The 66,809-nt window shown below is 32.0% G+C and overlaps 3 protein-coding genes across 6 annotated transcripts; 2 read left to right on the top strand and 1 right to left on the bottom strand.

Annotated features, from left to right (window-relative positions):
- The first annotated feature begins 10,194 nt into the window (after positions 1-10,194).
- Positions 10,195-27,607, top strand: LOC127711337 (cytochrome P450 4F5-like). The gene is made up of 12 exons (XM_052217363.1): positions 10,195-10,301; positions 10,984-11,111; positions 11,679-11,803; positions 13,153-13,215; positions 14,866-14,989; positions 15,307-15,439; positions 16,535-16,658; positions 18,465-18,660; positions 21,101-21,183; positions 24,722-24,787; positions 25,177-26,941; positions 27,096-27,607. The coding sequence occupies exons 1-11, from the start codon at positions 10,238-10,240 to the stop codon at positions 25,277-25,279; spliced, it is 1,209 nt and encodes a 402-aa protein (XP_052073323.1). The 5' UTR covers positions 10,195-10,237; the 3' UTR covers positions 25,280-26,941; positions 27,096-27,607.
- A 4,194-nt stretch (positions 27,608-31,801) lies between these two features.
- Positions 31,802-36,543, bottom strand: LOC127711341 (60S ribosomal protein L6-like). Of its 4 annotated transcripts, none has more exons than XM_052217367.1 (5): positions 36,410-36,542; positions 35,221-35,361; positions 34,159-34,207; positions 33,387-33,571; positions 31,802-31,992 (listed from the first exon to the last, which is right to left on the bottom strand). In XM_052217367.1, the coding sequence occupies exons 1-5, from the start codon at positions 36,503-36,505 to the stop codon at positions 31,831-31,833; spliced, it is 633 nt and encodes a 210-aa protein (XP_052073327.1). In that variant the 5' UTR covers positions 36,506-36,542; the 3' UTR covers positions 31,802-31,830. The 4 variants fall into 4 exon arrangements, with proteins under 4 accessions (XP_052073327.1, XP_052073328.1, XP_052073330.1 ...); XM_052217368.1 differs by having other exon boundaries at positions 31,939-32,056; positions 36,410-36,543; XM_052217370.1 differs by lacking the exon at positions 31,802-31,992 and adding an exon at positions 32,063-32,120 and having other exon boundaries at positions 36,410-36,543.
- Positions 36,544-37,561: 1,018 nt separating this feature from the next.
- Positions 37,562-48,406, top strand: LOC127711342 (INO80 complex subunit E-like). Its single transcript, XM_052217372.1, has 8 exons — positions 37,562-37,655; positions 40,114-40,199; positions 41,569-41,639; positions 43,520-43,630; positions 44,458-44,548; positions 45,201-45,258; positions 45,932-46,076; positions 48,040-48,406. The coding sequence occupies exons 1-8, from the start codon at positions 37,640-37,642 to the stop codon at positions 48,092-48,094; spliced, it is 633 nt and encodes a 210-aa protein (XP_052073332.1). The 5' UTR covers positions 37,562-37,639; the 3' UTR covers positions 48,095-48,406.
- The last annotated feature ends 18,403 nt before the right edge of the window (positions 48,407-66,809 follow it).

The following is a 66,809-nucleotide window of genomic DNA, read 5'->3' as shown; positions in this document are numbered from 1 at the left end:
CACTTCCTATGTAAAGATATATATTATTCCTGTATAAAAATATATAAATGATGGAAAGTAAAAGACATAATATTGAACTAGTTTTTACAATCCATAAAAATGATCTTGTAGGAGAATCACCCATAGTGGAACAGATATGTTTTCACTTACTTGTTAAATACCTTTTTTTTCGATAACAAATGTTTATCCATATACCCTATTCTCACGTTTAAATAATTATATGATTTAAATAGGATTTTCGTGGTCATAAATGAGGACGACAAAACACCTTTCATTACTATTTCTTTATTGAAAATATTTATCTTTAAAATTTACTCTCAAAATAAAAGCATGATTTAAATGCGCTATTGTTCTGGTTTTGTATATATAGGTAGATATTGATCTGTTCCACACAGATGATGACGGATACGGTCCAACTGACGAAATCACAATCCAGTCCTCTTTTCTTCGAATGTCACGGACATCTCTGAATTAGACTTGTCACCGAATTTCAACGGTACTTTCATGTGCAACACAATGGGTGCCATGCGAACATGAGATCAGCCCCGGTTTTGGGCGGGAATCGTGTTGTTTAGTCTTTCGTTTTTTATGTTGTATTTTGTGAACTTTTGTTTTCTTGTTGGTCTTTTTCCGGTTGTTGTTTTTTTCCCATGGCGTTGTCAATTTGTCTTCGACTTATGAGTTTGAGTATCTCTTTGGTATCTTCCGTCTATTTTAATATTAAATTAAGTTTAATATTATGAAACGGTTTTATTTGTTTAAAATAGTGTCTTGTCCCCCCCCCCCCCCCCCCACCCCCACCACCCCCAAAAAAAAAAACCAAACCAAACCAACCCTAAAAAAAAGTTTAAAAAAACCATAACATTTCATCAGAACGTAAAATAACTAGGGTCAGTTTCTTATAAATTTTTATTATGTATCAGCAAACATGACTAGGTATCTGACAAATCTTATAAGTGCTCACACGTTACAACTCATCACTGTCCAGCTTCTGACTTAATAGGTTGTCTTTCTGTTTAGTAGTAAATGAGAAAAGTTTGACGGAAATATTTGTTGGACGCAAGGGCAGACAGAAGGACTGACAGACAAGGTGAATGCAATATAGCCCCATTCCATAGGGATAGAATAAGGCTACAAGCCATCATGGGTAATTTCAGTCAATTTAAACTTTTATCAATAAATACTATTTCAATAATCACACACCGTGAAAAAAATCTTCATTTCTTCTACATCACGGCATAGCAGCTAAACTGCATTTCTCTAAAGTAAGTTTGGTCACTGACAATTACAAATGGTCTCTAGCAGTGAATGGGTTTGATTGCATGTTTGCATACAATGACAGAAAATATAAAACAAAGTGGTCTACGTTCCTTTTGTGAACAAACAATTATTAAGAACAAAACATTGGATGTTCTGGTAATAAAATATATAGCATGCTCTGATCCAAAAAGCTATTTATACATGTAAACCCCTTTAAATTAAAGAAATATTTTGACGTTTCATTTTGTTTAAAAACGAAAACGCGAAATCGCAAAACGAATTTGTTTTCGCTTTCGCAATTTCGCGGTTTTGCCTTTGAAAACACAAACGCTAAAACGCGAAATTTGCCTCATTCGGCTTCCATAAAATAATGAAAAATGACAGCGAGTATACTTTGCTACAGCATCATGAGCATCATTCACATGAATCAGTTGTGAAAAATGGGTAAATTACGAACTTATTTCAAATTTAAGAATATTTTCAAAAGAGAGACTTATCATCTAAATTCTGTAAAAAATGTCGAAACTACAAAAACACACAAATGAGAATAAGTGCTCATAAATTAGCTATTGAGTAGGGTCATGAAAGAAAGATTGACAAAGATAAAAGAATTTGTACATTTTGTGCTTTGAATTCAATTGAAGATAAAATCTATTTTCTATAATGGAATGTCCAGCATTAGAACTACAACGTCTGCTATAAAAATATGTAATGATTTAAAAAATCTAAATACAGAAGCAGATTTATTCGGCTTCTTTCTGAACATGAAAGAAATATGCAATACTGTGGCTTTAATTTGTTATAAATGTTTTCCACCAGAGACATATATATATACACATATATGTGTCTGTTTACACTGAGAAAACAACTGCTATGCTCAGGGGCGGACCCAGCCATTTTCAAAAGAGGGGGGGGGTCCCAACCCAGGATAAAAAGGGGGGGGGGGTCCAACTATATGTCCCCATTCAAATGCATTAGTGTAAACAATATTTTATTTTGAAAATAATAATAACGTACACATTACAAAATGACAATTTTATTGGGATTGGAAACAAAATGCATTGATCGTCCGGGTCCAAAAAAGGGGGGTTCCAACCCCCGGATTCCCCCGGATCCGCCACTGTATGCTATAGTGAAATCCATGGTATCAAAAGCATTACCATTATTGTTTTTTTTACTTATGTCTATTTGTAATCATTATATGTAGCATGCTTATGGGCCGATAATTGGTTTTATTAAATATTCGTATTTGTATTCACTCGAACTTCAACTCGAACTCTAACTTGATAGTTAGCCACACTCGTGATGTTACGCCAATTTTTATTGGTCGGAAATCGTTATAACAGTTTCACTTTCTCTTTGACACATGACACAGACAACATTGCAACATTGCAATACACTTCATCTACATCTCTACATTGTACGTAGTACTGTTATTCTTGACCAATACCCAACGCTTCCGGTGGGCACAAGAAAAAGAGTAATTTTAAAGATAAAACCAAAAATATGAAAAGCATATGATAGGTATGATAGGAAATTATTAAAAATAAAGAAAAATAAATTAAGAAAGGGGGTACCCCATATAGGCACTTATCTCTCATTTTTTTTTACCTATATGCTTTGATATAACCCATATTAAAGTATATAAGTAAAAAAAAAATTCAGAGACAAGTGCCTGTGGGGTACCCATTTGCTTTTCGTTCATCTGGTCACTAATTTATTTTTTCCCGAACTTGCTATTGATTGTCAGAATAGTGACGTCAGTAAATAAGTGTCCTATAATAAAAAGCTTTTATAAAGAAAGAAATGTATATATTTCCAAGGAATTGTATATTTAAAAGGAATGGAAACGCGGCTAGTGATCAATCGGGATACCCGCAAAGCACCCGCAGAGGTGGGGCGTGTTTTATTGGTCTCTTCTGTACATCTCCAGAATGTCTTCTGGTGAAGAGTCCAAAAAAATGAATCTGGACCTCTTCTGGAGATATTCTGTAGAAGAAGCAATTAAACAAAAATTAAATTTGCCGTCGAATATAGTAGAATTTGGATAACATAAACGAAGTTTACGATGATTTATTAGAAAACTTAGTTACGTCAGTCCATTCGGTAGACATGACTTTAATAGTGTTCTCTGTTTTGGCATTGATGTAATTATATAATAAGTGAAAAGACAAAGAAAATTGTTGGAAAAAATCGCTGTGCATACGTGAAATTTTTTCTTTATGCTTTTCTAACTTAATTTTAATAAACAAATCCGGCTTAAAGCTCAGACCATTACATTTTTTGGAATAATCTTAAATTATACAAGAATTTGTCAATGTTTGTCTGGTATATGATCGAAAAGGACATTTTGTCTATAAGCATTGTATATAAAAGATATCGCAGAGTTCTCAAAATCTTTATACCCTGTTGGTCCTTGAAGAAAAATCTACTGGTCCTAACTATTACTTCTATATCAAAATACCAAAAATGTGCCGGTCCTTGCAATATTTCGATGGTTAAAACCTTCGGACCACCACTTTTTGAGAACCTTAATTGTATATGTTTTTAAGGTACTAGTATACAAGGTTATGGCGTTTCTCAGACTGCTTAAGACTAAATCCGTTGGATGTGTACTGATTGATACTCTTATTTCGGTGCTTTACGTTTATCCTCTTACTGTTAGTTGTTTTTGTGTCTCGTACCGATTTTTTTTAGTTAATCCCATTGCAACTGACTTTTACAGTTTGTTCTTATGTTGTACTGTTACACCACTGTCCCAGTTTAGAGGAGGGTTGAGCGCTCATAAACATGTTGAACCCTGCCACATTCTCCCAAGTCAGGAGCGTGAAGTTCAGTGGTGGTTGTTGGTTCATATCTGTCAACTCATATTTGATTTTTTTTAAAAGGGTTTTGATATATATAGTAAGGCCGTTTTTTTTTTTTTCATTTTAATATTTGAAATGAATTTTTTCACATTTTTCATGTCGGGGCTTTATATAGCTGACTAAACGGTATGGGTTTTTGTCATTGTTGAAGGCCGTGCGGTTGGTTATAATTGCTGACACTACTTCATTTGAACTCCGGTTGATAGTTGCCTAATTGCAATCATGCCACATCTCCTTACTAGTTTTGATATTCTATACCTGACTTTTTTCTGAACATGTATGAAATATAAGTCACTGAAAGTTAAAAATAAGTAACCAACAATCAATCAATTTAAACCCGTGTTAAATAAGGGGAAAACCATTTGATTTTTTGGGGAGGGGGCAGGAGGATTTTGAATATGAATACGGTGGCCTGGTAAGAGCTGGAAAAAAGGCATGCTTAGCGACAGATTAAAAATTTAAAATGATTAAAAAAAAAACCGCAAAAAATCCTCCTGTCCAATTCCCCTTCCTAGAATATTAAAGAGTCGTCCCCTTACTATTATTGTCCACGTAGTTTTTATATTTATCCAGCTTATTGTCCCTATAGGAATGTCCTACTAAGGTTGCCATACCATAAAAACGTTTATCACACAACTCACATTCTATTATATCTGCATTTATAAATTTATTAATGTCATTTAGATTAAGCGACGCCATCTTTGTTATGTGCCTCTACCGTCTAAACTACCTATATAAAAAGAAGAGGTAGAAGAGAGCCAGAAGATCTTCCCAATGCAAAAAAATAGAAATGAACCTCTTCTGGCTCACTACCGAAGAACAAAAAAACACGCCCCTATAATCCATGTCTGACTCGGTCGGAAGTATGATGAATAATATAAAGAATCATGACGGTGGTCAATTTCCTGTCATATAGATCGGTCTTTTAAATTCACGGAGTCATCTTGCTTGAGAAGATATAAAGGAGAGAGAAACCCAAAATCAAGAATAAAATTCCATTCCGTGAATAGTTAAGGCCTTAAGTATCATTTTAATGCCTCATCGAACATACGTTTGTAATATTTTATTATGAAAATTCTTATTAAAATAGACCTCGGTCTTGAAACTTGAGTGAGTTTCATCCTGATTACAAAACAAGTGTTTTGATTTTTTTCTAAAAGCTCGGCAACTACAAAGTGCAAAACAAAATAGTTGATATCATTATGAAGCTGAAACCTTATTCTAGCATTTTGCCATTTTTTTAAGTTTCTGGTAACATTGAGTTTTCTACGATTTTTCGAAATTTCAGTTTTGAATTTCATTATTCTGTCAAAACAAATGCAAAACATGTCTTTCAATCTGGGAGTGTAATACGATTTCTTCTAAATATTGGAAAGTAGAAAGAATAGAGTGAGAAAATGAGATATCATTTTAAAGAAGGAATATTTTCCTACAGTTTGGTATAAATTACAAATGCTAAATGATATTGGTACAATGTAAATGATTTTATTTCGAAACATGTTCAAAATTTTAAGAAGTGCATCAATAAATACACCAACACGCGGTATTCTGGGAAGGGTTAAATATCTACTTGAAATAGATGTGACATTGACATACAATTTAAAAGCTTAGTCTTTTTTCTATCACATAGTGTTGGTTTTATGAAAATGGTGATAAAAATTAACGAATTAGCTATGATTTTTCAAAATCCCATGTTTATAGTTCACATTGACGCCATTTTGATCTTTGTCGCCACACCGACGAGGTTGGAAATTACAGGCAAGAAATGTATATAAGACTTCCGATTGGGATTGATTGTGCCATTTTATACACGATTTTAATCATTTATTTTTTTGTCAAATACTATTTGTATACTTAATCATTGTTTGGTATTGCAGTTTGCCATTATTAAGCTTTGCAGCAAATTACCACAAGCTTAAAAGCAAAACAGTTCCTTCCTTTTTTCTAGAAGAGCAGTAGTCTAGAGGTCGCAAAATATTCCTTCGGTGTTAAATAAATAATATGCGAATGTCAGAAAGTTTAAACTGTTTCTAATTAAAAAAAATTATTGCACCGCAGCATAATTTAGCATTTATTAACAGGTGAGCTCGGCGTGATTTCTTTTTGACACCTTAATCAGGGACAGCCTATAGTTAGTAAACACTGTTCCTGCTTAAATATATATACGACAAAAATTAGCTTATCAATAATACATGATAGATTATACCTTCAAATTGGATATCCCATACCAGTGTTTATTATAACACCTATTATCTAAGTTCTTTTATCTAGACAAAATACTACATCTGTTCACATACTTCTTCCTTTATACTTTTCTATACCAGTCATATTCCAAAATTGAAAAGTTATTTTTTAACTTTTTGCATTACCTTAAATCTTTTTAAAAACTCGTATAATGTCAGATTTCATCTATTAATTGATCTTAATTGTTGCATACCTTCGTGAAATATCAAGAGGAGGTACAAGAAAAATTTTTTTTTTCAGAAGTAACTTTGTTTAAGGTATTATTTTTTGTTTATTTCATTTAAGGAATTGTATATCTAAATAGACAATTCCTTGTTTCATTTCATGATTAAATGACCAAGTTCGATAACTACTGCCAGATAAGTAATGAGCCAGTTAGAGCAACGGGATGTAATTAACACACCACCCAAGTCAGAGATGCATCATACAATTTTCTTTGAAGTCGGCCACGTTTCCATTCCTTTTAAATATACAATTCCTTGATATTTCGAAGAAATGTATGGTTATTTAAATTTATTTTCCTTAAACTTCAACTCTTACAAGTTACAACTGTCCAAAATGAAATATATAAAGACTAAGGATTAATGTGCTAAAAAAAAAAAAAGAAAGAAAGAAATAGAGGAAAATGGAAATAAAAAAAGATGCGTTATGAGTGCCAATGAGATAACTCTCCATCCAAGTCACAATGTCAGGGGCGGATCCAGGATTTTATGTTTAGGGGGGTGCGCAAACTTTAATTTTCGCTAGGAGCGAGGCAAACATTTTTTTGAAGTAAAATTATCGAAATATTCTTTATTAAGCTGAGGACAACACATGCTTAGCAAATTAATGGGGGGAGCACGCCTGCCACGCCCCCGCCTGAATCCGCCCCTGAATGTGTAAAAAGTAAACAATTATAGGTCAAAGTACGGCCTCCAACATGGAGCCTTGGCTCACACCAAACAGCAAGCTATAAAGGGCCCCAAAATGACTAGTGTAAAACAATTCAAACAGGAAAACCAACGGTCTAATCTATATAAATAACGAAAAACGAGAAATACTTAAGAACCACATCAACAAACGACAACCACTGAAACAGGTTCCTGACTTAGAATATTAAATAATGCAGAAATCATTATAGACCGCCCTCCTCACCCAGACCCTCATATATAGAATAACACAACTTCACAATACATCTATTATTTACCCTATGGAACAAAAACCGTGAGACAAATTATATGTATCTATATGAAAACATAGTAAATGTAAATATCTAAGTGACTTTTTCAATTTCTACAGATAATTTTGTGATAGAGACAGAATGGGTGTGATGCTGAAGTCAATACTTGTTGGTCTGGTTGTACTGATTTTGTCCTATGTTGTCATAAGGTTGTTCACATTTATAAGATGGTACAAGAAAATAAAGAAAGTATTGTCAAATTTTCCAGGACCCAAACCTCACTGGCTGTTTGGTAATGCATTGCAAGTAGGTACTTTTCATTTATGTTCTCTGTAGATAAAGGTTAAATTATATGTTACAATTTGGAAGAAGAATACTTATTGCTATTTTGTGTATTTTTCCTTTGATCTTTTTGTTGATAATTTTTCTTATTGCTATTTAGTGGTATATATATTTCCTTTGATCTTTTTTGTGATAATTTTTAATTTCATGCTACTCGTTTGAGATGGACAATTATCGCAAGAAACTAAGGGCACATGTGCCGTTGTCAATGTTAACATCAACGATGTCATAGGCAAAATAGTGATAAACATATTATCAATGGTCTTTCAAACTGGAGAATGTTTCTCGGCCACATCACATCTCGGGGCTGTTGCCCTTTGATTAGATTGTAGCTGAGCAAAACAATCTTGTTTGAAAAAAACATCTATAGTCAATGATTATACGCAACATATCTTTTCATTTGTTTTTCTGTTAGTTGGCCATCAGACTCTAAAAAGGACTATCAATTATCCCTAGATCATAGACACCTACAATTATTCATGTTATTTGAAATTTAATTTTATTTATTCAAAACAAATTATGCTTGCTTATTATGACATTGGTTTATAGTAGTCATCCATGCCATTGTTAACATTATTTTTTTTGTAGTTGACTGATCATGACTATGCATGATAATTTTTTTCAGCAGGATTATCATAATATTCACCCCTTTGTCCATTCTTGTGCGAGTCAGAAACAAATGCTTTTGGATGAAATCTTGATTTTTCTTTGTTAACGGAAGAGGAAGAAGCCTATAGACTTTTGGGTCAATAGGTTAAAAATCAAGGTCACTGTATTATAGTTTTTTTTTGTTGAAAAATTTATATCCTGATGAAAATTAGTTTCTTGTGTTGGTTTGAAGTAACATTTATGAAGATGGAAGAAATAGGAAGAGGAAGAATCCTTCCTATAGATATTAAGGTCAAAGGTCAAGGTCACACCTCCAAAAAAATGACTGAAAATATAGAATTATGAGGCAATTAGTTGTGTCTGGGTGATTTCTTGAGGTACACATATTGGGACAATAACAAAACTTTTAAAAGTGGTACATGTAGATAGTAGGAAAGACACAGAAGCTATTCATTTTGAGGTTAATCGACCAAAGGGTGAGCAAAAGAGGCTAATGTAGCTCAAGGCTCTCAAGCAAGCATTTTTACATGATGACAGCTATATATAAATTTAAATTTCACCAGAATCTTGTGTATTAGATGCAATCTCTTGCAATTAGGAGTATTTTTTATTTTTTAGCAAATTTATTGGTCATGTGCCCCTGCTCCCTCTCTCCTCCCTTGGCTTGGCATTTTAGCAAGGGTCTCAGGAACCCATTCCTAATTTTTGTAAGGGTCACAAAGTTTTTTCTGTGTATTATGAATGTGGAGAAAGTATTTATATCAATTTTAAAAGATTTCTAGACTACTATGATTTTATTCTACCCCTGGAAACAAAGTTTGGGGTATCTAAGAATTAGGCTGTCTGTCTGCCCATCTGTCTGTTGGTCTTGATGAGCTTTTTTATCATTTGTTTGAATCACTTCAAGCTTTGTAGAAAAAAGGATCGTGATATGCAAATATTACCACGTGAAAGATTTTCCCACTGGTTTGAATATATATATACCCATATCTCTTTTCACTCGTATTACGTTTTTTTTTTGTAGATTGGATGTTTTCACGATTTTGTGTGTAGAAATCACGAAGAGTATGTAGAGAAACAGAATGCTAAAGCTTATACTTTCTGGTTGTTTATAAACCGTCCAATTCTTCAACTAACACATCCTGATACTATCAAAGTTTTAATGAAGTCTAATGCACCAAAAGCCAAGTCTGGAGCAGGATATTTGTTTGTGTTACCATGGCTTGGTGAGTATAGCTAGATCTTGTGAAGGACTCTTGTTTATGTAACCATGGATTGGTGAGTATAGCTAAATCTTGTGAAGGACTCTTGTTTATGTAATCATGGCTTGTTGAGTATAACTAAATCTTGTGAAGAATTCTTGTTTATGTTACCATGGCTTGGTGAGTATAGCTAGATCTTGTGAAGGACTCTTGTTTATGTTACCATGGCTTGGTGAGTATAACTAAATCTTGTGAAGGACTCTTGTTTATGTAATCATGGCTTGTTGAGTAGAACTAAATCTTGTGAAGGACTCTTGTTTATGTTACCACGGCTTGGTGAGTATAGCTAACTCTTGTGAAGGACTCTTGTTTATGTTACCATGGCTTGGTGAGTATGACTAAATCTTGTGAAGGACTCTTGTTTATGTAATCATGGCTTGTTGAGTAGAACTAAATCTTGTGAAGGACTCTTGTTTATGTTACCACGGCTTGGTGAGTTGTTTATAAACCGTCCAATTCTTCAACTAACACATCCTGATACTATCAAAGTTTTAATGAAGTCTAATGCACCAAAAGCCAAGTCTGCAGCAGGATATTTGTTTGTGTTACCATGGCTTGGTGAGTATAGCTAGATCTTGTGAAGGACTCTTGTTTATGTAACCATGGATTGTGAGTATAGCTAAATCTTGTGAAGGACTCTTGTTTATGTAATCATGGCTTGTTGAGTATAACTAAATCTTGTGAAGAATTCTTGTTTATGTTACCATGGCTTGGTGAGTATAGCTAAATCTTGTGAAGGACTCTTGTTTATGTAACCATGGCTGGATGAGTATAACTAAATCTTGTGAAGGACTCTTGTTTATGTAACCATGACTTGGTGAGTATAACTAAATCTTGTGAAGGACTCTTGTTTATGTTACCATGGCTTAGTGAGTAGTAGAAAGATTATGATGAATTTTGTTTATTTTATCATGCCTTAAATTTGTGTGAAGTTACATTTGGTGACATACTCTTGTTTGTGTTATCAATGATTGATGAGTAGTTTAAGAATCTAACACTAAAGGTTCAAAACAAAACATTATCATGTGCTCGTAATGGAATGGTGGTAATAGATACCATATTTTCAGTAGTGTAAGGTCAATATTTTTTTTCAGAAAGTTGACAGGGCTTTCTTATACTCCAGTTATACAGACTTATGTAAGACTTTTGTCTGAAATCCAGGTACAAATTATGAAAAAATCCAGGACTTTTGACTGTATTAATAATAAATTTTAAAAATCAGTCTATACTAATTTTACAGGAGACAGTTTACTAGTATCAGATGGACCAAAATGGGAAAGAAATAGACGTCTGCTGACACCAGGTTTTCACTTTAGTGTACTGAATGGTTACTTCAAGGTTTATAATGATGTAGCAGATACATTATTGGTAAGTATATGTACATTTATATATCTTATTCTCCTCAAGGATTCATATAGTCTTATTATACAAATCCTTGTTCTCCTGATACATTTTTTATATTGACCAAGTTTGATTGTCATTTCTTCAGGTGTCTTCCAAGACATTTGTTGTTGTTATATTGTTGCGTCTTTGGTTTCATGATATGTTAAAATTCTGCTATGATTTTAAGTTTCATTCTAGTTAGGATTATAATGCAAAATGGATAAATTTTGTGATTTCAAAGTCCTAACCAGTCTGCCAGGTTTTATTTTCACGTTTTTCAAACAGGAAATAAATGATTTTAAATTCCCAAGAATTTTGTTTATTTTCACAAGTGAAAAATGAAAGCTTACACATTATGGCAATCAGCTAGCTAGTTAGCTAGCTAGCCAGAGTACTATCCTTGATTTATTTTGTTTCTCAAAAATTAATTTGAAAAGAAAATGAAACTGAATGATATAATGAATAGATATTAAAGATAATTCCGTGTTTTTCTATGAGTTATATCTTTTACTATTGAAAATATCTCATTTTAATTTATTATATTCAATATAGGAAAAATTTGCAAATTCCTGTAAAGATGGTAAATATATAGAAATTTTCCAACTAGCCAGCCTGGCTACATTGGATACCTTACTGCAATGTTCTTTGTCATACAAAGGGAATGTACAACTTGTGGGGTAAGGTTATCTACAGGATTGTCACTTCCCATCACTTGGTTTATTATATACAACAAATACATATACTATAAAATGTATACACAGAAACATACCTGCCAACTTTTGAAAATTCCCATGGGTGTTTTAGTGCACAACATTTTCAAAGGATACAATTTTTGCGGTGTTTTTGTGTGCACTGTATTGAACTTGTACTCCATAAATAGTGTCATATCTTTTTATTTTCTTATGGTATACTGATGAGCTAATAAGCCCTTTTCTTCTGTTCATTTGCATGTTTTTGTACTTATATTATTGGGTATAAAAGATAGTACATGTAGCTATAGCTCAGGTAGAATACCAGTTTAAAAATATGGACAAAGAAGGAAATTTATCTGATTCCTAAGACAGTAATTTCAATAATTTGATAATAAGTATGACAGTCATTCAGGCCACCATAATCAATGTTCTGGTCTCTATCAGTCTATATTATTGCAGACTTCACAAAAGGCATGTTGAATTTGTCAGTCAGACACACTTTTCTTCTTAAACTGCATAAGAACCTTCTTGCAGATGAAAATTTGTCATCCATGATCACGATATTTACAATTCTGCCATACAGACAGAGTAGTACAACTCAAAATTTCCAAACAAATTTGAATTTTTCCATGTTTGCAATGCCTCATAATCATGAGAAACATTGATTTTGATTAGCCTATTAACATAATCACAAGGAACACCGATTTTAATTTGCTGATCACAATTGTTTTCCTTCTGAAAAGTTAAAAATCAGGAGCCAACAAACATTTTGCATAGAATTTCACAAAATCATGTTTAAGAGCTTTTTTCATGATCACGATTGTGCAATCGGGACAAGGGGTCAAAATCCTGTAGATCATGTCTAAATCATGAGAGTTGGCAGGTATGCAGAAAATAGTGTACCAATTGACCTTAAATCAGGATAGAGTGGTTAATCAACATTTTTATTTTGATTGAAGGGCAGGATCATTTTGGTGATAAATAGTGATTGGACATGAACTTATACCTATTAGCCCAAAAGTCCAAAACTTTATTGTCTGAATGTTGAATTGATGAATCAACTTGAAAGAGATTTAGGATGAAACCTGATATCAAAGTCCCTGCAATTTGTGTAAATTCTTTTCCTAAATCTAGCCTAAAATCGTTCACAAACTGTAAAGAAATCATAATAAAATTCATGAGTAGTTTCAATGTTGTATTCATTTTTTTCCAAAGTTAAAAGTTTGCATTTCAGTTTGGCTATGAATTAAAGATCTTTTTGAAAACTTGTACAAAAAACAAATAGAAATCAACTGAAACAAAATGAATCAATAAATTTACCTTTGTATTTTCAGTGAAAATCATCCATATGTTAAAGCTGTGAAAAGATTGGTGACACTGGTTTTAGCTAGAGCACTGTAAGTTACAGATTACACCATTTTTATACGCCCGTTTACGGGACGTATTATGGTATACCGTTGTACGTCCGTCTGTCCGTCTGTCCGTCCGTCTGTCCGTCCGTCCATCGTCAACATGTCGGACATTAACTCAAAAACGCTTTAACCAATTTGCTGAAAACTTTGGTGAATTGTTTATATCTATTGACGTGAGCTCCCTTTCGTTTTTTATAAATTTTAGATTTTACGTTTCCGAGTTATGGGGTTTTATTCATTAAAAAAAGGGGGATTTTCCAGTTTTCAGACAATAACTCAAGAATGCTTTCACCAACTTGCAAGAAATTTTGGTTAATTGTTTATATCTATTGACATGAGCTCCCTTTGGATTTTTATAAATTTTAGATTTTACGTTTCCGAGTTATGGGGTTTTATTCATAAAAAAAAGGGGATTTTCCAGTTTTCGGACAATAACTCAAAAATGCTTTCAGCAGTTCTCATGAAACTTTGATGAATTGTTGATATCTATTCATGTAAGCTCCCTTTAGAATTTTATAAATTTTAGATTTTACATTTCTGAATTATGGGGTTTATTCATTAAAAAGGGGGGGGGATTTTCCAGTTTTCAGACAAAAACTCAAAAATGCTTTCAGCAATTCGTATGAAACTTTGGTGAACTGTTTATATCTATTGATGTAAGCTCCCTTTAGAATTTTATAAATTCTATTTGTTTAGTCTGACAACAGATTTACTAAGTATTTCGCAACAGCACAGTGTATTGCACAACAGCAAGAAATCTTTAATTGAATATAAATTCAATTCATATAACCAACTTCAAGTTCTTTGACTACATTTATTCAGAAACCTATAATAGATGTATGTCAAATATTTAATTACAATCCAAATTCAGACCTGTATCAAGCTTGAATATTGTGTCCATTTTTGCCCCAACTGTTCAGGGTTAGACATCTGCGGGCGTATCCAGCTGCGCTCAGCGAAGCAGTTTATTTGTGTTTCATTTGATTTTGATAGAAAGAAGCAGGAAAAATGGTAAAGAGGTGGTTAAGTGTGTCTGTTTAGTACAAAGTAGGGTATATTTAATATTTTATCATCCTGAATATTCATGTAATATTTTGCCACTGATTATTAACCAGGGGTAGATCCAGAATTTTCCAAAGGAGGGTGTTATTCAAGAAAAGTGATGATATACAGCCGAGTGGAGTGAGACGAAAAGTGTTTGGACAATTTGTTGCTAAATATTCAAACAAATTGTAAGAAAAATGATGTATTTGAAAAACAAATTTGATGATGGAAGTGTGGGGGTGGGTACATTCTCTTTGTCCTATCCTGGATCCCCCACTGTTAGCCAACCACCAATCAATCAATCAATGATCTTGTATTATTTGATTCAGTACTTATCCTTCTTGTTTTCCACATCTCCTTTTGCAATGTTTAAAAAAATGGCAGTTAAGTATTTACTTTGAAATGAAGTTTATTTAAAATCTTTATGTACATTTACCTTGGTTTACAAAGTGAAAACAACATGTCATATAAGAAAAAAAACATTTATTTCCTAATAAAACAACACATTCCAAAATAAGAAACTGGTTTCAAGAATTTGAGCTTGTATAAAATCAAGTTGGGTTTTATTTTAAACCATTATTTTGTTTTCAGGAACATTTTTCTGTACAATCCAGTCTTGTATAAGTTGTCTTCTAGTGGAAAAGAATTCTACAAACTTTGCGACTTTGTTCATCAGTTTTCTGAAGATATAATTGCAAAGAGGAGAAAAGAATTGGTAGGTAAAAAATCATTTATAATTAGAAATTTATTCTTCATCATACCTGCCAACTTTTCATATAAGTACAGGAGAACCTAATGTATCTCTTATACATGTCATAAGTGTTTTCAATCAAATATTCTGTGGTTTTGAATTATTTAACATACACTTAAAAGCCGTGATGTATTCACTTCAAATAATTGAGGATTTGAAATGTCATGTCTGATAAACACCTCTCATGGGGAATATCCGAAATTAATCAGGAAAGTTCACAGATTTGTTTTCCGTTGTAAAATGCTGCTAATCATATAAATAGAAATCCTTTTCATTTGCAGTCTGAAAATCAAGATTCTCAGAAGAAAACGCAGTTAGATTTTTTGGACATTTTATTAACAGCAAAAGATGATAATGGCAATGGACTGACAAACAAAGAGATCAGAAATGAAGTAGACACATTTATGTTTGCAGGTATGATTTCATTTGTATTGTATTTTAATGTAGAATTTATATATATGTGTCTGGGAAAGTCCAGGATATCACTCTATTTAATGGAAACCTAAGTGTGTCTATTTTGTCTAGTTATACCCAACGCTATAAAGTATAATGCTTTATATCAGATTGCATACTCACTTGGATAAAATTGAGAATGGAAATGGGAAATGTGTCAAAGAGACAACAACCCGACCATAGAGCAGACAACAGCCAAAGGCCACCAATGGGTCTTCAATGCAGCAAGAAACTCCCGCACCCGGAGGCATCCTTCAGCTGGCCCCTAAACAAATATGTACCGGTATACTAGTTCAGTGATAATGGACGTCATACTAAACTCCAAATTATACACAAGAAACTAAAATTAAAAATGATATATGGTCACATATGATAACATAAAAACGCCTATTGATTTTGAGATCACTATGTCTAAGATTAATATAGCTGCTAAAATAGACGGGGGAAAAAGTGCAGAAAATGGGTTTCAGATAGCTCCAGAACATGTGTTTGCACGGAAACATCCATATGTTACATGTGTAATGAGAGAAGAATCCCTATGGAATTTGGGATCACTGCCTCTAAGGTGGAGGTCATTGTTACAAATAATACATTGAAGTTAGTGCAGAAAAAGTGTTTCCAGACAATTACCCCAGAATCTTACATGGGATTGAAGCCCGCCTTTTCATGAATATTTATTAGATCGTATTGACCAATCCAATTGTAAGATATGAAAATGGAATACATATGTTACTTAAAGTAATTTGATTAGAACTGGTCAGTTCAATTTTGATTTTAGATAGATCTATTTGAGCTAATCTGGTAAATCATCTTCTTCCTGTTGAAAGAAAATTAGTGAACATTTTTTAAATTTTTGGTGTAACACTTGATAACCAATTAATATTTTTAGTAGCTTGATATTGTAACAAACCCATATCTGAAACTTTTGGCGAGTCAAACCATTGTAAGAATCTTAAATTTCATCTCTTGAATAAGAAAAGGTCATTGATCTAAGTACACATGACAGTTATTCCATATCTTTTTATTGAAACTGTAAATGTAGATTGATTTTTGAAGGTCATGACACAACAGCAAGTGCCTTAAGTTGGAGTATGTACAGTTTAGGAAAACATAAGGATATACAGGATAAAGTTTATAGAGAGGTCAGAGAGGTCATTGGAGATAAAAAATATATTGACAGGTACTTATTGGAATATATTGCTTTGATATTACTATATACTTTTGTTTTTTTAAAATGGACCAAATCAATTTGAAATTTTTCCGTACACCTCACTCACAGGCACTTGTCTCTGAAAAAAATTGTATAGGTAAAAAAATTTCAGAGACAAGTGCCTGTGACTTCACAAAAGGTTATTCAGCCTTTATAAAATTATTTTATTCAGTATGGAAAACGCATGTAATACAGTAATTATTCTTTTTTGTTTGTTTTTTTGTCATGATCCACGATGACGATTTTATTATGTGTATAAAAGATATTGACAAGTCATTTGATACTGATATTCAAATATAAAGTCAAGCTTTAAATTAAAAAAAAAATTGAAATTGTTTGAATAAAAAGAGATTGAAAGAAAAAGCACTGCAATGACAAAAAATAATCGAAAGACATCTAGAGGGCTACATACGATCTTCAACAATAGACGGGTGTCTATACATGCTATAAAATATTTATTTATAAATTTTCCTGTATAAAAGTTGTTAATAGATGAAACAAAAACTGTCAAAGTCAAAGATCTTGCCATCAACATCAAATTCTTGAAATGACAAACAAAACCCATAAGATACATCATTAGATATTCACTGACAAGGTTCCTGACTTGGGACACGGACATTAATTCAATCTGGGTTATTTTTTGCATCTCAACCCTCCCCCTTTGAAAAATATCAATCATTGGACCAATAAAAGGTACATACAAAGAATTAGTACAGGGAAAGCTAACTTTAAAGTAACGATATTATATATACCCGGTAATATTAAATCTCTTTTTATCAAAACTGCAAGTACAAACAAAAAATTAATAAACGATATTATACAGCATCCAAGAATGCTGTCTTTGGTCATTAACATCACAGTAACAACCTTTTTCATAAACTTTTTTTTTTTATTTTTTTTTATTTTTTTTTTTTTTACATTGTACATACTTTATTGAAAAACTTTCACATTTTTTAGTTTGATACATAAAGTACCGGCACCTTATTTATTAAAGTATTACTTAGGAAAAAGTTTTATGTTATAGCAAAATATAAGAAATAAGGAGAAAAAGTCAGAAAAAGCTCCCCCAAAACACTGAGTATGGCTTGCTCTTTCTACTAATACTCGTGGTAGTGTCCTATTTCAAGGAAATTTTCTCTTAAAATGTGTTTTTGAGACTCAATCCACTCAGAATATTTCATTTTTGCAATATTTCACTGAAATAGCATGAAATTTTAACAAATGAGAGTACATACAAGGTCAAAGGTGCATGTGCAGCTTCCCATATTAGGTGTAATACCACCATTGTTTTTCCCCTATTAGTCTTTGTTAAAGTTGCACTTTTCAAAAAATTGTGCAGAATTTATCTTTATTTCAAATAAAGAAATACTTGGCATGAGTAAAGTTTTTTCTATCCAGCACTACAGACAAAATTTCACATAACATTTCATTGCATATAAGATAATAACCATCACTGGAAGTTAACCAATCAAATTTCCACTCCTTTCTTTCCTGTTTACAAGCTTTGGTAACCTCAAGTTTCCAAAATATTTTAAAGAAACACTAAATAAAAAAAGAATGGTGCTTTGAAACACCCAAGATATATGTTTATGACTCAGAAATATTTTACCGCAATGAAATGTAGGATTAATTTCCTACAACTGTCAAATTCAAGGGAATATTTTTTTTCAACCCTTTTTCATATGCAACTAGATGTGATTACTATGATTTGGTGGTATTAAACCTTTTATAAATTGAGTAGAATTTGGCTTAAAACTTTCAATTCTTGTTTTTCAGTGATGATATTTCAAAAATGAAGTACTTAAGCATGTTCGTAAAGGAAGTATTACGATGCCATACCCCAGTCCCTACAGTTAGTAGGATGTTACAGGAACCTTGTGTGGTGGAGGGGGTAGAATTCCCAGAAGGCAGCATTTTTGGTCTGAGCATGTTTGATGTTCACCACAATTCACACATTTGGCCTGAACCATGGGTAAGTGTTTGTATATATTAATACATAAAGGGATCTAAATGGCCATAAGTTGTGTCAAGCTGTGACATATTGCCACAGAAAAATCGGAAATTCCTTGAAAAATAAACCACTTTATAGTGAGTAAAGAATATTATTTGAAAAGCAAGTCTACAAAATTCTGCTTTAAGGATCATACACACTAATATAATAAGAAATACCTATAAATGATTTCATATGATGAATTCATAATTAATCATTCAAAACAAGATGTTGTGTAGTGCCCATTAGAAAATCCCATAACAAAGGGTTATTATTAGTGAAGGTCTGGATCAGGGGTCCTGCATTTCTTTGTTCTTTAATTTTTTACGTCGTTTTTCTCTATTCTTTATATTTTTTGCCCATTATTCTCTATGCTTTATATTTAACACCCCATTATTCTCTGTTCTGTATTTTTTGCCCTATTTTTTGTCTATTCTCTATTTTTTTGGGTCCTTTATTCTGCAACGATTGCCCATTATTATGTATACCCGTCCAGACCCTCATTAGAAGGCTGTAATAGTTAATGATATTAAAAGGGGTGTTTTATTTGTTGTTCATATGAGGTATTTTAAGCCACAAAAATGTTCTCTGACGTAAGTATTTTGACAATTTGTTACTACAGTAAGACATGTACAAGAGCTTCTTTAACATGTATTTTCAATGATTCGAAGAGCCCCTTGGTATTATTAATAAACAAATGTGGCCCATTCAAAATGGTGCATATTCAAGATACAATGTATTCTACCCTACAAATTTCTCTCACTTCGGACTGTGCCCTCAGAGAAATAATCTTTTACGGTTGACAATTCTGGATATTCATCCTTTTCAAGGTCCATAATTATATATTCTCAAAGAAAAAAATAGTATAACATATAAAAAATAACAACAACTCTAACATCAAACTTGTTGAAATCTACATCCATTTTCTGACACCTTTTTGAACTAAAAACCAGAAGTTAAATTCCTGTATTAAGCAGTTTTTGTCTGGCCTTGACGGAGTCAAAAAGCGAGACATTGGTATGCTGTTTCCGGCGTCGGCGGCGGCGTCAACAATGTATTAGTTCGTGATTAGGTCTAGTTTATGGTGAACCACTAGTGGTAGGTCAGTGATATTTGGTATGCAGTTGTATTAGCATTAGCACATCTCATTACCATAGAGATTATTTGGCCCGCCCCCTCAGTCATGGTCTATTGACTTTGAAACTTTGCTTAGTTTACATGTAATAGTTTGTGATTAGGTCAGTTTATGGGGAACCATCAATGATATTTGGTATGCAGTTGTATAAGCATTGGTATATCTAATTTCCATGGAGATTATTTGGCCCCGCCCCCTCAGTCATGGTCTATTGACTATGAAACTTTTGCTTAGTTTTCATGTATTAGTTTGTGTTTAGGTCAATTTAAGGGGAACCGTTAGTGGTAGGTCAATGTTAATTGGTATGCAGTTGTATAAGCATTAGCACATCTCATTTCCATGGAGAATATTTAGTCCTTACCCCTCAGTCATGGTCTATTGACTTTGAAAATTTTGCTTCGTTTGCATGTATTAGTTTGTGATTAGGTCAGTTTAAGATGAACCGCTAATATTAAGTCAATGATATTTGGTAAGCAAATGTATTGGCATTTGCAAGTTTCATTTCCATGGAGATTATATAACCCTGACCCTCTCATTATGGTTCATTGAACTTGAAACTTTTACATAGTCTACAAGTTAATGTTTGTGTTTAGGTTTGTTTAAAGGGAACGACACATGAAAAGTCAATGGTATTTGGTATGCAGTTGTATTAGCATTGGCACATCGCATTTCCATGAAGATTGTTTAGCCCTGTACCTTCAGTCATGGTTCATGGACTTTGAATATTTGCATAACTTACATGTTAAAGTATTGCTATTTTAATTTCAACATTTGCATTATCAAAATAACAAAAAGGCGAGACATATCTCTGTGTTAACAGTTTATTCTGTATAAGACCTGTATTAACGACCTGTTCTCAGTCAAATGGAATTGTATTAACTGGACAATTATAATGTATTTAAAGACATTAGTTAATTAATGGTGTAATTAGTCCCATTAATAAGACAATATTTCACCCTATTATAAAGGACTGGATTAGTTGTAGTTTGATTGAAGATAATTTGTGTGGAAGACTCAACTACCATCACACATGTATGGACTAATACATCTGAGACAACATCAACTAAAACACTAGAAAATATACCAAATTTATTTTATCAACTTCTTTGATGCCCTGTTTTTCAGTCACTAGCATACTTATACATCAATCCAGGATGCAGGGAGTATTAGTTCAGCTTAGGGGACAGTTCTAGTTTATATAGACTGCAAAATTTTAGAATCTTTTAGAGTTTAGTTTAAATAAAGTATTGTACAAATTTTACATGTCATATTATTAAAACATTTCAGGAATTTAAACCTGAAAGATTTGAAGAAGACAAGCACCATGAAATGGACCCTTACAGTTTTATACCCTTTTCAGCTGGGCCAAGGTAAACATGAGTTATCTCCCCATGATTATGATTTCAAACATATTTAATGGTTTCTAGTCATGTAAAAAGTAAAATCACAAAAATACTGAACTCCGAGGAAAATTCAACAGTAACTTTCTTAGCTGTACCATGATAAATATAATGAATTAATCAGATTTTAGACAGAAAAAACTAAGGATGGTACACCTATTCTAGCTTGACCAAGGAAAATATAAGTTATCTCCCCATGATTCTAATAATGGTGTCTTTAAGTAGCTTTCTTAGCTGGACCAAGAAAATATAATTCTTAAATCAGATTTTAGACAGACAGATCTTAGGATGGTATCCTAGTATTGTACCATTTGTTAATATGAATCAGGTTTCAGGCAGACATATAGTTACATCTAAAGTTGTACACTTTTCTGAACTATGTCAAAATATCTCCATCACATTCTATTTAAATTTCATCAAATCAACATGTCTTGCTTGGGCCGCCATTTGATATTTAGAGACAAGAAAAGTCATACTTTACACATGTTCAACAACATACATCCAACTTACAAAACTTTAGAGAAGTTTATAATTATAACATACCTTAACCATGACAAGACAGCAATAAGTATTGAAATGCTATTATATTGAAAACTTGGAGATTTTTTACTAGAAAGTAACAAAACTGATTTTTTAACTGGGTTTTCCGCAGGAAGAAAGTGGTGTAAAACAACAAATATCAATCAATCAGTCAAAGAAAAGTAGGATAACTAAATTTGGTCAATGAGAACCTTGCAAAGTCTACATGTCTGTCAGATAGATTTCACCTGACAATGATCTGATTTCATGGATTAGTTATCAACTTTATTAATGTTCGTGTCTCAGATACTATGTGCAGTTGGTCAACTTTATTGGATGCATTGAATGATTGTAATTTGTAAGGTGTACATGTTTATCTGCCAGGATCATCTGACCTTGACTTCTTTTGTTATAAATGACTGGTCAATGTTAAATTTTTGTACTTGGATGTTTCTGAGTAAGCAATAGGTCAACTATGTTTTCTATTTATTGTGTGCGATTTTGTTCCATGTACATTTACTCCATATCCTTTTATTTTCTATTGATTTTAGAGTTTTTCTCTAGTGCTATGTGGAGGCAGTAGAACGTATCCCCGTGCTTGAGGTGTATGCTCTTATAATATTTACAGTTATGGTGTGCTTGTTCATGTGAGAATTTCTCATATTAATACACCGTAAAAATTTCATGTTTGGCTTTTTAATATTTTCTTAATTTCTTCAAAATACTGGTCTGGTCATCTGTTTTATATATTGCCCTTTCATACTATTTAAAACTGCTAGGTTTTCTTACATATAATTCTATGTGCCCCGTGCTGTCTATCATTTGTTGTTTAGTTTTATACATATTGTCTTTCATTTGTTGCTTCAAATGTATTGGTCTTTTGTTGGGCAATGTATGACAAATATATGTTGAAAAACCTCGCACGTAATTATAAATTATGTAATTCATTGACCGCTCCCGACATGTGTAACTTCAAAGCATATTTTAGCGGCGATCAATGTCTTTCAAAACTACTGCACTTTTCTTGTGTCCCTGGTGCTTTCGACTCAAGAACTGTTGTACACAAGCATCGCACAAGTTGGCACTCCAAGGCGGGTGGGGAGCAAGCAGGTGAGCTGTGGTTTATTTTTGTCGATCCTGCGACTTTTGTCGCAGAAAGCTCGTCATAGGGATAGTGATCTGGCGGCCTTAACTAACTTTTTAAAAGCTTTATATTTTAGAAGGTAGAAGACCTGGATGCTTCATACTTTGTATATAGATGCCTTATGTTACGAAATTTTCGTCTGTCACATGTCCATTATTCTTGACCTCATTTTCATGGTTCAGTGACTACTTGAAAAAAAAGTTAAGATTTTTTGTAATGTTAATTTCTCTCTTATTATGAGTAATAGGATAACTATATTTGGTATGTGCGTAATTTGCAAGGTCCTCAAGCCCGTCAGACAGTTTTCACTTGACCTCGACCTCATTTCATGGATCAGTGAACAAGGTTAAGTTTTGGTAGTCAAGTCCATATCTCGGATACTATAAGCAATAGGTCTAGTATATTTGATGTATGGAAGGATTGTAAGGTGTCCAACTGGCAGGTGTCATCTGACCTTGACCTCATTTTCATGGTTCAGTGGTTATAGTTAAGTTTTTGTGTTTTGGTCTGTTTTTCTTATACTGTATGCAATAAGTCTACTATATATATTTGGTGTATGGAATGATTGTAAGGTGTACATGTCCAACTGGCAGCTGTCATCTGACCGTGACCTAATTTTCATGGTTCAGTGGTCAAAGTTAAGTTTTTAAGTTTTGGTCTTTTTTTCTAATACTATATGCAATAGGTCAACTATATTGGTGTATGGAAATATTTTATGATGTACATGTCAGTCTCACAGGTTTTATTTGACCTTGACCTCATTTTCACGGTTCATTGCTCAGTGTTAAGTTTATGTGTTTTGGTCTGTTTTTCTTAAACTATAAGTAATAGGTCAACTATATTTGTTGTATGGAAGGATTGTAAGCTGTACATGTCTGCCTGGCATGGTTCACCTGAACTCATTATTTATGGTTCATTGGTCAATGTTTAGTTTTCTTGGTTAATTCTGTTTCTTAGAAACTATAAGCAATAGGTCAACTATATTGTATTGAATGATTGTAAGGTGTACATGTATTTCTCATTTGGTTTATAGACCTTGACCTCATTTTCTTGGATCATGTTAAGTTTATGTGATAGTTGTAGTAAAGCTTTATATTTAGGACTATCAACATCATATCAATGGTTAAAGAAGGCGAGACATTTCAGCTTGTGCACTCTTGTTATCAATAGTACCGCTTAAGTCGACGCTAGGGGCCGTCTTGACCTTGTTGTAGGGTATGAATGATTCGTTCATTGTTGAAGACCCTACAGCAACTCTCAAGATGAAGAACAGGAATAAAAGCCCTGTTCATTGATAATTTTCAATGTTTTCTATGTATTGTGTGCGATTTTGTCCCATGTACATTTACTCCATATCCTTTTATTTTCTATTAGTGTATGGAATGATTGCAGTTAGAACATGTCTGTCTGGCAGTGATAATCTGACCTTGACCTTATTTGCATGGTTCATTGGTCATTGTAAACTAGACATCGTTAGGTCCATTTTTCAGATACTATAAGCAATAGGTCAACTATAGTCAATATTTGGTGTAAAAAATGATTATAAAGTGTACATATCCATCTTGCAGGGTTCATCTAACCTTGATTTCATGTTCTTTTGTCAATGTTAAGTTTGATTGATAATGTTGAGTTTATGTGATATTTTAAAGACTTTTAACATAATATGATCAGTAAAGTAGACAAGACATTCCAGCATGTGCTCAGTGTAAACAGTATTACTGATCTGTTTTATATTGTAAAGCAAATAAAAATTTATGAAAATTAAACATGTAAATATTTTGTACAAAAACAATATACCCAATATCACTTTTTACTCATACCGGTATTTATTTATTTCTTCTTTAGGAATTGTATTGGACAAGCATTTGCACAGCATGAAGAAAAAGTTCTGATTGCAAGAATAGTTAACAGGTATGTTATCTATATAATTTAATGTTATAAATATATCTTATGGGTTGAGATTTAAAAAATAAATACTTTAAACCCGTCACATGTTCAGGTGCCTATCCCAAGTCAGAAGCCTTGCAATCGTTGTCTTTATTCCCTTTTCGGGGGAATTTGATGTTGTTGGCAGGATTATAGTAGTATCTGTTAAAAATCACAACCTTTTTTTAGAGCTTGACGTTGTATAGACACCAGTTTATTGTTGCAAACTGTATATTGACCTAAAGATTTTTTTTGTGATGTTGGGTTGTTGTATGCTCAACATCTCCTTTTATATAGATATCTATTACAGAAGGATAATATATTGTGATCAATGGAAGTCGGCCATATTTAAATCATAATGCTTTAATTTACAGATTTGAGATTTCCTTAGATCCTGATCACAAGGTTGAACATTTCATGGAGGTTGTTATGAGAGCAAAGAATGGAATTATGGTCAATTTCAAAGAAAGAAGCTAAAGATTATTTCAGGACATGTTTATCTGAAAGTGTTATAAAACTATTTTTTTTAAAATATTCTATTGCTAACCAAATGAAACTCTTCCACTGTCATCTCCTCTTGGTCAAGGTATTTAAACTTTTGTCAGTTCAATTGTCCCATAGAACAAATACAATAGCTATTGTTCTCTGAGTAGTTTATTTACTGGGACCTTTTAATTTCTTCTGAAAAAAAATCCCTCACTCATTGATTAATTTACCTGAGTAAAAAATTATCTTCTAAGTAGATGAAAATACATGTATCTACTCACAAAACTGTATGAGCTGTTGTATTCATTCAATATCAATAATATATTTTCAATCTGTTCAATATGTACACTGATTTAATCATAAAAGGTTTATTTCTGACAAAATTGTTAACATTATTCCTATTAAAATTTGATTTTTTTTTTTGTGTTCGCTTAGTTATAGAATACATTTAAGAAGGCTTATTTAAACATTGTCATTTTCCAGTTTTTATTTGTCAAACATGGTCGGGCATAATTCCATAAAAGTGATAATATACTTTCTAGATAAATTCTATGACGTTTTTATGCTAAAAAAAAAACATATAAACTGTGAGAAACACGAGATTTTTTAATTTTTTTTTGCAATCAATGGGGTTGCAAGCATTAAGACCCACATTCCTGTTACTAGTCCATAGGTATGCCATATCTATGAATGTTTATTTTATGCTTGTCTACATTTAGACCCACATTCCTGTTCCTAGTCCATAGGTATGCCATATCTATGAATGTTTATTTTATGCTTGTCTACATTTAGACCCACATTCCTGTTACTAGTCCATAGGTATGCCATATCTATGAATGTTTATTTTATGCTTGTCTACATTTAGACCCACATTCCTGTTACTAGTCCGTAGGTATGCCATATCTATGAATGTTTATTTTATGCTTGTCTACATTTAGACCCACATTCCTGTTACTAGTCCATAGGTATGCCATATCTATGAATGTTTATTTTATGCTTGTCTACATTTAGACCCACATTCCTGTTACTAGTCCGTAGGTATGCCATATCTATGAATGTTTATTTTATGCTTGTTTACATTTAGACCCACATTCCTGTTACTAGTCCGTAGGTATGCCATATCTATGAATGTTTATTTTATGCTTGTCTACATTTAGACCCACATTCCTGTTTCTATTGTCAGGAGCTAAATAGAAAAATTTTGAAAGCTCATCCAACAGTTCATTTAGATTTATTTGGCTCAGGACTATTTGAAAAAAGTTTATTAGACCAACCAATGAAGACACTTATTTACTGTAAGTTCAGATTGTTTTTTTTTAAAGGGCTTTAATTTTAGTCATACAGAAGCTGGTTTATATTTTAGTGTGTTTTAAATTGTAAAATTTACAACAAGTATAATGTTGTTTGTATTGTTTTACATGTACATATTATAATTTTACTCGAGATCATTTTTCATAAATTTTTGTAACTGTTTTTGATACATATAAACTTATATTTGTAATCAGTATTTTATCATATTATGATGATTTAATTTTATTGCAGATATTATGCACTGTATCTGTATCGTTGTATCAAAGAGACCAATTCTGGTTTTAATGCTTGACAGGACTTTGCACCTGTGCACTTTTTTTTTTAAAGTCTATGTCACCACAGGTCTAGTGAGACTCACGCATTTTCATGCTTATTTGGCGGCATTTTCCTTTGATCTATTGTTTTTTCTCTTTGATCTATTGTTTTTTCTCTTTGATCTTGACGATTTTGGCCAAATCTCACGCATTTGCATTATTAAAAGTTGGCAGAACTGCAGGTCTATTGTGATTTAGCCTAAATCTGTGAGTTGATTTTTGTTATATTCAGTACATGATTTCTGTGGATGTTATCCTAGATCGATTGCTCTTTGTTGTTTTTGTATTGTTTTAAAATGTGTTGTTATATTATAAACTTGATTTCCTGCTGTAGTCTGAATTTTTTCTGTTGTAAATGTATAAACTTTTCCAGACCAGTTTCCAAATCAGTTAGGTATATATACCTGGGTATATTTGTCTTTCCAAAATATGTTTTAGACAATCATTGTCATGAAATTGAAACTTGGTTGTATTAAGAAAGTGAATTAATTGGATAGCTCATTGATAATCTATTAATTTTGGATTATTATGATTTGTTATTCTGTAATAAGGTTGATAATGTTTTAATGGTTATGAAAAGTATTAAATTTTACATTATATTATATGTACATTTTTATTTCATATGTTATTGACAAATAATCATGTATAAATACAATCAATTGGTTAAATAAAATGTTACATTATTGAATTTTAATTTGTCTTGTTGACTTTTAAGCTCAAACCTCTACTGACAACAATGTAGCCATTTCAGAATGAGAGCAAGGTGAACAGTATATAAACTCACAAATATAAATAATTTAACTGCCATTTCCACTTCAAAATGAAAGAGGTCAAGGAGATGAAGAATTCTCTTAATTGAATTTTCTCATGTTATTGCAAGGCCTTTTATAAATGTACAATGCATGTACACATGTATGGCTCATTTTTAACTCAGGAGATCTTATCTTCTTTATGAGTATGATATTGGAAGGGGCATATCTTTTTTAATTTCTTCAGAAAGTTCTATATTGGTATCAGTGATACTTTTTATGACCCAGCCACAGCATTAAGTGTTACCCTTGTACGTCTGTCTATACATACATCCCAAAATTAGTTTCCGTTCTCTTACTTTAGTCCTCAACCAAATGTTATGAAACTTATACACAATGCTTATTATTATAAAACACAGATCAAGTTCGAATTTGAGTGGCGTCACTTCTACCATTCTGGAGTTGTGCCCTTTATATATGGAAAAATTGTTGAATTTTTCATTTGCGTTCTCTAAATTCAATTTGCCTCAACTAAATGTTATGAAACTTTTAACCACAAAACTCAGATAAATTTGGAATTTGGGTGGCATCACTTTTATCGTTCTCGTGTTATGCCCTTTTTTAACGTTATTTGCAAGAGGGGGCATCATCTGTGTCCAATGGACACATTCTCCATTTACTTTAATGACATATATTAGTGTTTGTGTTTCCAATAAGATACACCCCTTAGCTAGGTCATATTTGAAAATTTCCTCAGGTCAAATGGTTACTTTTGAGCAAAAAAATTGCAAAAGAAATAAAACCTTTCCCCAGAAATAGTTGGTCTTTATCAGGCTATTTACAGTTTTGCAGGGTGAACTCTCTCATTAAACAAAATACAATAGCTATTGTTCTCTTATTCAATTGGAACTTTAAATTTCTCCTTGAAAAGCCCATCATTCCTTGAATAATTTACCTGAACAAAATTGTTTACTCCCAGTGATGAAAATACATGGTATGCACTTTTCTAACGTAATCTCATTGCCATTTATCCCATAAAACTCAATATAATAAATAATATAATAAAAAAATATTAAATTTTACGACTGCCAAAACCTAAACTAGAGGACACTGGATTTATAAGTGATGAAAAAATGTTCTAATGCAAAATCAGGACAAAAAAATATCTGCATTCAATATTATTGATAATAACAATTATATGATCTTATATGCCACATACGAATCCACTGCTTAAATCAGATGTGCAAGTCCGAAAAAAACAACTTCTATGTCATTTCCAGACACAACTTCCAACATTACCAGTACAATTTCATCTGCTCAAGAAATGTTTGGACAGTCAATTATATACTCATTTATGCCATATGAATATCCACAAATGTATAACTACCATCCTTATTATCATACTCAATATACTGAGCAGCTGTCATTGCCAACTACACCACCACTACCAAAAGGATCACCACCTAAGAAACTTATTTATACTATACAAAGTTTGACTTTTTTCAAAATATGTTTGTGGTTTAAAATTTTAGTGATTTCTATTTCATGACTTCTAAGTGGAGATAACTCGTGTGAAATCAGTGTCATCTTCTTTGAAACTTGTGTTTGTTAGCTGTTTACTTTTTTTTATCACTTTGCACTTTGATGACTTGACTGTGGTTCTTGTACAGCAGTTGGTTAAATTTCGGACCAGAATTATTTGATGAAACAAATTGCAATTCGGTCAAAATTTTTGTTGTACTGCAATAGGTGGACATTCATACTTACAATCAAATCGCTACCACTTATATATGGAATAAAACTGTTGGTTTTGAACATTTTTAAAGGTCACAGGTTCTTTAAAATAAGATGTCAGGTCACAAAGTCGCAGGTGGGATTTGACTATGTTGGAGCCACAGTATATTGAACTGCGTCATAAATCAGCACCTACCATTGAACAGCAGCGTCTTAAGATATATTTTTTAAAACCCATTTGCCAGGTTTGTCTATATTTGCAATGCAATCAGTGAGAACCAAAATCCTTAACACCAACTGTGATCGATGAACCGTGGGAATGAAGTTCTGGTTGAAGTACTGGTAAAATTTAGTTGAGCTCTTTGCCAAAAAATCGACCTTTCTTTTTCCACAGTGTGTTCCAAGAATGACAAACACAAACTAGTCTGTGATAACACGTTTTTGACTGATCCTGAAATGTTTTTACTATCACACCAATCCCATAGACTATGAAATAGAGAATATCATAGACAGCTATTTTTATAAAGTCATTGTAAGAAATCTGAATGGAATGTCATTTTCTTCAAATTGGATACTTTTTCATTAAACTGTGTTTTTGAGATCACTTGTATGTGGTATTTCTCTGCCAATCACATTGTAAATATTGAAAGTGCCAAGTTTTTGGAATTCAATATGGCAACAGAAAATTAGTTGTGGATTGTAATGACAAAACTTGTGCAGGGTGACCGTTCATTACAATTATGGCATATTTGTTATCTCGTCTTTATATGGGTGTCATTTTGTGGCTGTTGTTTGCTGTTTATCATACTTGTGTTTGATTTATAGTTTTGTTATAAATCAGGCAGTTGGTTAATAATGAATTTAAGAAGTAATCTTCTGGACTTGTTTATTTCAATATTCAAAGCACCTGCACATTTCAATAAAAAATTAAAATGTGGTATGATTGCCAATGATACAAATATCCACCATAGTCCATAGGAGTATATATATCTCTCAGTTGATAAAATTTGTTGCTTTATACAAGGAAGCTATTTAACCAAGGGCACTTAATGGTAAATTTGAAGTCATATCTTGGAAAGTTTTATGAACACCATGATGGTTTGGTTGACTATTGTGGAATATTTGAGGGACTGACAAATGATATGTTCTACTTGTCAAACCACAACCCTATAATTCTTCCTAGATTTTGATGTCAACCAAATGCAACTTATCAATTTTACTTGATATGAGGAGCACAACAGGTGATACTGGTGGATGGAGCAGAGAATTGCCAGAGTACATAACCCTTGTGTTTGATGAGGTTTGTCTTGCTAAATACATTTTTTCTGTGTGTTGTTTAGTCTTTTTAGGACCAGATTTAAGATTCGTTTCTATATCAGTGACATGTAGTTTTGTTGATCTTGTATTAATGATTTTTTTTTTTTTAGTTTCTGTCTTCCTCCTATACAGTTCACCATAACACAAGAAAAATTGTCATTAAAGAGCAATAATTCCTAGAAGTCGACTGTACATCTTTTCTAACTAATCTCTTGATAATTAAAAATTCTATCGATCTTTTATAGTTTCCAAGATACACTGTAATAGGTGAAAATGCAAAATATTGGTAAAAATTGTAATTTAGGGACAATAAACCCAAATGAAAGAAAGTTGTGTTGAGCATTGTAAATGATCATGGCAAAAGAACATCTAGATATAACATAAATTTTCTTCATTGGCAATCATACCTCACTTCTTTATTTTTAGAAAATCATTGTAATGGAATAGAATGTTATTTTTCTTCAAATTGGATACTTTTTCATCAAACTGTGTTTTTGAGATAACCTGTACCGGTATGTGGTATTTAGTGCCAAGATTTTGGAATTCAATATGGCAACAGGAAATAAGTTGTGGATTGTAATGACAAAACTTCTGCAGGCTGGGTTTATTACAATTATAGTAAATTTGTTATCTCAACTGTATATGCATCTGTCCCAAGTCCTGTGTCTGTAATTTAGTGGTTGACGGTTGCTCTTTATATATTTATTTTTAATTTATTGTTTTGTTATAAATCAGGCAGTTTGTTTTTTACTCTTTGTTAAAAGGCCATACAGTGACTTATAGTTGCTTATATCCATGCCATTTAAACTGGTGTGTATAGTTTGTCTCATTGACAACTTTATTATATTTATTGCCACTACTAATCTCTCATTTTTGTCATATCTTTTTTATAAATATATGATTGATTCACTCTTCAAATATTTCTCAGTATCAAATAAAATTGGAGAGCTGTTTAGTGTACATTAATTGAACATCTTTTCTTTACATTCACTGCATTTTGCCTCACAAAGCTTTTTTTCAATGAATACCAAGAAGTGAAAAAACTTGCATTGCATGAAGCTAAAAAACATGAACAAAACAACTAGACATCTCTTCAAGATAATTTAATGAAGGCTCTTTAGAACACCATTTGATGTGGGTATTGTCTGTTCTGTAATGAAAACATGGCTCCCAGATAACCAAACAGGTACTTCTTGTCCTTGTTCTTTCTGATAGCATCCAGGACTTGTTTGTCTACAGCAACTTGATCCTCCTTACGCTCATCACTTACTTGGTACACCTGTATACAGATAAAACATAGCTTACTACAGACATCTAACAAGTTCATCACTTACTTGGTACACCTGTATACAGATAAAACATAGTTTACTACAGACACCTAACAAGTTCATCACTTACTTGGTACACCTGTATACAGATAAAACATAGTTTACTACAGACACCTAACAAGTTCATCACTTACTTGGTACACCTAACAAGTTCATTAGTTTCAAACTTGCTGTGCACATTGGAAATCATACTTGATTTGCATTCTTTGGAAGGAATAAGGTACAGTCGTCAAGATATTATAAGGTCATGTTACAAAAATTGTAACACCAATAAAACCTTTTTTTTACCATTTTGAAAAAATTCAATAGACACATCAGTTGGAAATATAATTTCAGTATTAGGGAAAATCAAAACTTGACCTGGATTTCAAGGTAGGTAGTAGTGTTGAAAATTAATAAAAATTCCTATTCTAAAATAAACGTGTTCTCTTTAGATAGGGTGGCAAATATTTACTTGCCCATTTATTTTTTTTAATAGAGCATAAATAATGAAAAGGATTAGTTGGTCAAACTAAATAAATTTTCTAATACATCTTTCAAATGAAATATCATACCTGTGTGAATATTGATAATAAATAAAAAATCTATGGTAATTATCTAGCTATATATTGAAATCATAACACCAAAAAATAGACTGACATTTTATCATCAATTTTAACCTCAATTTTTTACATGAACAATAAATGGAGAATGTGTCCCAATGGACACAAATGATGCCCCCTCTTGCATACAACATTATAAAGGGACAAAACTCAAGAACGATAAAAGTGACGCTATCCAAATTTGTACTAGATCTGAGTTTTTAAGGTAATAAGTATTGTGTATAGGTTTCATAATGTTTGGTTGGGGCAACCTAAGTTACAGAACGGAAACTAAACATTTTGCATTTTCTTCCATTTATAAAGGGGCATAACTCGAGAATGGTTAAAGTGACCCCACCAAAATTCAAATTTGATCTTTATTTTGTGGTAATAAGCATTGTGTATATGTTTCATAAAATTTGGTGGAGGCAAGCTTAAGTTAGAGAACGGAAACTAAAAATTTTGCAATTTTTATATTTATGAAGGGGCATAACTCTAGAACGGTTAAAGTGACACCACCAAAATTCAAACTTGATCTGTGTTTTGTGGTAATTAGCATTGTGTATAAGTTCCATAACATTTGGTTGAGGCAAACTCAAGTTAGAGGATGGAAACCAATTTTGGAACGTACATACGGTTATGCCCCCGCCGTAGCAGAGGCTACAGCGGGTCATTAAATGGATCCAGATTTGACAGTTGGAAACAAGACGGAAATTCTCTATGATCAGCTATCAACTGTGATCAACAATCTGTACTGTACAAACCTCCTTTTTGGTGTCAAATATTTCTCCTTCAGTATGTCTTGGTTTTTTCAACTTCTGTCGTGCAAAGTATTTATCATTTACTCTCTCAGGCAGCTTGATGGAACCAATGTCAATCTTTGTCTTTGTGGCGATCACATATTGCTGATTAATTCTTCTCAATGGACAACCATTCAAATGAAATGGTCCTAAAAAATGTAATGTAATTCAATCATTTGTATGCATAAAATACATGTAAATAAGGAATAGCGAATTCCATTTTAAGCACATGAGTTTAAGTTGCAAGATTGTGATAATTCAGGCTCTACAATGCAGTCTAATGATAATTTTAAGCTCTGCAATATTCTTTATTAACTGACGCAAAGAAATGAAATTCTGATGGAGACATCAGCTCCGTTTTAAAAGAAAATAGAGATTATTCTTTGAGCGTCTTAAAATCTGCTGTATTTGCAAGAGGCTGAGCTAGGATTTTTTATTTCTAGACATGTGCAAAAACAGCTGATATTTAAACATGTTAAACACATATTGTCTTTGTACTCAATAATGTTTTTTTTTTCTCACAAATTCTGTTTTGTAATTATGCATAAAATTTCTGATCTTGATAAAATTAACTAGTTTATTCACATGAATATTTATCAATAAAATTGGACATCGAGGCAGAAACCCAAATGAACAAGGTTTAGTGATTTCAATTAATAATTATCACTGGAATTTACATTCTAGATCTATAAATAAATAGAGGTTTTTATCAGAAAAAATATATTGCTATACATACCAGTAACAAGGAGAAGACCAGATGGAAGGTCCTTTAGATATACTACTCTCTGAAAAAGAAATTATATTGTGACGGTCATGAAATCTTTTTATGCCCCCCTTTTTTTTTAATCTTAAAAACGGTCTTTCAGAATTTTGCTCAGCAGTTTAGTAATTTTTATAATAATTTTTAAAGAATGCATTGTTAAAGGAAAAGGTATGATAAGGACTCTATTATGGACCCTTCATTTGGAAAATCATAAGAATTATTATTTAAATTTGAAAAACTGTCTTTCAGAATTTTGCTCAGCAGTTAAGTAATTTTTATAATAATTTTTAAAGAATGCATTGTTAAAAGAAAAGGTATGATAAGGACACTATTATGGACCCTTCATTTGGAAAATCATAAGAATTATTTGAATTTGTCATTTTGATTTTTTGTGTTTTAACGCCACTTTTAAGCACCGCTTTTGGGCTATTTCGTGGCGGCCAGTTTTTATTGGTGGAGGAAGTTGGAGTGCCCAGAGAAAACCACCAACCTACGATAGGAAAACTGACAATCCTAGTCAATTAAGATTGGAGTCGAGTGCACCCGCACGATCTGGGTTCGAATTCACAACCTCAGTGTTGACTGGCTAGTGATTACAGTAGTAACTACTTAGACCACTCGGCCACCGAGGCCCCTTTGTCATTTTGAGATCTTCTCATAAGTATTTAGATATGAGCAAAAGCTTAACTAAAGTAATGCATAAATTAACTATTTTTACAATTTCAGGGGCTCAATAATGGCTCTTATCATACTGTTTCCTTTCAATCTTTTATGTTCTTAAGATCAAATTAGATAGGTTATATACACAACAGTTACTTTTCAGTCAGAGTCTCAGAGAAGATTAACACCTAAATATTTCATATACAAAATGCTATGATATGATGGGGACCTTTGACGCACCATAGCTGAAGTGTTGTTGACAGTAAAATTATCTACATGTACCAAGCCAATAATTTAATCCATTATTCCACTGTATAACTGCCAAATTAATTTTTTGGTGTATAAATGCAGCATTCTTAGTTAAATATCACAGACCTTTCCCTTATGACGTCCAGCCACAATGATGAGAACAGTGCCAGGGGTGATACTGGACCTAATCTTGTGTTTGTGTTGACTGAATGGCTTCCTACGTGATCTCAGTTTTCTTGGTTTATCTTCTGTAGGATAAAATCTTGGCTGAAAATGAAATTATATCATGTAAAATCAGGATAAATGTACATGTTCATATAAAATCATTTAAAAGGTCTTGTTTGAGGCCATAAAAAAGAATATGTTTGTGTGCCCTAACCCTACCTACCCAGAAAATAGCTGCCTACTCAAAATCTTTTTTGTCCTGATGTGAAAAAGTTTTTTTTTTAATCAGATAGGCATGAAGACTAAAAAACATCTGACACTGCAATTTCTCTTTGCCGAAAAAAAAGAAGAAAATGCCTACCTACCTACCCACTGTCTCTACCTATGGGTAGGGTTTGGGCAAACCAAAATATTTTTAAGTGTGGCCCGAGTGAATGCTTCAATATATTTACAAGTCGAAAGTAAGAAATAGTAGACGAACCTTACAAATTAAACCAGCACTTATTGAATTTACAGCAGTGGTAACAGATCTCAAGGGTAGACAAGGGATGACTAACAAAATACATTTGTACCTCATCTTATCAGAGTTTTCGACATAAGGAGGTTTGACTGTACAAGGTTTTATTTTCCATCCTTCATTTATAAATGTCAATTCACTATAAAGTTTTCATGCTTGCTTACAAAACTATTTTGGGAACTTTGGTACCTATGAAACACTGGGGAATAAGTTTATAGTGAATATAAGAAAGTGATCGATGGCCAAATACTTTTAGTTGGATCTTTAACTAGAAGGGATAAATTAGATATTTAAATAAATACTTGAAACATGCTACTTTTCAAAATCAATTAAAACCCATTTCATCCTGCTAGGTATGAAAAAAGACAAACCTCAATTACAAAAAACTCTTTTCAATCTTTGTTGTAGGATATAATTTTTCCCTTACCATTTACAAACCTGAAAATTTAACCAATACTGTTATATGGACATGATGGATACAAGCACAAATGCCACCACGCCACCAAGCCATGATGTTCTAGATTTAGCCAAACAGGCAACTGTGGTGTATGATAAAGGTATAGCATACAGTAGTTCAGTGTAATGCATGGTATGCTTTTTAAATATATATCTAAAATTCTAAAAATTATTTACCAATCTATTAATCCTAACAAAACGTTTTTTTCCATTTTTATCCCCACCAACTTCTTTGGTGACCATACGAGCCGGCTTCTTCGCTTTTGGTGCCATCTGAAAGAATAAAACTTACAATGTATACAACAATTTAAATGTACATGTTTGTATGCACCATTTTATTTTAATTTGTTATTTCTAGGTTTATAGCTGAATTATTTTTCTTCACTATATGGACCACTTATTCATAAATATAAACATGTACTGTATAATCAGTAAAAATTAGCTAAATCACCACATTAAAATGATTACTGCTTGAAAATAACTTCACAAATTTGATAAAATCTTCAAACGTGTTCAAAGAAAACAAAATTGAACAGATTCAAGTCTAAGTTCTGAATTGAGATGTTTTAAAGGTTAAAGCTACATTCCATTATTTTAATATGCATATCCACTACGGTCTTCAGGATGGAGCATACAAATTCCAACAATGTTTTGTGTTTCTGATTAGCGAAAAAGTTTAAAGTTACGCCAATACACCACACAATGAGTTACTAAGTTGGCCCGGGGCCAGTCGGCATAACGTCAATAAACAAGCATTTCTTACTGTCACATATAACAAAAGCATGTGATATAGGAAATTTACAGGTGCAATTCAAAAGTGTTCCATGATTGAACCTTTATGATCAGGTCTCAAGTTACACCTGCTTCATAAACATTTGTGCAAAACATCAGATGAAATAGTGATGCACACTTATCTAGATAAACTCAACTTGACTCTTAAATAATTATAAAATAACTATATTTAACATGGGCATGATCATGATGGTATTTAAACAAATGGTGTCCACGGTTGCCCCAGATATCCTAAGAAAGAAAACCCGTACAAAACGAATTATTTCATACTATGAAATATCTTTACTAAGGTTAGCATTAAAAACAGAATATACCGACACAGCTCAGTTGTACAGAATGGTATGTTTATGTTGGACAGATCAGCTAGCAAAAAATATATTTGAATGCGAGTCAGATTGATTTGGAGAATAAAAGATCTTCATTTCTTAAAAAAATGTTACAAAGTATATAATCTTCTATCAAATTTGGATTGATGATGTTTATTTATTGAGATATTTTCCGATTTATTTTCCGTTCACGTTTACTTCACTGGCTTACTTTGGTCAACCGGAAGTAAAAGGATGACAGGAAGTATCAAAGGGAGAAAATCGAAATTTTAGTGTTTACCATCACATCATGATGCCAATTCCAGGTATTGTCTTAAATTTTTCGCCTTTTGAATTTAGCAGTATATGAGTGATTAGTTAGCCATAAAAATAATAAATTTCAAGGGTTTTTTTCACAACAGGCGAAGACAGAGACTTTATTTTCTTCACACCAGCATCTTCTTTGGTTACTCTCTTCTTGCTGGTGTTGCAGTTTGTGATTTTTCAGTGAAATTTATGCAAGTGGTTGTAGTTGATTTACCCTGAAATATCCACCTGTGTATTTTATACGGCTATATAGCTAGGTCCAATAGTCCACCCATGCAGGAGTTGAGTCTTGAGAGTTTTGAGTTATTGGCTTTAAGTTATTTATATATATATATGAGTTTAAGGAAGAATTTTAAAAGCAGAAAGATTGAGGCAACTGTACCATGTGTACACAGGGAATGCTAGACAACTCTGAACGATTAAAAAGTCAACTCGGACTGTCTATAATGACAACTCAGACACAGTATTAAAAGAGGATTTGAACTATTTGAATAGACAATAAACAATATTTTATTGGCACAAACGCATTTACCATAAATGGTAATGACCAAATCGTCGGCGAATGGATAAACATGATTAGTAAAATGCAAACAATTATGTGAATATAAAAGACATGTTTAATGAAAATCTATTGCAAAAGATTACTTCTCACATTGAACATGTTGAAACAATTTGAAATTGTTACAAAAGAGGAAGATAGTTTTTAAGTGCTGTGTAAGATTTATTATTAAGTATAAGCTTTATTTTATATTTATCACACAAAGGGGTGTTACTTTTTTTAGTAATTTTGGACATTTTGAATTCAAAAGTCTGTCTGATATTGGAGTACCCTCTACAATAATGTAGCATGTGCTGTTCATTTTCAATTTCACCACTTTTGCAGATTTCACAAATTCTTTGACCCCTTGGCACTTTTAAATATCTTCCTCTTTCAATGCAAGGTTATGAGCACTTATTCTTAATTTACATAATGAGGCTCCATCTGATCTATTTCTTAGAGCATCAAAATAAGCTGCACATTCACTCATTTTGTAAACACGGGAAAAATGTTAATTTTGGAGATGCTAGAATATTTGCATGTAAATGATTATAAATTATTAAATGTTTTATTTTACACAACAGTATCATTTACATATTTGCTGAATTTGCAAAACATAATACATTTGTGAAAAAAATGAATATTTGTTAAATGTGAATTCAATTAAATTTCATCTTATTTTTATCAATTTATTATAAAACTTAATTGTAGTAAAGAAAGTCTATGTTGAATTTGTTTTATTTATTTGTTGAAGTTATTCTTTATTTATAATTTAAAAGTAAACTCAGACCGTCTATATTATGTAAATGACATACTTGTTACTAATGTTTTTTGACTTGAATATATTTCTTTGATTAAGTGTTCGTCTGAGGTCTACTTAGTGCTCAAATTAGATGTTTCTTATGTAAATGACATATATGTAGTTGTTACTTATGTTACTTGACTTGAAGTTATTTCTTTGGTGACATAAAGATAAATGCATGTATAAATTATTTGTTATTCTTTCATTTTAAAATTGGAATATGCTTGGACTGATAACACAGTACTTTAAAATAATCGAGGATATAATATATATTATATATATGCAAAAATAAAGAAGCTACCAAAACATTACAAACATTTTTACTCTATACTCATACATGTACAGCCTTCAAACAACAGAAATCAAAAATCTCCTGAGCGTCCTTCAATCTTCAACAATAGACAGATGCATGTTAATACACAAATTTTTCAGAGTCTATAAGTTGTGATTTTGAATGGTCTATATAGAAGTCTCTTCATAGACGGTTCAATTGTCATTTTCATCATTTTTATAGTCAAAATGGGGGTCTAAACTCTCCCTTTATTCTTTGCATTATAGACGACTTCTCTTCAGACACTGTCTTTTTCATTTAATCATTTATATAGTAAAAACTCTAATTTTATACTTTGTTTGAGTTGGCCTTATAAACAGTCTGAGTTGTCTTCTTTGCAGACCGTCCTAGTTATCTTGCACACTACACAGGCACTTGTCTCCCTCTCTGAAAAAGAATTACTACATGTACATACCTTAATATAACACAAGGTACATGTACCCAACTCACATTTTTGAAAAATGACACTCAGTTGTGAACTCTTGTTATATTTTGATTCCGCAGTTGTTTATCCCACTGAAACTTGTTATGTTGGAAATCAACATTAAATTATTCACAAAATGATGTATGACACACTTATTTCTGTTGTTGGAATTATTTGTTGCAGGCCTTCCATGTAGGTCAACCTTAAATTTTTTCGCCTGCCAACCTTGACGATTTATGGGGTATTTCCTTTTATAGATCTGATCAAATAATCATTTCATTTTAGGAGCTCATTAAAATTTATTATATTCCTGTGCAAGCTGTTTTGTAGTTTATCTTTAATTTTAAAGCAATTTTTTTCAGAGGGACAGATTCCTCACCAAGAACACCAGGTTGAATATAGAGAAAAATACAAAGCATTGAAAAAGAAACTAAAGTTTTTGGTATATGTGAGTATAAAGTAGAGGTTTTGCACATAATTCATGTATATACATGTACATGTACTATAAAAGCTAGTCATTTTTTTTTTCATCTCACACGAGAAAGAGATTGTATCCTGTTTTTGATTTCTCTGTTCTGACATCACTCCATCCATCTGTCATCACTTGTCACTTGAATTCCTGTCATCTTCCATTTCTTGTTGGATTCCCTATAAATAAATGATGGTTTATTCTAAATCTTGAAGTAGAAAAATGAAACCTACAGCCAGGTTACCAGAAAAGCATTGAGTTAAACCCTGGATGAGGTCAATTAACAGAAAATTATAACTTTGTGAATCCTGTTTTTAGCAAAGACATTTACAAATATCACATATTAATTCATGTCATTGGCATACATGTAATTTTCTTCATTTCATTTAAGGCTCCCTTCAAATAGATAATTTTCTTCATTTCATTTAAGGCTCCCTTCAAATAGATTGAATGTTTACTTTTTTATGAAAAAAAACTTTGATGAGTTGGATTTAGAACAACAACAAAAAATAATGAAAATTTCATCCGTTTTCATGGGAGGCGCTGCTACATGTATTTAATTAAAACATGCTAAAATGTATCTTATAATTATTTGTTTGTCTGAATAGGGCCAGCATATTTTTAATACAAAGTAAAACATGTCAAGTATTTTTGGTTCAATATTTATTTGTGAAAGTACATTTAATTCCATGTACATGTACTATACCTTTATTATAGGGCCTAATTATAATACAATGTACATGTACAATGTATGTCTTAGGTTAAAATAGCATTTTATTACATGTACACTGTCAGAATTAGTGCTAATTCTGATTACCTAAAAAGAAATTATGATGAAGTTCAGTCATCATGGTTATAGATCAAATACATGTACATGTATGTAACACAGGAAAATAAAAATGAAGAAATAAAGGTGCTAGAAATTGCAGTAAAGATGAATGGTTGCAGAGCAATATTTGATAATAAGAAAAAATGACACCCAACAAAAAATATTGATTGCCTTAGTATAACAAGGTCTGCTTACAGTCACAAAATTTTATTGAACATATATATACATTATAGCAAAAGTAAACCTTTAATTCATCCTTTAAAAAAAATTCATGTACCAAAAATGTATCTGTGGTACTTATAAAACAATGGAAGAAGGAAAACAAAAAATAACTTGCAAAAAACTTAAAACAAATAATACACAATGCCAACAATTATATCTAGCCAATAGTCTCTACGAAACAAAATTGTCAAAAGAAATGTATGTGAACTGTTTACAACAAAATACGCCAATTTGTGGACATGTTATTGTATACATTTGTTTCTGATATGAGTCTTATGATAATTGAATTCTATTTAGGAACAAGAGTGCTTCTTAGAAGAATTGAGGAAATCACAGAGAAAACTTCTTAAGATCACTAGAGATAGAAGGTAATCATATATAACAGTTTTTCTTTTTATCTTTAAAATATATATATAATTAGGCCAAAATAAATAAGGTTTTCTTTTTTAAAATTATGAACTTTGTTTTCTTGCTAGACAGATTGTTGCAGTATGATTTTTTTTCTCTCAGTTTCTTGGTAAACAGATTGTTACAGTATGAACTTTGTTTTTTAGTTTCTTGCTTGACAAACTGTTACAGTATGAACTTTGTTTTTCATTTTCTTGCTAGACAAATTGTTACAGTATGAACTTTGTTTTTTAGTTTCTTGCTAGACAGATTGTTACAGTATGAACTTTGTTTTTTAGTTTCTTGCTAGACAGATTGTTACAGTATGAACTTTGTTTTTCAGTTTCTTGCTAGACAGATTGTTACTGTATAAACTTTGTTTTTCAGTTTCTTGCTAGACAGATTGTTACAGTATGAACTTGTTTTTCAGTTTTTTGCTAGACAGATTGTTGCAGTGTGAACTTTGTTTTTCAGTTTTTTGCTAGACAAATTGTTACAGTATAAACTTTGGTTTTAAGTTTCTTGCTAGACAGATTGTTACAGTATGAACATGTTTTTCAGTTTCTTGCTAGACAGATTGTTGCAGTGTGAACTTTGTTTTTCAGTTTCTTGCTAGACAGATTGTTACAGTGTGAACTTTGTTTTCCAGTTTCTTGCTAGACAGATTGTTACTGTATAAACTTTGTTTTTCAGTTTCTTGCTAGACAGATTGTTACAGTATGAATTTTGTTTTTCAGTTTCTTGCTAGACAGATTGTTATAGTGTGAACTTTGTTTTTCAGTTTCTTGCTAGACAGATTGTTACAGTATGAACTTTGTTTTTCAGTTTTTTGCTAGACAGATTGTTACTGTATAAACACAGTGACTTGTCTCTGAAAAAATTTTTCCTATGAACCTTAATATAACACAAGGTACTTAACTCACACTTTGGTAAAAGGTCACCTGGTCGCGAACTTCCGTTATATTTCGATTTCTTGGTTGTCTACCTCACTAAAACTTGTTATGCTGTGAATCTAAATTGATTTATCTACACAATGGTGTATAACACGCCTACCTTTGTTGTCGGAATCAATCGTAGCACGCCTCCCCAAGTTTGTCAACCGTAATTATTTCGTAAACCCACAACCGATTGGAAATATAAGGATTGCAGTAAATGATTTATTATAAAAAGTATTTCCAAAACTTAGTTTTTGTCTGAATAGAACTTATCATCCAGATAGTAAATTTGTTAAAGATTCCGCTAAAAAAATCTAATAAGTGTTATTTGAGGTATGTCTTATGAGTTACGAGTTTCTATTTTTAGGCTCAAATTTTCCCATTCCATCAATGTCATTCAGACTCTCTCTGGACTTTACACTCTCTCTGGACTTTACACATAAAATGAGATAACTGTAGAAAGAGATATGTATAAGATAGGGAAAAGATACCAAATGGACAATTATAATTAATCATTTACTGCGATCCTAATTATATTTCCAATTGGTTGTGGGTATACAAAATAATTACGTTTAACATACTTGGGGAGGCCTGCTACGAATGATTCCGCCAACAATGGTAGGCGTGTTATACACCATTGTGTACTTAAATCAATTTAGATTTATGGCATAAATAAGTTTTAGTGGGGAAGACAACAGAGAAATCGAAATATAACGGAAGTTCGCGACCGGTTGACATTTTTCAAAAATGCGAGTTAAGTACCTTGTGTTATATTAAAGTATAAAGGAAATTTTTATTCAGAGACAAGTGCCTGTGTGTATAAACTTTGTTTTTCAGTTTCTTGCTAGACAGATTATTACAGTATGAACTTTGTTTTTCAGTTTCTTGCTAGACAGATTATTACAGTATGAACTTTGTTTTTTTAGTTTCTTGCTAGACAGATTATTACAGTATGAAAAATTAGATGATTCATCAGATGATTCAGATGCTACAGCATCCAGTGATAGTGAAAATGATGGGCATAGTGCAGGTAAAAAGTAAGTGCTTTATGCTTTCTTTATTATATTTGCTGTTATCTAAATAGCAGAAAACGATGGACACAGTGCAGGTAAAAAATAAGTGCTTTATGCTTTCTTCATTATATTTGCTATCATCTGAATAGCAAATATAGGGACTAAGTACTTAACTATTGATAAGGAGTAAGAACTCAATGTTCATCACATTTTTCATTACTGACTACCAATCAGATATTTGGCACTAAACATCATTTGGTTATATACTCTACCTGTATTTTATTTCAATCAAAGGCAAGGGCAAAAGTACATTTTAGCTGGAGATACCTCACACCATTTCTTGATTTTATGCACCCGTGTATCAAGCAAGGGACATATATATTCACACTAGTATGTACATGTGTCCAGTAAGGTAAATTTTTTTTAAATACATCCAGTTTTGAGAATCTTAAAAATATTTTACTATAACAATTGTTTTTGTATATTACAACATCTGTTAACAAATTTGGGTCTCTATAACTTAATACAGTTCATACTTGATTCTTGAAAGATCTAAGTAAAGTTCTGCATGGAGATTCATTTTTCAGAAAAGTATAATGCTTCACCCCTGCAATGTTCTACTTTAAGGTAAAGCTTGTCTGACAGCAAATTTCATTAAATATGATCAATATTTAGTGCATTAGAAGCTTTAATAAAGTTTTGTATTTATGTCCTACTATATAAATCTATCATCTATCATGTTGCTGATTTTTCCTAATTAAAAAAGTTATGTACTTTTATGAAGATTTTCTATGAATAAAAAGTTATGTACATTTATGAAGATTCAGCTGCATGATTATGTCTTGTTACAGGAGAAAAGCACTAGAGAGTTTAGGATTTGAGTTTGGAACAGATCCGACATTGTACATGGCAGCCAGTGCACAGAGTAGAGCTAATATTCCTGTAAGTTTGTATCAAACCAAATTGATAGTATGACATTGGAATGAAGATCTGGACATTTGTTTTGAAAAATCCTGGGTGCATTTTATATAGATACAGGTTTCAAATATTTATATTTGCTAGACTTTTCTGGATTTTAAAATTAAAATCTGTTCCAAATTTGAATGAAATCGAAATCCATTATCTATTTCAATATTTTTTATTGTATAGATAAAAAAGTCATGGTTGAACTTAAGAGAGGTGGGGGTTAGGAAATAAAAATGAATCATTCTGTCACGAATCTCAAAAAATTATCATTAATTCCTGTGTCCCAATAAGTGGGCATCCTGAATTCTGTCAAAAATAAAGGCCCAATCCTGACTTCTGAAAAAAGATTCGCACTCAATTATATGCACCTTAATACTAAATACTTTATAAAAAATTAAAAAAGAAAAAAGATTTGTTTAAGTTATCCCAGGACAGTCTTATGTATAGAAAAATGAATCTTCATTTGAAAAAAAGTATTGTGGTTAAATGTTTGTAATCAAAGAGATATAATAATAATATTACCTTAAATTGAAAGTGTGGTTTAATAAAAAGTTTTTAAATAAAATATCAAATATAAAATTGGACTAATTTGTTAAAGTACACTTGAGAAGTCATTGATTAATTTTAGACTTCATCAGAACCAGTGAAGAAGAGATCCAAACCAAGTGCAAAGAAAGGAAAAGGAGGTTTGTGTATTTTATCAGTACTCATTCATGTAAATGGGTTTTAGGGTATGCTAATTGTGAATTAGATGTATGATACAGATGAAAGATTTATTTGATTAAACTTAACTGCAACTAATTGTGTACCGATCATCAGAAGGATAAAAAAAAAGCTGGTTTGAATTTTTTTGGTCATATTAATGAACATTTTCTAATAAAAGATGGATGATGCAGAACCTGCAGTGCTAAACTTGGAAATCAAAAGTCAAAATTCAGGGAACAATCCATGATTGATTGAAATTTGCAATAAGATAGATATTTATTACATTGGTTTCAAAGAAATACTGCGATTTTGCAGCAGTAAATTAATAACTGATAATTTCCCATGTGTATTAAATAGGTCCGATAATTTCACTCCTCAGATGCCCAACAACAATTTGAGAATGAGGAAAATAAAGCACATTTTGAGAATGAGGAAAAAAAGATATACTTTCATTTTCTACTTTATTTCCAGTAAAAATTCCATGGTCAAAAGTGGTTAATAACTGAATCACCAACTGTAGGTTAAATAAAAATAAAAAGGCTTAAGAAAACGCATTTTAATAGCTTACACCAAGAACTAAAATTGTAGGCAATTCAAGCTGCTCTGACATTGATTGGAAATATTATTGCAAAGTTTTGAATAATGTTTTGTTAGGTAAATTATCACATCAAGAGCCTCAGTTAACGAGAGAAGAAGTAGAAAAGCGACTAGAATCTCGTCAGATTTCATTTGGTATTGAGAAGGCACCAATGATGTTACCAATGGAGATATTCAGCCATGATAACTCTAATCAAGACAGGTATTATGCTTTTAAAATCATGTCAACATTCATGCAAAAACACTGCCTCAGTTATCTCATGGTAGCCTGCTCATCTCAAGTGTGGGAGGTTGTGGGTTTGATGAAGACAGGTTCAAACCAAAGACTTGAACATTTGTATTTGTTGCTTTTTTTGAACTCGCACATTAAAAATCAGGCTTAGCATGCCGGTCTTGTACAAGGCAGGGTTCATATTAATATCACATAATCATGCTCTCACCCTGATTATGCATTTAATTTGCTATTTGAAGTTAAACAGCCATACATCATCCATCAACATCATGCAAAAACATCTGAAATATTCATTAAATCAAATGTAAATGCTTCAAAAGAAAGGTTACATTTATACTTGAAGAAGAGATGAATTGAAGGATATTGCACATTGAAGTTTTAGTGTCATGATTTAGTACATGATACTTCTTATAAAAATGGTTCAGTTCTTTTATAAACACCTCTATGATCTCTTGGTAGCTACTCATCTTGATCCAAAGAATATAAAATTGTTATTTTGTGCTATCCACCAAGCAGGCTGCATTTAAGAGTTAATCAAAGTATGGTTGGCTCTGAGATGGGTTTGTAGGATGACTTGTATTTCTGTCAGCCATTACCTTGTGAGTGAGAACATTGAAAATTTGAGTCTCGATCTAGTACAAAGCAGGCTATTTTCATATTTCAATAGCGTGTTTAATAAGACCCAAATGTGCATTCATTTTTTGCCGCTGAATAATAAATGAAAACAACATGTTATTAATTTCATGCGTCTGAAGTGCTTTAGATTTACCTTCATCAGGAACGCTCAAAGCCAAATATTTGAAAGCCGAGGATGTATCAGGACCGAAACAGTTGAAGAGCTTTATGACCAAAAAGTGCCTAAAACAATAGCCAAATCCATCTTAGGTCAACTTTGCCTGAGGGAGTGTTAAGCAACCATCAGTTAATATTATTCTTCTACTTGAACAGAATCTGTCTCTTGGTCTGTGTTGAGGCACAAAAATTCCCAATATTATAGATGTATGCCTTTGTATTGTCACAGATGATCCCATATGTTATAATGGCTTCTAAGCTAGATATTCTTATAAAATATTAAAGCTATTGAGTGAGGAAGAATTGAGAGAAAATGAAATATAAAAATCTTAAACACAAGTTATCTCAAGGGCATATTTATTCTCATGATAAACTTCTTTTATGTGAACAATTTCATTTTCCATTTTCTACTTCTATACAATTATTAAATTCCAGTTGTTATCTTTCCATCAAAGTATTTGGTTTTAGCCTTTTAGGCCTTGTTATTATCTGTATGAAATCAACGCAGTAATATTACCAAGGAGATGAAAATCTTGATAGGGATAATTTCCATATTGCGACTGTTATAAATGTGACAAATGATAAAAGTAATATATTTATGTATTATGGGTTGAAAAATGAACATATATAAATAAAAATACATAAGGATGCTTGAAAAATATCAAACCAAAACAATCACTTTGTCAGTTCAAGGATGCAAGGATCCAGATTGCCCATTAAACATTTAAATTTCGTCACAATCAGCTTATAGTTAACAAGTTTTTCAGACATGTTTTCTGCCAATATAGTTGTCAAATGTTTTGTCACACCAGTAATTGTTTTAAAATTTGTGTTGTTTCTGTGTTTCATAGTTGTTAATTTCGGATATTATTCCACATCTGTTTTCCAATGCACAGATGAAATAATAACCAGGCAAAAAATCTATTCAAACTGGTGCTAGGGATGTCTTGAACTTGTTAGCCTCAGACTTTGAGATGAAAAACTGTTTCTTAGGTTTTAACAATTCCTGTAGGAATTAGGTATTGTGAAATTATAGACCATAACCCACCTTTTTCATTATGGATTTTACTATGAGGACCTCTGACTATTTGGATTAGAAAACCTCGAAGTAATAATTATAAATGATTCATATTTTTTTCAGTGAAGGAAATGATAGAGATGATGAAGATTCAGATTTAGTGATAGACACACAATAGAGATATGTTGGATTATTTACCAGATGTGTTCAAGTATATAGCTATCAAAATGTATTTGTCTATGTGTTTAACTTCATTTTAATCCTGACAAGACAGAGTGATGATGAACTTACGCGAATTGTTTATGTTAGAATGCTTCAGTGCGTTGGTCTACTTCTCTGTTAACAGTGCTTATGAACAAGAAAAGTTGTTTATCTTCTTTAACACAGTAGAACTGTTACATTAATGATTTAGTGTAGTTACTAACTATACAATGCATAATCTGTTGTGTTGGTTATGTGTACTTATTTTAATAAAATGATATAAAATTGATTAATTTTGCGCTTAATAATATAATATATTTGGTTTTGTCTATGCTCCACCTATGATAGTAGGGGGCATTATTTTTTTCAGTCTGTGCATCTGTTCATTATTCCATCCTTTTGTCCTTTCTGTATCAAGTTCAAATGTTGGTTAAAGGTAGTTGACCATGAAGTCATGGTTACATCAACTTGAAAAAAAATTAACAAAAATACCGAACTCCAAGGCAAATTCAAAAATCAAACGCTATTAATCAACGGAACAAGTGAAACTTTTTACATATTTTCATTGTAATTTTAGAATATATGCCTAATAAGGGATTTGATCCAGATTTCAGTCTACTAAACATAGAAATGTGATTGTGCAAGTCCAATAGGCACATATTCCAGTTTTCATTGTCATTTCAAACTTAAATGTATTGTTAAACCTATCCAATCAGCTGTCTACATGTACCACACTTGTATTGTGAAAATGAGGTTGCTTTAGATATTATAAAAGGTCAGGGTATTTTTTTTTCTCGCTTAAGCTCACATTGTGATGTAATGTTTAAAACTATTTAGACAATTATTGTTTTTATGCTTTCATTTGCTTGATGGATTTTTAGCCTACAAAGGGTAAAAGGTTGCTATCACTTGGCATTCATCATATGTGATCTTACTTCCTTACACTAAATATGAACTGGACCAATCTTAACCAAGTTCTCATAAGGGTTTTGAATTTCATAATTTTATCTTTTGTTGCTGTGAACCAACCATCAAGGCTGTATCTACTGAAATAAAAATAAATCAGGGGTAAAATAGGATGTTGATATTTTGTCTTTTCATAAGAACCAAATGTTGATGAAATAATCTTATGCTTGGTTTCAATAATGGTTATGTTTTCCAAATCTTTTATTAGAGTCTGTTTAGAATTAACTTAATTTGGACATAGGAAATGAGTTTGCATTATGTTTATCTGATGTGATTACTTTTCAGACTTGACTATTGTCCCTATCTGTGCATGCTTAGCAGGAGACACATACCATGTGGATGCACCCAGTCTTGCTCCTTTTGGAGTTCATGCTATTCCCTCAGTTTCTGTTACCTTAATTTGTCTCTTTTTAAATGTATAACGAGCTTTGAACAGCAGTTTTTCTACTGTTCCCTTAATTAGACACTGTAAAAACAAAAAAATATCCTTAAAATCATTGGCTAGTTACAATGTAGATAATGTAGAGATACACCTTGGCAATGTCAGCACTGAACTATCTTTTTTTTAAAGTTATTTATATCTAAAAAGTTACTGAAATATAATTCAGTTTGTGAAGTTGATTATATAATTGATTTGGATATCCCAATGTAATTGACCAAACCAAATTGTATACTTACATACATTGTTTTCAAGGCTCCTGAAATTTTTGTCTGTCTGTCTGTGTGTCCAGAACAAATGGGTTATGGTTGATGACGTGAGTGTTCCTGGCTTCATTAGAATGAAACTCATACAGATGGAAGATAAAGGAAAGGAGAGGAAGCCTTTTGATTTTAGTATCAAAAACCAGGGTTACTATTTCTAAAAATTGAAGAAAAAATAGTTTCTGGATGGTATCTTGAGTTTCCCACCCTTGAATGGAATGAAACTTCTACAGTGAAATTTCTTGCGAAGCCTTTAGATTTTGGGGTCAAAGGTCAAGGAAACGTACTAAAATAGAAAGTAACTGCAAACATTCCTTACCGTGCTCAAGTTTCCCTTGGAATGCACTCATACAGATGGAAGATACAGGAAAGATTAAAGAAACCTATTGATTTTTTGGTCAATGTGTCTACGTCATTAAAAAAGTTAGAAATAAATATGAAAACAATTCTACTTATAAATGTGCAGTTCGTGTAGCTTCATTTTACAGTGCCATCTTTCTACTATATAGTCTTCAAAAGACATAATTATAGCCAGCAGAAACGATCAAAGTATGATTAATTCGTTAATTTTCTGGGTCTCAAGGTGGTTGTCATTGATGAAAAGAGTTAATTGTATGTCTGGCCCTGGTTTATATTATTACATCCTTTCCAAATTGATAAAGTTCGCAGACCAAGATTGCTTTCATGACTTAAAATAGAAATTCGGAAAATCATTTTAAAATTCTGGTAAAATTAATTTTTTGATTAATATAAACCATTTTAGAAGGATTATATATGAGGTGACTTTTCAAAATTCAAAAATTCATAATATAGTAATCAGCTTGTCCATGTCTCATTAGTCGAAAACATACTGACAACTCCATGACAAATATTTGAGATCACAAACGTGAGATATAATTTTATAAGTGTGTAAAGTGATAATGCGTCGCTTAATATGTGCGTTTCTCTTCAAAGCCAGTTATATTTTATAAAAAAATATGCCAACGACTTATAAAGGTCTGACAATTTTATTAAAAATTCTGTAAAGGGATGGAGCAATTATCGGAAGTTTTTATGAAACTTAGAATGAAAGGTTTAGCTGTAAAAACATCTGTGAAAGTATAACACTGCTAACTCTGTTTATTTTTTTGTATGCACGTGTAGAAATGGTTTAATATAATAAGTGGAGCATACATACTTTTTAAAAAGTAAAAAAAAACCCAGATAGATGGATGTAGACTTGATTCAAAGCTGAAAATAAATAGAGGCTTTTCCCATTTCATCTCGTTAGGAAATCTGTAAATCAGACCAACCGCAAAATGAGTTTCACTTTAGATTTGAATGATCTTGATATGCACTCATTCCTTAATATATTTTAGTATTAGATTTTGGCGAGTAATCATATGAAACTGTGACGAACAAGGTTGGCTGTGTTACAATAAAGTATACATCTGTATATAAAAGACACAAAAAATTAAAAATAAAAACAAATTGAAAGGAAAAATAAAGCAAAGCAGTTAAACAAATGATAGTTCCTAATGAAACGTAAAATTATTCACTGATAAGTATCTTAAAATTGTTTAGAAATTCAATCAGGTTGTTCAACTATGTGTCGTCTATGATTCACTTATAAACAATAAAGTATATCTGCATAAAAAATAAGATAACAAGTCCCCTTTTTGAATGATTTCTCGCTAAAATACTTCATTTGAATCTAAATATCTATACTATATCCTGGTAAATGCTTGCAGTAGTTCCAAGTAGTGCAGACGGAAGGAATTTCATATCGATTGCAATCATAACTACCCTGTCTGAGTACTTAAGATTGGTTTCAATTGATGTAGGCGTCCATAGCGATGTAATGTGCATAACTTGCAAAAAAATTACCTTTTCTAAACAGTGTGCAATTGCAAGGTAATAGCTTTTGGAACAAAACGTTTTGACATGCATCACATGATCATAACGAATAAGCGGATCTGTTTCAATTAAAGTGTTTGTCCATTGCGTTGCTATATGGTTATATAATATCGTGGTACTTGCAAAATTAACTGCTTCAATAAAAAGCTTGTTGTGTCCAAGCTAATCATATCACTCTTTTTTGACATACATTAAACAATAAGTAATATACATTTTGAGTCTTAAAATTATCAATTATTTGACATTGACTTTGAAAAACAGGTATTTCAAATAACATAAATTTTTACTCTGTTACTAGTATTTTAGGATATATTTTGACCAATAAATGGGTGTTATGATTTTCCTTTCTGTCAATAGGACGCGATAGTTTGAGGTCGTGCCACGTGGGTTTGAATTCCTACCATAACAAATCAAAGAATTGTTAATTGGTATTTGCTGCATGCCTGCTTAGCTCGCTCCATATATAAGAGCACAACACGGTCGGCCCAAAGTAAGAATAATGTGTCCGGTCATGGTAAACTGTCTTCCTGCGGACTGATACGATATGGGACCTATCTTGTTAAAAATCAATCAATATGTCGATATATTACTAAACGGAGCTCAAATTTAAATATCATTTAACATGTTTCCATCCTGAATAAAGATTTCATTTACTACTGGACATTATTCACCGTTTATAGTCATCATCACCCCCTTGTTCGCCGAGGTCAAGTACTTTGTAAATGGTAAAAATAGGAATATAATTGGTCTGCCGAACTCTTTACAAAGCATTACCATTCTTGGAGTTTCTTATTGATAATATATTTGTTGAATTTGGAGGTACACTTTTTCAACAAATTGTCGGCATTCCTATGCGAACGAACTGTGCGCCTCTCCTTGCCGACCTCGTCTTATTTTCATATGAGTCGCAGTTTCTTCAGACACTTGCCAAAAACAAGAAGATCAATGAGCCTGATCATTTATTTCACATTCAGATATATTGATGATGTTCTTTCCATAAACAATCCAAACTTTTCCGATTGAGTTCCATTAATATATCCTCCAGAATTAGAAATTGAAGAAACAACAGACAAGGCTTCCTCCGCCTCATTTTTAGACTTATACCTCGAATTTGACATCAGCGGTCATCTCAGTACCAGAATCTATGACACACGAGACGATTTTAATTTTGAAATTATCAATTCCCCCCACCTTAGTAGCAATATACCCACTTAACCTGCATATGGGATATACATTTCCCAACTCATTTGGTATTCAAGAGCTTGCAGCTGCTACTCAGACTTTGTAAAACGTCACCAGTGTGTGAGCAAAAAGTTGATGAACCAGGGTTATGTCAAAGAACGTCTCGTCCTTTTTGTCGAGCCTTCGACTTTTGTCGAAAAAGCGAGACATAGCGATCCTACATTCCGTCGGCGTCGTCGTCGTCGTCGTCGTCGTCGTTGTCGTCGGCGGCGTCCACAAATATTCACTCTGTGGTTAAAGTTTTTGAAATTTTAATAACTTTCTTAAACTATCCTGGATTTCTACCAAACTATGACAGAAGCTTGTTTATGATCATAAGATAATATTCAAAAGTAAATTTTGTTAAAAAAAAAATTCCATTTTTTCCGTATTTTACTTTTAAATGGACTTAGTTTTTCTGCCAGTTAACATTACATTCACTCTGTGGTTAAAGTTTTTGAAATTCTAATAACTTTCTTAAACTATCCTGGATTTGTACCAGACTTGGAAAGAAGCTTGTTTAATATCATAAGATAGTATCCAGAAGTAAATTTAAAAAAAAAAATTCTATTTTTTCCGTATTTTACTTATAAATGGACTTAGTTTTTCTGCCAGTTAACATTACATTCACTCTGTGGTTAAAGTTTTTATAAAATTTTAACAACTTTCTTAAACTATCTTGGATTTGTACCAAACTTGGAAAGAAGCTTGTTTATGAGATCATAAGATAGTATCCAGAAGTAAATTTTGTAAAAAAAAAATTCATTTTTTTCTGTATTTTACTTATAAATGGTCTTAGTTTTTCTGCCAGTTAACGTTACATTCAATCTGTGGTTAAAGTTTTTAAAATTTTAACAACTTTCTTAAACTAAGCTTGTTTATGATTAAAAGCTAGTAACTAGAAGGAAATTTTGTTTAAATTTTGTTCCATTTTTTCTGTATTTTACTTATAAATGGACTTAATTTTTCTTCCAGTTAACATTACATAGTCTGCAGTTTAAGTTTTTAAAACATTTATTAGATTCATAAACTATCCTGGATTTTTACCAAACTTGGACCGAAGCTACTTAAAATCAAAAGATAGAATAGAAAGGAATATTTTTATTAAATTTTTTCCTCATTTTTGTTGTGCCTGCGATTAACAGCAAATGTAGGCGAGACACTGGGTTCCGCGGAACCCTTACGAATTTTTTCTAAAAAAGTTCATCGGAAGATACCAAGACCTTGTTGATAAATATTCTGTATCAGCTTCACAAATAATACATGATGGTCTGGATGTATATATATAGATTCTAAGTACTGACCTTGTTTATCATCTTAATTACGTGTTATAGTGTTCTTTTATTTGTCTTTGTAAATTATTAACATTTACCGTTGTAAAAATATAATTACCATGATCAATATCTAATATTAAATTTTCGTACCATTAAACCCTACTATATACATCTTTTACCAAAAAATCAATCTTAAGCCATCTGAAGGTCCGACCTTCTACTTAACATCTAGTAACGCTCTCCTGGTCACTTTACACTTTACCTAAGGCTTAAATGGTACAATCTTTTTATAAAGCTAATACTTGTTTGCTTTTCCAATAACATGTAATACGTGAATAGTGTCATGTTGCATATTTTCTCCCGTAATAGCACTTATATTTTGCGGAATCGATACATTTAATGCGATAGATAAAACATATAAGCTGTAAAAGACATGCGGCTTAATGGATATGTTTGTGCAAATAAACATATATCAAAAGAATCAGACGATTAAAATACTATGTCTGAATTGATTAAATATTTTGTACAATTATACTTCATGTCAAAATGCCAGATTTTGATTGGTTAATACGAGGAAGATAATTAACCCTATCCCATGGTAAATACTCTATTACCCTTCACGGAGACGCTTCATCATGTGAGCGCTTTATCAAATACGAATGATTGTTCTGAACAAGACGTCATAGTTTTTACTTTGAATTCGAAAATTTAGTAGACAGTAAAAGCAGATCATTCAGTATAACAAATTAGATAATATATTGTTCCATTTAGGATATAGCTTGGTTAGCTACTCAAGCCAGATACACTGAAATAACATTTCAAATACTTGTCATGATAAATGATTATCTTTCTATGCTCAATGCAACAGTGTCACGCCTAAATGAAAGTCTAAAATATGATTTAAAATTATGTAAACAACTCTTCCAATCTTTCAATTTGCGATTACATTAATTTCTAATGTCGGATTACCTCATTTTACTCATAATTCAGAGATCTGAAACGAAAATAAGCCAATGTTAGTGTTTTATGAAATAATAATGAAAATGACTTAAAGGTATTATTGACTTCTTGGTCTGCTTTTACAGGACTTCTGGTTTTCTATGGTCTCGGTGGTATCCTTTTTCTTAAATATACAATTGTGTCCACCCACAAATAAATATTTTTGGTCAAATCACTCCCCCCAAGTTTTGGTGAAATGCTAAAACGCATAGCACCCGATTAAGGGTAACACATCAATAAAGGCAACAGTAGTATACCGGTGTTCAAAAGTCATAAATCGAGTAAGAGAAAACTAATCCGGGTTACAAACCAAAACCGAGGGAAACACATCAACTATAAGAGGAAAACAAAGGAACAACAGGAAGACCGAATAGCAACAAAAACAAACGCCAACACACATAGAAACGAACTATTTGATAACAAATGTCATATTCCTGACTCGGTACAGGACATTTTAAGAAAAAAAATGGTGGGTTGAACCTGGTTTCATGGCATGCCAAACCTCCCGCTTTATGACAATGTTAAAAAATATCGCTAAAACACTACGTGACAGAAATACAGCACAACACACGCAAGAACATTCATAAAAAAGAAACACACAAACAAATAATATAATAGTTGACACAACATTCAAACCACAGAACAACAACGAACATTTTCCATCAAAGAAAAACACCATAGGATATCAAAAACGGTGACGTGCTTACGTAACTAACATGCAATCTGGAACTTTATACAATTATTTTCACAATATTGGTCCAAACAATTTACATGCCAATGATGGTATGGAAAGGCAGTTTTATAATTATTTGGACTACAAACAATAAGACATAACAGATTATCCAACCGAAACCATAACAGAAACATCAAAATAAATCCATCAATGTTGGATGTACAAAACACCGAGACACGCCGCACAGCAATGCAAATTCACATTCAGTATAACAGTCATATTCGGGAATATGACAATGATGGTATTGAAAGGCAATTTAATAAATATTTGGACAACAAACGATACGACATAACACATTATTCAACAGAAACCATAACAAAAACATCAAAAATAAATACATGAATGTAAATTCACTTTCGGTATAACAGTCATATTCGGGAATAGGTCACGTTCGGTACTAAGCAGACAGACGACATAGATGTTAAACCACAATCTAAGACGTGGTAAAAATGTCATTAGTTAGTTTAGACACAGACACATCGTATAGATCAACCAATTCGTGATGGTGTCCATAAAATTTACGGAGAGTCATTTTTAATCTTCCTCCTCATAACTCTGTTGGATCAGTTTCTGCGTAAGGAGCACACTTCTGTATATGAAGTCAGTATAGTGTGACCATGCACGAGCATAACGTATCAATTGAGATATGTACACACAATACGACGGAGCAGAGGGTATGTAACTGCAGAGAAATGGGAAATTGATAATTGGGAAGTTGAAATCATCCCGTTTGTAATAAATTTTAGTGTGAAGTCGTCCATCTGTGTCAATATTGAGGAAAAGATCAAGGTATGAAGCAGTCCTTCTTGTATCAGTAGTATCATTAATTTCAAGTTCACTGGGATATATGAAATGCAAGTACTGACTGAAATATGGGTTATTCAGTGGTAGGAGATCATCAATATATCTGAAAGTAAAATTAAAGAACTTTGCAAGGTGCTTTTTCTTTTTGTCTTTTAGAAGGTTTTGAATGAATTCTGCTTCATACGAGTACAAAAACAAGTCGGCCAGAAGGGGTGCACAATTAGTACCCATTGGAATACCGACTGTCTGTTGAAATATCAATCCACCAAACTCAACAAATATATTGTCGATTAAAAAGTCCAGCATTTTGATAATATCATCTTTTTGTATTTTCTGATAGAATCAGTGTGATTTTCCACCAAATAAGAATTATTATAACCCAAAACAAGAAATTTATATCTACGATTCCCATTTTTATAGAAAAAGCTCTGTTTTATGAGATGGTGAAGTCGATCTTTCAATTGAGCATGAGGAATAGTAGTGTATAGCGTAGAAAAAATCAAAGGTTTTAATGTTGCTGCACATCTGATTGACACCACTTGTTGAATATATCTCATCACCATATTTTTGAAGGCCATCTTTTACTGTAGAAAGAATAGTAGTTAACACTTTAGAAAGATGTTTAGTCGAACATCTTAATGATCCAGCTATGTATCGTTCTTTATACGGAGTTTTATGAAGTTTTGGTATCCAGTTTAATGACGGTAGATTTTCCTCGTTTTCTTTGGTGTTAATACCAAATGAAAGAAGGACAGATTTGTGATTTTGTAACGTTTCATACTTTGTAAATGATGTTGAAGAATATGTAGGATTACCAGTTTTGCTGTTTATTCCAAGCTCTTCTGTGAGGCATTGCAAATAATGGTTTTTACATACGAAGACAATATTATTGGAGGCTTTATCTTTATTGGTCCCTTGCAATTGGCTAACAACTCTCTTAATTGTTCATTGGTAACGATGCCAAGGTCGCCAGTAATATTAACATGACCAACTGGACTATAATTGTATTTTGACGATGCACATGAGCAACCCGGAGGTTCAAATTTTACATCTTTGAGATTAAAAATCTTGGATGCAATAAACTTGGTGTAAGTAAATGAAATTACAGGTGTAGCTTTATTTTTGAAGTAATCAGGTATAGTTTTTTGTACAGGTTTCTGGTGGACAATATTGCTAATATTGAAAGCATCTAAATCTTTATTGGCGAATTCTACTTTACAAAAATTACGTTTTTCCTCATTTTTGGAAGTATTTGTTACGGGTTTGAATAGTCTATGGTTAGCAATTTCCATGATTAGTGAATCTATACAAAACAGAATTAGAATCAATCAGCCAATTAAATGTCAGACTTCAAATCTTTTAAATCATTACGATAAAACCAGAGGATTTTTTTAATGTCTTTAAAACCGTAAGTGAAGGGAGCTTTGTCAGATCCGTTCAATCAAAGCGTGGACACAGGGTCTGTATTTTAATCAGATTGGTCTAAAAATATTTTTGGCTCCTACGAATTTCAAAACAAACAAAAAATAGAATTATATTCCTATCAAATAACATTCTTCAGATGTATGTATAAGATTAATTGATAATTCTTATATCTAAAAATTGTTTATCATATCTATTTCAGGATTTCAAACTTCTTACATTATCATAAAAACTGTAAAACCTACCAAAAGTGTCTCTCTCTCATGTATATTTTAATAGACTAATGTTCACTGGTTGCCGTTTGTTGATGTGGTCCATAGGTGTTTCTCGTTTCTCGTTTTTATAAAGATTAGACCGTTGGTTTTCCTGTGTGAATGGTTTAAGACTAGTCATTTTTGGGACCCTTAATAGCTTGCTGTTCGGTGTGAGCGAAGGCTCCGTGTTGAAGGCCGTCCTTTGACCTATAACGGTTTACTTTTACAAATTGTAACTTGGATGGAGAGTTGTCTCCTTGGCACTCACACCACATCTTCTTATATCTATTAGCAAAAGAAAAGTAATGCAACAAGGTTTCTTACACCTAAGTATGAAAAATTTATGTTATAAAATTGACTTGTACAATAGCCACTTGGTCAAATATTTAAATTATGCATTATAATGACGTCGTTGTGACATTCAAGAAATTGAAAACAACACTTTGTAAATTGTTTGCAATCGAAGCGTTTTTCTGGATTTACCTTCAACAGGAACGCTAAATGTCGAATATTTTAAAACCGAGGATTTATAAAAACCTAAACAGTTGAAAAGCTATATGATCAAAAAAGACCTGAAAATGATAGACAAATTCACGTTTGGTCAATTTTACATGAGGGAGTCAAATGACTTGTATGCACTTCCACGTAATTGACATAATTTTGAAAGGAAAGTCCAAATAATGTCGATTAACATGTCTACTCCTTTAAAAGGGATACATGTTAAAGACAGATATTGCAAGACAAATTTATTGTCTACGAGAGAATGAATGTTGAAAAGCAAAATGAATATCCAAATTTTTCAAACTATTACATTAAAGGGCTACATTTATAGTTCATTTTGCCATTTGACAAGGGACTTTCCGTTTTGAAATTTCCTTGTGGCTTGGTTGATCCATTATTTTACTTTTTTCAATTATTGAAAGTCAGATTCAATTTCGAATTAATTTGAAAATAAAAAAATTAAAACTTAAATGGGGAGGACACGAAATAAAAAAATATAGTATTCAAAATTGCAGGTCATAAAATGATTTGGTACAATCCGTTTTCCTAGGTTTACATTAATCAATACCTTTATCAATTACGGTTATTGTCATATGTTTGGAAAGATATATGAAAACATATCAGAAGATCAGACCTATTTAAACATTCTCTATACATTGTATAAGTATATAGACTATTGATTTTAACAAAGAGTACACAGATACATACGTTTCACAAGGTAGTAGACCTAAAATTTGTGCATTAATTTTGTATTTTTGATAATTTTTTACGAAATATCGAGCCAAACGATATCTTAAGCCATTAACCACATCAAAATGTCTTTTTGCTACAAAACCCAAAATCTTGAAAACATTTTAGGATATTATTATTTAGCTGTAAATTTTTTAGATTGTTTTAATAAGCGTTCCTGATGAAGGTCATCCAGAAAAGCGCTTCGGACGCATGCAATTTATAACGTGTTGTCTTCATTTTTTAGCCATTGACAATGCTACCTGCATATTTATTTAAACTACAAATATAACAGCAAATTGATTTGATGGGTTTTAAGAAGAGAGAGAAGAGAGCGTGGCGATTAGTTTCAATACCCAAACGCCTTTCTCTGTCGTTTTGAATTTGCGCCATCTACTACCCCCACCACCCCCACCCCCCCCCCCCCCCCCCCCCCCCACTTGCTCACTACGGGAGTGGGAGTTGGATTTCGAGCAGAATAAGTTTATTGTGAACGTTTTTAAAACTATATACAACACAGGTAAAATAGCACTTTTTTTTAATAAATCCAGGTAACAATCTGATTTTTATATACGTTGTTAACAGGATTTTCTCTATGACAACCATAAAAATGTAAATATTCGAATGGTGTGAGTAAAACTGTTCATTGTAGTGCGAGGAGTGAAATGATTCAGAGCCGTTTTTTGTTCTTTTATATAGTCTAAAATCTATCAGATCTTACCTGTTCAAATTAAATAAACGCAAATGGAAAATCAATAATTGGCGCAAATGAAAATTTGTTTTGGCGCAAACGATAAAAGGATATTTTCCAAATTGGTATTCGAATGTAACCAATGATACTGATAATTCTATTTACCAGTATGAAGTCTGGTGACTGGGTTGCTCAATTTTAATCCTGTTATATATTATGAGTTTATTTGCATCTGTACAGTTTAACTTGAAATACATGCGCAACATAAAACAAAGTATAAAAATCAGTTGAAAAAGGCTTAACTCATCTCAGTGTTCAGTTTCCTATGTTGTAATTTGCGTAGTGTTGTTTATCATTTCGTCGTCTTCGTTTTTTTTCGCCATACCATTGACAGTTTGTTTTTGATTGTTGAGTTTAAATATCCTTTTTGTATCTTTCGCCTCTCTTTGACATCACCAGTGTTTCATGTGTTACTTCATTTATGAGATTTGAACATAGGTAGATTACTATCGAGAGTGAATTTACATTGCTATACGACGTGTCTCGGTTTTTTGGGTGGGGTTCGTGTTGCTTAGTCTTTAGTTTTCTATGTTGTGTCTTGTGTACTATTATTTGTCTGTTTGTCTTTTTATTTTTTAGCCATGGCGTTGTCAGTTTATTTTCGATCTATGAGTTTGACTGTCCCTCAGGTATCTTTCGCCCCTCTTTTGTACATCCAACATTCATGTATTTTTTTGGATGTTTTCGGTTGAATAATGTATTATGTCGTATCGTTTGTTATCCAAATAATTATAAAATTGCCCTACAATACCATAATTGTTATATTCCCGAATATGACTGTTATACTGAACTGTTACATTACTGTGTGGCGTGTCTCGGTGTTTTGTACATCCAACATTAATGGATTTGTTTTGTTGTTTCTGTTATGGTTTAGGTTGGATAATCTGTTATGTCTTATCGTTTGTAGTCAAAATAATTAAAAAATTGCCTTTCAATACCATTATTGTCATTAAAATTGTTTGGACCAATATTGTGAAAATAATTGTATAAAGTTCCAGATTGCATGTTAGATACGTAAGCGTGTCACTGGTTTTGATATCCTGTGGTGTTTTTCTTTAATGAAGAATATGTTCGTTGTTGTTCTGTGGTTTGTATGTTGTGTCGACTATTATATCATTTGTTTGTGCGTTTCTCTATTCTGAATATTCTTGCGTGTGTTTGTGCTGTATTTCTGTTACGTAGTGGTTTAGCGATATTTTTTTAACATTGTCATAAAGCGGGAGGTTTGGCATTCCATGAAACCAGGTTCAACCCACCATTTTTTCTAAAATGGCCTGTACCAAGTCAGGAATATGGCAGTTGTTTTTTTTTTTATTTTTTATTGATCTTTTTGGTGTTCAAACTACAGTGCATACATACATTTTTACAAGACATAAGTGAATGACATGACATTTATGGCATTGTTATACTATTGATATTATGCGAATAAGACATAGTAAAAAATTTACAAGTTGATGATGTGAATACTCAGTATATGATACATCTTAAAAAAAAAAAAAAAAAAAAATACTTTGGAATACATTAAATATATAATCAGATTAAAAAGAAATTTAATTAAATAACTTCCATAAATCCCCCCCATCTGTCGACAAATGACTCGTGTTTGTCTTTAGAAAGATATAAATATTCTAATATCTCTAGACGTCTTTTCAAAAATTTAAGAAAAGCTTGCACAGATATTAACAGTCTGTCTAATTGTGTGTTCTTTACATAATTAATGTAATACTTTGCCTGTAGAATACAAAAATTTAAAACTACGTTATCAGAATTCAATACACCAAAAATGACACTATCTTTATTCAAAAATATTTTTACTCCAAAAACTAAATACCACCAATTAGAAAATTCTCTCCAAAACTGTTTTGTTTCTATACATTCAAAAAATTTATGCTCTATAGTTTCTATTTCTTTACAACTGGCACATTCATTAGTTAAGGAACGTTTATATTTTCAAGAAGATAATTATGTTAGACTATTCTGTGTAACATTTTATATTGGAAAGCTTGTAGTTTGCTTTCTATAGTACATTTAAAAGCTAGTGAATAAATATTTTTCCATTTTTCGTCACTAATTTCTATATTAAAACTTTCTTCCCACCTTTGTTGTGAAATAGGAGAAATACTTCCCCGATCGATAAAAAGTGAATATACATCTTTAGCAAATAATTTACTGATAGGCTTTTTTTTATTCTCATGCTCAAAAACGAATCCAAATGAGTTGCTGTTAGGTGACATGTGTTGTTGTAATAACAAATTTTTCCAGTCACGTGGTATAGCAAGTTTAATAGATAGAATGTCTACAAAAGTAACATTCAGGTTATATTTTTGGTTAAAAGCGTCTTGAGACAAAAATTCGCCTTTATCATCTACAATATCATTGATGAACCTTATGCCTTTCATGTACCAAGATCTGAATATGGCAGTTGTTATTAGATAGTTCGTTTCTATGTGTGTTGGCGTTTGTTTTTGTTGCACTTCGGTCTTCCTGTTGTTCATTTGTTTTCCTCTTATAGTTGATGTGTTTCCTTCGATTTTGGTTTGTAATTCTGATTTGTTTTCTCTAAATCGATTTATGACTTTTGAACACCGGTATATACTACTGTTGCCTTTATTTACTGTCGTCTTAATTTACTAGGTTTGACACTTAACTACTGAATATGATTTTATAATAGAATGACGACTGACTGAGGAACAGCTTTAGATGGTAACCATACCTAAAGTGAGCATATTCACAGTAACTTTGAAGACAGTTCTTAAAGCTCGTACTTGATTGGGTCTTCCAACTATTTTGAGTCTTATCTAGCTATAACACGTGTTCTGACGTAACAAATTATAGATCGGATATCTTTGATGAGTTGTTTTCATTGGTGATGAAATAGGTAATAGAACTAGTGTATCGGTTTGATGGATAACTTGCTCTTGAAAGACTAAAAAATATTACTTCGTTTGTAAGGACATTTGATTGATTTTGGTATCCAGTGGATGACGGATTGATTATACTTAAAGGAAAGACAGTAGTGATACGATTTCCAGGATTTCCGCTCAAGTTGATAGCATTGGGTTATCGTTTCTATTTTGGGTTTCAAAATGTGTGGTCAGAGTTTTAATCGAGGTTTTATGAAAGTTTTATGACTTTGTTGAAGTTTAATATGATGTGTGAAATCTTATTAAAAATAATTTCTAAATACAAAATTCATTGCCTTAGACTTTAAAAAGATATTTTCTATCTATATTTCAGTTAAGTTTAGATGGACGATCGTTTGATTTACAATCTCCAGTTATGTTTGATTGAAAACAAATTGCCATGCTTTTCGTGCGCATAAAACTAATTTAAGGAATAACCTTCGCCAGGGTCACTCATAACAAAAACATTTAGATCAGAAAAACAAAAGAGCATAGTAGAACAGCGAAAACCGTCTGAGGTACACACTCCATTGTGGAAGAGGGGTTGTATTCTTAGTCTTAGCCTAATTAATAAACAATTTCAAAAGGAAATCCGTTGATAATCATTTCCATGCACACAGCGTTTATACCATTACACGACGACATCATACTTATACCAAGTAATTGCACCTTAGCAATTGTGGACCACAGATTTGGGACTTATAGTTCACCCAGAGGTATTAAAAAATTATATGGTATCCGTGAACAACCTTCAATAGGTTTTAGATTTCATTCAAATACAAAAAATAACCTTACTATATATATGCTTATCTGGTATATTGAATGATAACCTGCAAGGGAATCAGAATTTGTTTTTAATCTATCAACATCGATTATTATTTTATAAAAATCTTTATTTGCTTTTAGAACGGATTTGAACGGTAACGATAACGCAATATAAATTGATTTACGTTTATATTTTAAGATCAATATAACCAATGAAAAAAGATAAAAGAAAAGAAGATAAGCAACTTAACAAATCACAAATTGATGATCTCATTGTCAAGGAATATGTCTGCTCCGCATTCACTATTTATTTGAATATATAATTGACAGTTATGTATATTTGTTTAAACTCATACCCTAAATGTGTATGAGTCATGGTTAACTGGCAATATAATTCTTTAAAATTTACCTTTGAAAGTGATAGTGAACCCAGGATAGCGTTGCATAAGTGGCAACTTGCATAAGAAACACTATATTGTACCTTACCATTTCATGAATAACAATGTAGAAAGATACTCAGGTAAGGTTGTACTAGAAAGGAATTGAGAAATAAGCTGATGTTGTTAATTACTGGTGAACACCATACTATTTTACTTTGTTGTAGTAAAATCAAAACTTTTTTTTTTCATTTTGAGGTGGTACCTAACACTACAGGGAGATAACTCTTTAAAAATCAACTAAACGTTTTAATCACGTTGTATTGTTAAGGAAATATTAAGCTTCTCAATGATCAAAATTAGTGTTTGTCAAACTGCTATATAACCAGTGAATTTTTTCTGATAAAGTGGTTGGTTCAAATTATTTGAAATTTTTATATTTTTGTCAAAGGGTCAAAGTAAACATTTTGTCAAAATTTTAGGAAAATTAAACGAGCCAAATTAATATTAGTCAAGGTGTTGGGTACCACCTTAAGGAAGTATTAAAATCTGCAAGTCAGTCTAAGAAAATATCAATAATTTCAGCAGGAGCAAGTCTCGATATGATTAAAGTAGAGTTTAACTTAAATTACAAGTAATTACTCAAACAGTGATAGTATTGCAAAAGGCTAGATAAAAGTAAAATATTTTTTAACAGTTCAAACATTCGTAAACGGGATAACGTAAAAGATTGGCACACAAATCAATATTCTATACTTTATCTTTATTGATGATGGTTTTGGAATGTAGACACACGAGATTGAAAGCTAAGAAGAGTTTTCAAAGCGGACAAATGCAATTTCATATAGAAATCGTGTGAGAGTGGGGCTTGAAAAAAAATGATATTTGTGAAAATGAAACACTGAAACATAAAAACTGATCTATTTGTAAAACCTACTAACAAACAACTTTATATGCGTAGAATCAGAATCTTGTCATGCGAACTGTGTGTAAAGAACACTGTGTCGTGGTTGGGTATAGTGTTTAAAGGAAAACACAAGAAAGATGAATACCAAATACTAGAATATAATTCAAATACCAACAAAGAAAATAAGAATATAATTTGTAAGCGGAATGTAAAAAGACAGTTTACGAAAGAAAACGAAATATAAAGAAAAAAAAAACTCCCGAAATAGTGTTAAAAGTGCAAACTGAATAATGGTCCATTGTCGAATATTACACACATTGTCGAGAATAAATAAATCGGACGAAATGCACTTTTTCTTTGAAGTTCTGACAATTTCCTACACGAAAACTAAATTCTTTGTGATATCCTGGTGAATGGAAACCAATCAAAATGACAACATATAAGCTGCGTCCGATCGAAATCGACCCTTTGCAACTGCATGTATACATGTGCATGTAAGAGAATTTGATTGGTTTTGGAACATTCAAATATAAAAAAAGATGGATTTTGGTCTGCTTTGTAGGGTTCTTTTATCAACTCATTTTTAAAACAGTTACAGACTTTGCATAAAGATTTTTCAACCCGAAATTAGTTAACAGATGTATTGATATCCATTTGCATTAGGTCGATTTCTATCCGACGTAGCTCATATAGTTATCAAAGGTACCAGGCTTATAATTTGATACGCCAGACGCGCGTTTCGTTTACATAAGACTCATCAGTGACGCTAAGATCAAAATAGTTAGAAAGCCAAAACAAGTACAATTTTGAAGAGCATTGAGGACCCAAAATTCATTTGTTAGACCTCAAGGCATATACTAAATAACAATTGTGCCACCTTGGAAAACCTCAAAAGCTATATGGAAATAGTATGGATTTGTATGTTGGCAATTCAAGAATCAAACCAGAAAAAAAAAAAAAAGTGCTCATATTTTCTAATACATGTATACCAATTTCAATTAATTTTAAATTCTAAAAATGTTAATAGTAATATGCAATTGGTTAAATATAGTGAATATCTTAGTGTTTGTTTAATAAATAAGAACAATATACATTTTTTTGCACTCAAAAATATATAAAATAACAAGCCCTCATTGTAATGTAATATTAGAATACAAACCAGGTTGCATTTTCAAAATTCCGGCCATGATAATAGATGCAATAATTAGTTTACCAATGGCAACAAATCATTAATTTGGAATAAAACAAAAAAGATAAAACAAAACCCCGACCAATTGCAAGAATTCAAAGATTGGCGAAACCGGATACACCAACAGAATAATCGCTTTTGCAATGTACCAATGGCAACAACTCATTAATTTGGAATAAACCAAAAAGATAAAACAATACCCCGACCATTGGCAAGAACTCCAAGATTGGTAAAACCGGATACATCAACAGAATAGTTGCTTTTGCAATGTACCATCCGCCAATGCAAATCCAGATCAA

Source organism: Mytilus californianus, unplaced genomic scaffold (assembly GCF_021869535.1).
Source record: "Mytilus californianus isolate M0D057914Y unplaced genomic scaffold, xbMytCali1.0.p SCAF_8, whole genome shotgun sequence".
Lineage (NCBI taxonomy): Eukaryota > Metazoa > Mollusca > Bivalvia > Mytilida > Mytilidae > Mytilus > Mytilus californianus.
This window is presented reverse-complemented; position numbering and strand designations above follow the sequence as displayed.

Excerpts from the sequence above, each read along its gene's own strand:
- LOC127711337 (XM_052217363.1), top strand. The coding sequence starts at position 10,238 with ATGAAGTCTAATGCACCAAAAGCCAAGTCTGCAGCAGGATATTTGTTT. Across the intron at positions 11,112-11,678 it reads ATGTAGCAGATACATTATTG|GAAAAATTTGCAAATTCCTG; the intron begins GTAAGTATATGT and ends TATTCAATATAG. Across the intron at positions 18,661-21,100 it reads ACATTTGGCCTGAACCATGG|GAATTTAAACCTGAAAGATT; the intron begins GTAAGTGTTTGT and ends AAAACATTTCAG.
- LOC127711341 (XM_052217367.1), bottom strand. The coding sequence starts at position 36,505 with ATGGCACCAAAAGCGAAGAAGCCGGCTCGTATGGTCACCAAAGAAGTT. Across the intron at positions 34,208-35,220 it reads CTGGACGTCATAAGGGAAAG|AGAGTAGTATATCTAAAGGA; the intron begins GTCTGTGATATT and ends TTTCTTTTTCAG. Across the intron at positions 31,993-33,386 it reads TATTTGACACCAAAAAGGAG|GTGTACCAAGTAAGTGATGA; the intron begins GTTTGTACAGTA and ends ATCTGTATACAG.
- LOC127711342 (XM_052217372.1), top strand. Across the intron at positions 44,549-45,200 it reads AGAGTAGAGCTAATATTCCT|ACTTCATCAGAACCAGTGAA; the intron begins GTAAGTTTGTAT and ends GATTAATTTTAG. Across the intron at positions 46,077-48,039 it reads GATAACTCTAATCAAGACAG|TGAAGGAAATGATAGAGATG; the intron begins GTATTATGCTTT and ends TATTTTTTTCAG.